Below are 72,089 nucleotides of genomic sequence, written 5' to 3' on the forward strand. Positions count from 1 at the left end.
ATAATCAATAATCACACAAATTAACCAGTTAAACCACGAATCCCCGGCAACGGCGCCAAAAACTTGATGGACAAATTTGTAAGCACCAAAATATGATGTCACAAACTTGTTTCACAATCGGCAAGTATGACCGAATCGTTTCAAGTAATAAACTTGGTAAGACCAAGTATCGTTCTCCCAAAGGACTCACGGCCTAGTTTAGTTATGTGATTTGTTGATTAGCTAAGACTTAAGAACACAATAATTGAAGTTTAATATGCAAAGATGAAAATTAAATATGTATGCATGAATTGATCAATGACAAAGACAAAAGATAAACACTTTCAAGGAAATATATGAATGAATATGTTGTTGGGGGTCAATTTCATCTCATCCACTCTCATATATTTTAGGAATTCAACATTCAAATCATCATTGTTAATGCCACTCTCTAATGTACCATTCTAGATGGCTTCTCCCTAATCAAATAGTTCATACAATTCCTAGCATTCCTAATGATTAGTTCATGAGTGCAGGAGCTTAAAGGCAACCAATATAATATTGTCAGTATAATATTGGGAGAAATTCCCCGGATCTAGATTTCCCCGTACGTGTCCGTATCAACAAAACCAATAATCATGCATTAGAATGAGTTAAACAATGCAAGCATTGAGCAAAGAGGAAAAACCCTAACTAATGATGAAAGAAAGCATATGTCTTAATTCAAAGATGTACTCAACAAATCCATATATGAGAGCTTCAAGAGATTACTTTTATTCCCCAACAAACATACAAAGTTTAGTTCACCATATTCATGGTGAACCTAGATGAATTACAATGAAAGTATGAAAGAATAAACCCAATAAAGGTGAAGAGGTAGCCTGAGCATCCAAGATCCTCCTTCAAAGGGGTGAAAGAGAGAGTGTTTGCCTCGTTTCTGCCAAAGATCCCTAACTAAAGGACGTGCAAGCCCTTATATACTAATCTAGAGTTACAAAAGATTACAAAAGCCCAAGCCCAAAAAGTGCCGCTCAGCGCCATTTACCGCTCAGCGGTGGTTACGCGTCTTCTTTCTTCCCCTCAGCGGCCATTTGCCCCTCAGCGGTTCCAACGCCACCTCTTGAGTGCCGCTCAGCGGTAGTTTGCCGCTGAGCGGTGCCTTCGACTTCTCCTTTTTGCACTCTTTCTTGTCTTTTCTAATGTCCTCTCTCTTATTCTTCACTTCTTTCACCAAATTCACCTCAAAACCTGCACAAAAACACTTAAATCAAGCATAAACCTGTCCAGCTCTCTTATTTCTGAAAATATAAACAAAAGGCATGATTTCAAGCTAGTTTCTAAGTCTAAAGGTTGCTTTTAGTATCAACTTTAAGCATGAAAATAACAGTTTTTCAACTGTTATCACATTCTCTTTACAATCTTCCACAACCTACAACTTGTTCTTGAATCTTATACTTGTGCCAAGTTTGAATTGTGCATCCAATAAGTCATCATGAACCACCCTTCCTTTATCATCTTTTTCTTCTTCCCTAACCTGTGACAAGAAAATGTTTTTACTTTTGATGACTGATGGACAAATTTATGATCACCAAAATATGATGTCACAAACTTGTTGAACAATCGGCAAGTATGACCGAATCGTTTCAAGTAATAAACTCGGTAAGACCAAGTATCGTTCTCCCAAAGGACTCACGGCCTAGTTTAGTTGTGTGGTTCGTTGATTAGCTAAGACTTAAGAACGAAATATTTGAAGTTTAATATGCAAAACAGAAAATAAACATGTATGCATGAGATTTTGATCAATGGCAAAAGCAAAAGACAAGCACTTTCAATGAAATATATATATGAATATGTTGTTGGGGGTCAATTTCATCTTATCCACTCTCATATATTTTAGGAATTCAACATTCAAATCATCATTGTTAATACCACTCTCTAAATTACCTTGTCAAGAAGGCCTATCCCTAATTACGAGTTCATACGATTCCTAGCATTCCTAATAATTAGTTCTCTTAGCACAGGAGCTTAACGACAACCAATATAATATTGGGAGTAATTCCTCGGATCTAGACTTCCCCGTACGTTCCCGTATCGACAAAATCAATAATCATGCATTGAATGAGTTAAACAAAGCAAGCATTAGGCAAAGAGGAAAAACCCTAACTAATGATGAAGGAAAGCATAAATCTTAGATTAAGATGCAAGCACAAATTCCATATATGAGAGCTTCAAAAGATTACATTGATTCCCCAACAAACATACAAGGTTTAGTTCACCATATTCATGGTGAACCTAGATGAACAATAATGAAAGAATGAAAGATAAAACCCTAGAAAGGTGAAGAGGTAGCCTGAGCATCCAAGATCCTCCTTCAAACGGGTGGAAGAGAGAGTGTTTGCTTTGTTTCTGCCAAAGATACCAAACCCTAAGACATCTAGGTCTTTAAATAGGACATAAAAATAATAGAAAACGGGTCCAAGCCCAAACAGATCATAAAATCGCAGAAAACTGGCCCAAAACTCGTATGGTTGACTTTTTCCGTATTCTGATTGACTGATTGACTTTTTGGTTGACTGGTTGACTTTTCTGGTTGACTGGTTGACTTTTCTGGTTTCTGGTTGACTTTTCTGATTCCATCTCTCTCCTTCTTCACTTCTTTCACTAAATTCACCTTAAAACCTGCACAAAAACACTGAAATCAAGCATAAACCTGTCCAGCTCTCTTATTTCTCAAAATATGGATAAAAGCATGATTTCAAGCTAGTTTCTAAGTGTAAAGGTTGCTTTTTGTGTCAATTTTAAGCATGAAAATAACAGTTTTTCAACTGTTATCAATGACCGGCTTGACAGCTTTAGAGCTAATCACTGGTGCATCCTTACATGCAGCTTTATGATTAGTCTTCTTCTCTTGAATCTGCTGCTCAGCTTTGAAGACACTAAAGATCACCTTTTCCTCACGGTCTTGAAGCATTATCATCCCATCATCCACATTGATGATTACTTTTGTCGTTTTCATAAACAGTCTTCCAAGAATAATTGGGATCTTCTCATCTTCCTCCATCTCCATCACCACAAAATCCACAAGGAATTTAAGCTTCTCTATACAAACCACAACATCTTCTGCTACACCATAGGGTTTCTTGGAAGATCCATCCGCCATAAGCAAAGTCATCTTTGTTGGCTTGACTTCGAGATCACCAATCCTTTCAAGCATAGATAAGGGCATCAAATTAATGCTTGACCCTAAATCAATTAAGGTTTTCCTTATATTCACCTTCCCTATAATGCAAGGAATAGTAAAACTTCCTGGATCTCTCACTTTTGGAGAAAGTGGTTTCTCCAAAATAACACTACAATCTCCCTGTTCATCCATAACCTCATCATCTATATATCTCTTTTTTGTGAGGAATTGCTTCATCTGCTTTGCATAAGCAGAAATTTGTTGCAGTGCTTTGGTCAAAGGTATAGTGATCTCCAATTGCCTGAAGATCTCCTTAAAATGCTCATATTGTGTTTCTTTCTATCTTTTCACGCCCCTTAGGATAAGGAAGAACTTTTTCAATTTTTTCACAATTTTTCTCTCCCCTCTTCTTTTCTTTCTCTTTCGTCTCAACCTCACAAATTCTCTCTTCTCTTTCTTCTCTCTTTTCTAACTCAAATCTTTCTTTTTTCTCTTCCACCCTCTCATCATCTATGCTCACAATAGCTTTACACTCTTCCTTAGGGTTAACCTCAGTGTTAGCCCCAAATTTCTTTTCCGCTTTGTCTTCCATCTTTTTGGCCAATTGGCCAACTTGCATATCCAAATTTCTTATAGCAGCTTCAGTGCTCTTGTGGTTGGAGATAGTCACCTACATAAATTATCGAAGAGTGTCTTCTAGCTTTGTTGATCTCTCATTTAGTGTAGATACTTGTTGCCATAGTGATGGTTGCTTATGTGGTCTATTAAATTGTGCTGCTTGTCCAGCTTGTCCATTTTGACCTTGACCCATGCTTGGGTGAGGTTTCCACCCTTGGTTGAAGTTTCCTTGGCGGTATTGGAATTGATTGCCCATATAATTGACATCTTCTTGGGTCTCTATTGGGAAAGCACATTGACCATTGATATGATCACCACCACATAATTCATAGAGTTGTTGAACCTTTGAAACGTTCTTCAGCTCCTTTGGCAACTAAGCGGGTGTCTTTGTCAAATTATCCAACTGTTGAGTTATAATTTTATTTTGTGTAAGCCAGGCATCCTGAGATTGCAATTGTAGAACTCCCTTCTGTTGAGGTGGAGCTCCTCTTTCATTATGCATCTCGTTATCATTAGTAGGCATGTTGTCAATCAATTCAAAAGGTTCCTCTAGAGTCTTACACTTAATATTACCTCTAGCTGAGGCATCTAGCATCAATTTGGTGTGTGAACCAAGACCTCCAAGGAAAAGAATGACCAAAGTTGCTTCATCAAAGCCATGCGTGGGTGTCTTCCTCAGTAAATTTTTGTATCTATCCCATGCTTGACCTAACGTCTCCTCCATACCTTGCCTGAAAGAAGAAAGTTCTTCCTTACCCTTGTTGATTTTTTATTGTGGGAAGTACTTGTTCAGAAACTTTGAAACCAGAGCTGCCCATTCAGTAAAGCTCTCCTGCAGGAAAGAATTCAACCATAGCTTAGCATTGCCTCCCAATGAGAAAGGAAACAAACTAAGCTTTATAGCGTCATCCGGCACACCATTGATCTTTATAGTGTTGCAAATCTCGTTGAATGTTGTCAGATGTTCATATGGACTTTCATGAGACAGTCCATTAAATTGGTTGCTCTTCACCAATTGTATCAACGTCGGTTTCATCTCCATATTTGTAGCATTGACCATTGGCCTAACAATGTTGTTAAAGTGATGAGGGCCAACAACAATGGTGTAATCCGCCAGAGTGCGTCTTCCATTATTTTCTCCAGCCATCTCTTCAGTACTATGGTCAGATCTTTGTGGTGAGGGTTGTAAAAGTGTCTCCGAAGACGGAAATAATTCTCTAGATGTTCGGATTCTCCTTCTCCGTTTACTCTCGTCCAATCCTTCAAGAAGAGGTTCCAATGTTTTCCTGCTTCTAGTCCAAATTATACCTTGCATACACAACAAAATAAAACCCTAGAAAGCACTTTTATAATAATAAAAAAATCAAGTCGAAGCTAATCAATAATCACACAAATAGAATAGTTAAACCACGAGTCCCCGGCAACAGCGCCAAAAACTTGTTAACACTCTAGCAAGTGTACCGAACCGTATCAAGTAATAATAAATGGTAAGACCAAGTATCGTTTCCCAAGAGACTCACAGCCTATACATTCATGTGGTTTCTTGATTAATTAAGACTTGTAAACAAAATCATAGTGTTTATAATGCAGAAAATAAATATGAATGCAAGTGTTGATCAATTGACTTGAAGAATGCACAGGTGATTAATGTATAAAATACGAAATGATTATGTTGTTGGGGTTTCCGACTTATCCTATCCACTCTCATGTAATTATGAATTCATCTTCTTCATTAATGTTAAAGTCACTTTCTAATTTACCTTAAACTCGATGTCTCGGTGAAGAAAGCCTACTCTTAATTACTAGTTCACAATGTCTTGTATCCCTAGCAATTAGTTATGCATTACATTCGCACAGAAGCTTAAAGGCAACCAACCCTCCTATCCTTATATCTAGGTAATATTGCTTTTGGGATAATTTCCACAGTTCTAGATTTTCCCATATGTGTCCATATTGACAAAATCAATAATCATGCAATTGAATGAGTTAAACAAAGCATGCATAAAGTGTAGAGGAAAAACCTTAACAATTAATGAAGTAAAGCATTTGCAACTAGAGTACATGAGAGTTTCAAAGGAGTACATCGTTTCCCCAACAACAATGAAGGTTTAGTTCACCATAGGCATGGTGAAACTAGATGAAAATATGGAAAAGAATGAAAGATAAAACCCTAAAAGTAGAAGATCAAACCTTCTGCATCCAAAATCCGCCTCCAAGAGGTGAAAAGAGTGTTTTTGCACCTCCTTCTGTCCAAAGATATGAACTCTAAGTCGTTCAAAACCTTAAATAGAGGGCAGAAAAAGTCGAAGCCCACGAGATTGGCACTTAACGCCCTACTTATGGTGCTCAGCGGTAGCTGCGGCACTCAACTAACGCTCAGCGGTGGCGCTCAGGCGTGAAACAATGGTTGCAGCACTCAAGTGACGCTCAGCGATGGTGCTCAGGCATGAAACAATGGTTGCAGCACCAGACTCAGCAGTGGCTGATGTGACTGTCGCAGCCCATCAAATTTTTTGTGCATTAAAAATGCAGTACAGTGCTAGGAAGTGACTCCTAGGTCGTCTCTCAAGGACCAAATGTGGTTCGAGAATCAAGACAAACACGTAGTGGGGGGGTTTTGGTGAAAGTGTTTTAGTGACTAGAAATGAACTAAACTAAAACATGAAATTAAACACAAGAGACTTAATTAAAAACGCTGAAAGATAAGTGAAAAGCATGAAGACCGAACGGTCTTAAAGTGAGACCGAACGGTTGTAAAGTTGAGACTGAACGGTCCCTAAAGAAAGGAAATGGAAATGCATGAAATTTGGAAACCGAATGGTAAAAGCAACTTAAACAGCTAAGGAAAAGGACGAACGGTATTAGGTGACCGAACAGTATGAAGACAACAGGCAATGGAAAATGAGATTGAAAACTAAACTAGAAAAAGTCAAACGGTCTCTAACAATGAAGCATGTTAGAGACCGAACAGTGTAAAGGTAAAACCGAGCGGCATGCAGTAATTAAAGCTTAACAGTGCAAGAGCGGAAAAGCATAGGAAAAGTGTAAACCGAAAGTTCTTGACCAAGCGGTAATAAGAATAAAGTGTGAGCACCGAATGGTTCAAAGCAAGCTAATAAAATGAAGTGGGAAAACCAACACGCATAAGTCGAACAGTACTATTAACAAAAGAAACGAACGCATACAGAAAACAACTAAATGGTAATTAAGCAGTAAAATGGAAACAAGTTAAAACTTCAAGAATAACCGAACGGGAAATAAGCAACCAATTGAAACTGAGCAACAAAGAAGGCAGCCGAACGTATGCATCAACAATGACCAGAACAAACCGAATGGTCTACAGTAAGAACTTCGACCGAACGGTACAAGAGCATTCAGTCATCAAGCTAAAGGAACCAAGACCAAAACTAAACCAGAAAATAAAGAATCAACCGAACGATAGTAAATAGACAAACACTTACATAACCAAACGGTCTAAAGATGTAACCGATCGGTATCAAATGCAGCAAAATTCAACTTTGAACGCGGTGCGACAGAAACAAAACTTTAACTTCGAAATGCACAGATAAGCCGAAAACTATTCTAAACATTAATGAAAATACACCGAATGGGATTAAAATAATTCGCAACAGTAAACGCACCATCCAACGCAAACTGAGAATCAAACAGCATTGGAAATGCAATGTGAACAATAGAATCGCAAACCAGAAATGTAGGAAGGTGACGATGAACAGTGAACAAGATGAACGAGCGATGAACGGTGAAAATAAATTAATGAGTAACTGTGTGCATCCCAATATGAAGAAAATATAAACGTTTTATCGGTTCAAGTAAGAAAACAACGAAAAGGAACCTCTTGGAGCTCTCCTCCTAACCCATGGATGCAGCCTCAAACTCCCCAAGAACAGGTGCGTAGTGGTGGCTGCTAGCCCCTAGAGAATTATGCTTTTAGGCTTTTTATATAACCAAAAGACCAAAAATGCCCTCCTAATGGGCTTGTCTTAAAAATTGGGCCCAAAGTCCTAAAGGTTGACCAATGACCTTCCAAAATGCTACACTATTGACGTTCCCATCCTCTTGAAGTCCCAGAATGTGCATCCAACACTGCTGCTGAGACCCTAACCGTTCAGTTCTGGCAGTGTCAGACCGTATGACTATGTGCATTACGTTCAAACCTTTTCTCGACTTTCAAAAGTGATTGTCCTGCAATTTATAATTGAAATAATTAAGCCCAAATAATTCAAATTAATTAAAATAAGAATTAGTCTTGAATTTAAGCCCAAACAGTGAAAAGGAGATAAAAATGGAGAATTAAACACAATTCACTAACAAAATATGGTGTGAAAAGCTAAGTGTATAATGAAGAACTGTGACTCATCAGTGGCGCCCAAGCGTGAAACAGTGATTACACCTCTAAATTGGCGGTTAGCGCCCCAAAATGACGCTCAACGCTATCTACGATTCTTCTATGTGCTACTTTTCCCACCTTTCCTGACTCCAACTCCTTGCTACTTCAACTTCTTCATCCAATTCATCTTAATTCTTGTCAAAACAAGGAAAACCAAGCATAAAACCAATAATACCACCTTCAACTCTCTTATTCTCACAACTTAAGCAAAAGCATGATTTCAAGCTAGTTTCTAAGTCATAAAGGGTGTTTTTAATATCAAAATTAAGTATAAAAATAACGGTATTTCAACCGTTATCATTGCCATTGTTGTTGTGGTGGTCTATTGAATTTTCCAGCTTGCCCTTCACCCACGCTTGGGTGAGGTTTCCACCCTTGGTTGTAGTTACCTTGGCGGTCCTGATTACCCATAAAATTGACTTCTTCTTGGGTATTGGCTTGCATAGAACATTGTCCATTGATATGATCTCCACCACATAGCTCATAAGGTTCATGTTGAGCTTAAGAAAAATTTTGAAGCTCTTTAGGAAGTTGAGAGAGCTTCTTCATCAAGGCCTCAAGTTGCTGAGTCATTATCTTATTTTGAGCCAATAGAGCATTTTGAGATTGCAACTAAAGAACTCCTTTTTGTTGGAATTGACCTCTTTCATTATGCATCTCATTATCATTAGCAGTCATATTCTCTATCAACTCATAAGCTTCATCTGGATTTTTGCACTTGATGTTACCTCCAATTTAGGCATCCAACATCAATTTAGTTTTTTATTTTAATCCTCCATGAAAATGAATGACTACTGTAGGTTCATCAAATCCATGAGTAGGAGTTTTTGGCCATAAGCCTTTGAATTTATCCCATGCTTGACCTAGGGTTTCGTCCATGCCCTGCTAGAAAGAAGAGATTTCCTACTTCCGTTTGTTTATCTTGGACTAAGGGAAGTACTTGTTCAGAAACTTAGCCACCACATCTTCCCATTCAATGAAACTATTCTCTAGGAATGAATTTAGCCACATCTTAGCATTGCCTCCCAAAGAGAAAGGAAACAAGCTAAGTTTGATAACTACATCTCGCATACCATTAATCTTCACTGTATTGCATATTTCATTGAAAGATGTCAGATGTTCATATGGATTTTCATGGGCTAAGCCATTAAATTGATTACTCTACACCAAGTGAATGAGAGCAGGCTTCATCCCCATGCTTGCGTCATTAACCCTTGGCCTTGCAATGTTATTAAAATGAAGAGGACCTGTGACGGTTGCATAATCTGCCAAGGTACATCTACCATTCTGATTATCAGCCATATTTTCTATCTCCTGGTCAAATAATGTGAAAGGTTGTTGAATAGTTTCAGGAGAAGGAAAAAGTACTCTACAAATCCTTTTCTTCCTTCTTCTTCTACTACTATTTTCCATACCTGTAAGAAGAGGTTTAGATAGTTTTGTGCTCCTTGTACGAACCTTGTCCTGCATACACTATAGAACACCACACTAGAGCACCAAATTAGCCCAAACAAATAAAAATTAAAAACAGTAAAAATAAAGAAAAAGTCCAAACAAATTAAGAATCAAACAAAACTATATTATGACCACGAGTCCGCGGCAACCATGCCAAAAACTTGTTAACTCATTGGCAAGTGTACCAAATCGTATCAAGTAATATAAAATGGTAAGACCAAGTATCGTTTCCCAAGAGACTTGTGTTTACTTAACAATTGTGGAATACCTTAATTAATTAAGACTCAAAAGCTATTTTGTTGGTGTTTAAATGCAAATGCAACAAAAGTAAATATGAATGCAAATTGATCAATTAAGGTTTAACACAAGAATGAATGGATGAAGTTGATAATATGAGATGATGATGTTGTTGGTGTTAGATTTCACCTACTTCCCTTTCATGCATATTAGAATCCATCTTCTTCATTGGAATGTTAATGTCACTTTATAAATTACTTAGAACCCGATGTCTCGGCGTAAAAAGCCTAGTCTTGATCATTAGACAATAATCCCTTGAAAACCCTAACAATCAATTCCGCATTAAAAAAAGAAGCTTAAGACAACCAAACGTCTTATCATTATCCCTAGGAAATATTCCCTTTGGGTGAAATCCTCTAAATAATGATTCATAAGATATTTCCCAATACTCAAATAAATCAAACATCAAGTCATGAGTGGCCAAAACATAACAAGCATTAAGAATAGGAGAAAATCACTAACATTTAATGAAAGAAGCATAAAATACATGAAAGTTTAGAGGTTACATCATCCCCAACCAAAAATGAGTTTAGTTCTCCACTGTCATGGAGAACCTTGGCTTACAATGGATGAATGAATGAATGGAAACCGTAGAAAGTGAGAAGGAAAGCTCTTGCATGCCCAATCTCCCTCCAAAGGGTCAAAAATAGTGTTTCCTTGCTTCAACTGCCAAAAGATGTGAACCCTAGAGTGTAGAAGCCTTTAAATAGATCAACATTGGATCATGCGCCAACATCGCTAGCGCTCAACTCCCTAGCTAATGGTGCTCAGGCGTGACTGCGAAGAGACTGGCCCTCAACGCGAGAAGGTCGGTTGGCGCTCAACGCCCCTAGAGGGGGCACCTAGGCGTGCTTATGAAGTGAGTGGTGCTCAGCACCCCAAATGGGGGCAACCAGACACCCTTGCGAGACTTCTGACACTGAGGGCCTCTAAAGTATAACCTCTCTTCACTTATTTACCAAATTCAACTAAAACCAGAGTTTAAGCAAGCTTCAAAGTCAAAAAGGGTTATTTTAGAATCAAAATAGAATTATAAATAGTGGTAAATTCAATCATTATCATTGATGCAACTGGAATTAAAGTTTGAATTGCAATTCTAAAAAGAAAGAAAAGGCTGAACTGCAATTTTGAGGAAATTTTTGGACTTCTATGTAATTTTGAATAAAATAAAAAGGATTGAAATGTAATTTTGGGCAAGTTTATTTTAAAAGATAATATGGAGAAAATATATCTTAAGATATTTTATTTGATATTGTTAAATAATTACCTTATTTAACTATATCAATACAAATCAAAAGATAATATTTGCCAAATCTTTTTGAATCTATAAAAGATATTATCAAATATTCTCAAAAATTGATTAAATCTATTGAATATTTGAAAGATATTACATATAAGATAAAAGATCTTATCAACAGAAGATTCAAAGTCCAAGCCTAATCAAGCCTATATAAAGAGACCCAAGGAAGGCACAACTCATTCATTCTCAAACTCCTCCACTAGAAGCATTCATCCACCACTCCTCTCACTTTTATTGTGCCATGTATTCTACTCCATCCATGGAGGGCAAAGCTTATAGGGCTATTCCACTGTAATTTCATTATGGATTCTGAGGTTAAGTTTAATTAATGCAATTATTTCTTTTGATTATTGATTTGAGTTGTCTTTCTATGTCTTTCATCTCCAAATCATATTAAAAGCAATGACTTTTGCATTATAAGGTGTTTGAATCTACATGCATGTTAATCATGAGTTCAAGGGTTTATAGGTTTGATTGAGAATCTACTTTGATTGAATTTAGGAACTTTCATATGATTAAACGGGTTTTTGATTGAGAATGTACTTTGATTGGTGGTAATAATTTCAACTATAATTAATTAAAATTTTACTTTGATTAATTAGCTTTTAATTTGGTTAGGAGATTTAAGAATAGGTACATGATTAAATACAATAGAATTTGATTGAGAATGTACTTTGGTTGAATTCGTTGTGAATAATCTTGAAAGGTCTTTCATTTGATTGAAAATCTACTTTGGTTAATTGCATGATCGCCCTCAAATTAATTAAGAATGTACTTTAATTAATTTGAAACTTGAATAATCACTTGAACAATGATCTATGGATAACCGATGATAAATCTATCTTGGAAAAGCATTAGAATTAGCCTATTTCATCATAATTGTTTTTAAGTTTCTTATTGTTCTTCAAACATTCTCTAAACATCACTTTTATTCTTGAGCATTCATAAGAGTCAAATATTGAAAAGCAATTTCGTATTCATTGGGAGACGACTTAGGGGTACTTTGATAGCTTCAACGACAGCGTATCAATTAACTTATTAAACGATAGTATAAATTTCATAGCTTCAACAACAGCGTATCAATTAACTTATTAAACGATAAATTTATAAATAAGAAGAAAATAACAGATGGAGAAAAATGAACGATTTATTACAGGATCTGGTACAACTCAACCCTTATAGTATATAGATACAAGTATTAATAAAAGAAAACTAATAACTCAACTAAAACAACTATTTCATAAATATTAATATAGTATAATAATATCAATGAGTTAAGTGAAGTTATAATCTAATTACATATTTAAATATATTTATAATAATTTAATAATATATGTTGATCCAAAAAGAAAGTTTAACTTCATATAAATGTGCTATTGAAAAGGAAAATTCTTACAATTGAGGAACATCTCTAAGTACAAATTACAATCTTCCAAAATAGAAATCTATATATCAATTGAATATAGTCTTCAATTGTATCAACAACAAGCTAGGGCAATTTTATATGACAATCACAACAAATGAAAGAAATGAAACCAATCAAACAAATCAACATATGACAAACAGTGCTTGTTTATAGCGAAGAGGTAAAAGGAACTTTGGTGGAAGGTAACCATGTGTTTCCTACAATGAAATTAGCAACAGCGAACTTGGAAGCCTCAGAAGCTATAGTTATCACACGATAACCTTTCCATTTAACTCTTCAAGTTGTAGAAGAACCTAGACCAGTGTTCATGTACTCTCCATAATATAATGTGTTCAATGCAAAGTCACCACTCCATTCTAACCAACCTGTTGGATTGATCAAACCATCAATATAAGTCTTCAGGAAAACTGTTCTAGAATATTGCTTCCATGGCCTTCCCAGATAAGTCTTAACAGAGTTCTGGACTGCTTTCAAGTCTGAAGAAGCTGTGACTCTAGAATTGTGAATGAAAATTCCAGTGTTTTGGTTTGGATCAGTTTGACCTTGAGCGGTGATGGTGTTCACTTTGTTGGGAGGATTTCTTGCAAAGATGTTACAATTTTAGAACACAACACATGGACCAATTGTATTCTTAATTCTTTGATGTGAATAAAATTCAATTCATTACCATTTCTTGTTGTGAGATTTATTGAAGTGTGCGAGTGAGGGAGATAGTTAGGATTCTTACCCAGATTCCTAACAAAGTGGTCCAACTTGCCGATCTATTTGGGGGAGAGCGAGAACGATGGAGGGAAGAATGAACATAGTTGAAGGACGAATGGAACATCTGGAAATGGCCGTAGACGGATTGAAGGCGGAGTCAGCGGCAAACCGACAAGACTCGATCACGATGCGTAAAGACATCCGAGAACTGTTACGATTGATGGGTGTGCGAACTAAGAAAAACGGGGAGAGCTCTGACGGGAACCATGGTTCAGTCAATGATAATGGGGGTGGTCGGCGCGACGACACAGAAGGAGAAAGAGATGGGGAGCGTTCAGTGAACCAACCCAATTGCAAGCAAAGGGTGGAGTTACTCACTTTTGAAGGACCAGATCCTTTGACCTGGATTTACAAGGCCAAAAAATTCTTTGAGATACAGAAGGTGGCGGAGGCTGAGAAGATCGACCTGGCCCATATTAGCATGGAGGGAAGCGTTGGTTATTGGTTTAAGTTTTGGAAGGAAAAGGCGAGCGACTGATCGTGGGAAGGACTCAAGGAAGCGTTGTTGATTAGGTTCAAGAGTCGCTATTGTGGCGGCATTTTTAAGAGGATGACGGCAATCAAGCAAACAGCCACCATGTGGAAGAATACGTGAGAGAATTTGAAGCACTGACCGGACAAACGAAGGCGTTTTCAGACGACCAGTTGTTGGGATACTTTCTGGCGGGCCTACGAGAGGAATTGCGATGCCAGGTTACACCGCACGACCCACGAAATTTGATGGCGGCGATGAAACTGGAGCGAGACGTCGAAGAGGCTCTACGCGGGCTAAGTTTGATGGGTTGGACGGCATCCAAAAATTCCCACTCATCGAGGCGAACGACAGGAGTAGGAGCGGTGGTGGTAAGAACTGAACCGCCGAGGAGAAATCTGGGAAGAACGACCCTAACCGAGACCGTCAGATCAGTGAGACGAGACAGCGCGGCCGAAAGTAATTCAGCGAGAGGAGGAAGCCCCGTGGGAAATTATAGTAGAGGAAGGAAGTCGCGAAACCTTCCCTACCTAGAATTTCTAAAACGAAGGGAAGAAGGGAGGTGTTTTAGATGTGGGGGGGCCTTCAGCCCTGGGCGCCAATTCCCTGAGAGGAGTTTACGGGTAGTGTTATTAGCGGAAGATGAAGAGGAGGAGGTCGAAGCGGAGCCACAACGAATGAAGCTATCGGCTTTTTCGGCCAGCGGATTTGCAGATGGAGGGGCCATCTTGCTGGCCAACCAAGTGATGACAAATTTATGAACACCGAAAAACGGCGCCAAAAACTCGTTTAACCCTCGGCAAGTGTGACCGAATTGTATCAAGTAATAAACTCGGTAAGACCAAGTATCGTTCTCCCAAAGGACTCACGGCCTAGTTAGTTATATGATTTGTTGATTATTTAAGACTTGTGAACAATTGATTTTAGGTTTTAAATGCATAAGACAATAATTAAACATGTATGCATGAATTTGATCAATGAAAAAGAGGAATACAAACACTTTAATGAATTAGATGGATGAGTATGTTGTTAGGGTTATCAATTTCATATTATCCACTCTCATATACTTTTAGGAATTCATCATTCTTTTCATCAATTGCTAATGCCACTCTCTAAATCACCTTGCAAGAAGGCCTATCCTTAATTACTAGTTCATACAATTCCTAGCATCCCTAATAATTAATTCTAAAGTGCAGAAGCTTAACGGCAACCAACCCTCATATTCCTATGTCTAGGCAATATGCTATTGGGAGAATTTCCCCAGATCTAGAATTCCCCGTACGTTCCCATATCGACAAAATCAATAATCATGGCACTGAATGAGTTAAACAATGCAAGCTTTAAGCAAAGAGGAAAAACCCTAACTAATGATGAAAGAAAGCATGTATCTTAAAATAAGATGTTAAAACACAAATTCCATATATGAGAGTTTCACAAGACTACATTGATTCCCCAACAACAATACAAGGTTTAGTTCACCATATTCATGGTGAAACTAGATGAACAATAATGAAAGAATGAAAGATAAAACCCTAGAAGGATGAGTAGGTATCCTCAGCATCCAAGATCTTCCTCCAAGGGGTGGAAAAGAGAGTGTTTGCTTCGTCTCCAGCCAAAGATACAAACCCTAGGAACACCTAAAGCTTATATACTATTCGTAAAATTACAGAAAAGTGGGCCTAAGCCCAAAAGAGTACCGCTCAGCGGTAAGTGCGTGAGTTGATTCTTTCCCCTCAGTGGCCTTTTCACCCCTCAACGGATCCAACGTGAGTTCCTGAGTGCCGCTCAGCGGTAAACTACCACTGAGCGGTAGTTGCGACTTCTCCTTTTGCACTTTTTTATGTCTTTTCTTATTCCCTCTCTATCCTTCTTCACTTCTTTCACCAAATTCACCTTAAAACCTGCATAAAACACTGAAATCAAGCATAAACCTGTCCAGCTCTCTTATTTCTAAAAATATGATCAAAAACAAGATTTCAAGCTAGCTTCTAAATGTTAAAGGTTACTTTTAGTATCAATTTTAAGCATGAAAATAACAGTTTTTCAACTGTTATCACCAAGGTATTGGATAAAAGGATCCAACAGCAAGGGGAGGACAAGCGGGAGCCGGTTCTAGTTCAATGGCAAGCAGGAGGGGCGGATAGTGCAACTTGGGAAGGCAAGATAATAATGCAAGAGCATTTTCCAGAGTTCAACCTTGGGGACAAGGTTGATCCTCAAGGGGGGAGTAATGTTAGGACATGGAGGGTTGGTTTATGAAAGGAGAAAGATAGTAGAGAAATAAAGATGAGTACTTAACTGTTGAGCAGTTAAGGAGACGGGAAAAGGTCGATAAAAAGGACCTCTTTTGTAGTTACAGTTAGACAGTTTTTACCTTTGAGTTTGTAGACCGCTTCAAATCTGGTGAAGGAGGTTAAGCTCCTGGGTTCCCAGTTGTATTCTTAATTCTTTGATGTGAATAAAATTCAATTCATTACCATTTCTTGGTATGAGATTGATTGAAGTGTGCGAGCGAGGGAGATAGTTAGGATTGTTACCCATATTCCTAACATATTATGGTCTTTCCAATACCATCACCCACCAACATTATATTCTTTGCTTTTATCTCAACTTGTTCATTGTATACTCCACTCTTCACATATACCACATACCTTTCGCTGCTACTCTTCGGTGCAGCGTTTATGGTTGCACTCACCGTTGTGTACTTTCCAAACCCATCTTTTGCCACCACTACGTTGGCTTTAGAAGCTGGAGAAGAAGCTTGCAACAATTTCCTATCACCTGGCTTCACCCATGTTGCAAAACCATCTTTGTAACTCGGTTCTTCATAATTGAACTTTTTTCAGTGCCAAAGTGTTGCTTAGTAACTTGGTAACATTGATGGACATGAAAGGAAGAACATAGTCTTGAACCCCAAGATCGTGTAGAACTCAGCTTTGCATGTCTCGAGGTTAGTGAGAGTTGTGTTAAGCCATGTTTGAGCATCAACTTGGGAGCACTTGGTGTTAGGGTCCAATGTTTTGTTAAGTTTACGAATGGGTTGTTCATAAAGCTCAACACAGTTAGCCAAAGCAGCTGTTTCGCGAGGGTTTCTACACCTTGAACCAAGTGAGAGGGTATTTGCATGGCCTTTGAGAGCACGATCTTGAGCAAGTTTCAATGAAAGCTCGAAGAAATCAGATTTTTGCTTGATGGGTTTGTATTGGTAAGTATATTGGTCAAGAAATACTCACATGGTTGAGGGTTTGGGGTTTGGTTGCACCAAAGTTTAACGCCATGCCAAGAATAACACGAAACAAAAGAGAATAGTAGGAAAGGAATGAACAATGGTAAGAGCAAAGGAAAAGTTGTATTCAAGTATAATGCAATTTCTAGAAGAATCGCACAGTTAGAGAGAAAGAATCGCACAGTTATGGAGATGGCAAGATCAATGCTGAAAGAGAAAAGTATGCCTAACACTTTTTGGGCTGAAGCAGTTTACACTGCAGTTTACATTCTAAACAGATGTGCAACTAAGGCAGTCCAAGACAAGACTCCTATTGAAGCTTGAAGTGGAAGAAAGCCATCATCTAAACACCTACGAGTATTTGGATCTATCTGCTACATACATGTTCCTGATCAAAAGAGGCACAAGCTTGAAGACAAGACTATACGAGGAATATTTTTGGGATATAGCACACAGTCAAAAGGCTATCAAGTCTACAACCTACAAACAAAAAACTCATCATCAGTCGAGATGTTGAAGTTGATGAAAATGCTTCTTGGAATTGGGAAGAAGAAAAAGTTGTTAAAAGCAACATTCTACTTCCAGTGCAACAATCTCAAGAAGAAACTCAAGAAGAGGCAGAAAATTCAGGTACACTTTCTCCACCTCCACAACAAGATTCTTCACCTAAATCTAGTCCAAGAAGAGTAAGATCTTTGGTAGACATATATGAAACTTGCAATATAGCCATGATTGAGCCTAATTGTTAGGAAGAAGCATCAAAGTTAGAAGTATGGCTCAATGCTATGGAAGAAGAGATTAAAATGATTGAGAAGAATAACACTTGGGAACTCGTAAATTGCCCTCATGGAAAAGACATCATAGGAGTGAAATGGATATATAAAACAAAGCTCAATCCTGATGCAACTATACAAAAGCATAAAGCAAGATTGGTTGCCAAAGGCTATTCACAGCAACCAGGAATAGACTACAATGAGACATTTGCTCCAGTTGCTCGCTTAGATACAATTAGAGTTTTAATAGCTCTTGCAGAACATTTATCAAATGGATGTCAAGTCAACCTTTCTAAATGGGGTGCTCGAAGAAGAGATTTATGTTGAACAACCACAAGGCTTCATCAACGAAGGCAATGAAGGCAAAGTACTAAGACTTAAAAAAGCATTATATGGCCTAAAGCAAGCTCCTCGAGCATGGTATAGCAAGATTGATAAATACTTCATCGATCAAGGATTCAGGAGGAGCAAGAGTGAGCCAACACTATATATTAAGACTGATGAACCAATATTTTCCTCACTTCACTTAGTTTAATGTGCTAGAATTAGTCGGGGAATTATGCTTAAACGTCCGGTATTTTCCTGTTTTTCCTAATTGTGCTTAATTTGATCGGAAATTCTTATTTTAACTAATTTGAATTATCTGAGCTTATTATTTTGCATTATTAATTACGGGAAAATTTTGGATAACTTTTTGGGACATTTGAAAGCTAAATGAGAAATGGCAATTGAGCCAATGCATCTTAGCCATTTTTATTTTCGCTGGCTGCAGCGTGAATGTTGTGTCAACTTGTGTGTCTTCGTTTGAGTTCAATTCTTATCCGTTTTCCATGCAATTTTTTTTCATAGTTTCGTCTGGATGTCTATTTTAACTTATAGTTTTTACTTTGTTCAAATTCGTTCTGTGTTGTTCCCAGTATTTATTTTACTCTCATATGTCAGTCCAGTGATTACTGTTTGAGTGATTTCTAATCTGTTGCATTGTTTGCTTGTTGTTTAGTAATTGTGGTGGCTGGAATTGATCATTGGACAGTGCTAAAACCTCCCAACACTCTTAAACATGGAATCCAACAGCTTGGGAGGCACTCACGGCCTCCACATCTCACAATTGTGCTTTAAGAGGAAAAAGTGCGAGCTGCCACATTGGAGAATTTTTCTTTGGAAAATTAAGTGTGTGAGTCCGTGAAGCTGGAAGGAATGAGGGGGCCACCACTCACATTATTTTACATTGGCTTAGTAAAGCTCACGGCCAGGAGGAATTCCAAAATGAAATGTTAGAGTTTTATTGAATTAGCATTGTTAAGAGAAGTAGTGTTACGGAAAGAGAAGCTCACGACCCAATTGAAGAGGTCCAGCTTGGCAGCAGCAAAAGGAGGTGCTTCAATTGGAAGATCCACGCTAATTCGGGCCAGAAAAATGAAAGAGCACACGGGAGCAAGCAGCACACGCGTCCAGGGGCTTCATTCACGTCCAACACAGCAGTCCAGCACTTTTGAGTAGCAGCTCCCATCCAGCTTCATCACGGTGATAGAGGAGGTGCACAAAGAAGCCACGCTGGCAGCACATAATCGAGAGCAACACGGCCCACATCTTCATTTTCCCAGCAAAGTGGAAGCATCCAGCAGCCTGAAGATACCACGGCCCGGACCTGGATCCAGCAGCACGGAAAAAAAAGAGGGCATTCATTCTTCATAAAAGGCATCAGCCACCACCTACAAGAGAGAGCTGGATATATTCTCATTGGAAGGTCACGCACATGGAGGGCTACGGTTGAAGGCTCACGTCCGGCAAGCATTGAATGAGACGGTGCAACATGTAAGCAAAAGAGGAGTGCACGGGAATGAGTGCAGATTGAGAGATGGAAGGTTACGGGATGGAGAATGGAGAGGGGAGCATTTTTTAATTTTAGAGAAAAGGTGGAGCACGGGGCATTTATTTGGAGGTTCATGTCCAGCTTCGGTGTGCACGTGCTCATTACTTTGCTGAACTGAAAACGTTGAACTAGAGGAGAGCAGCTCGGTCACAGGTCCAGAGTTTTGGATGGTGGAAGAAACACACGTGTGCTTAGGGAGAAGGGCTCCTGCTGCCATGTCCACGTGAGATGAGCTCCAAGGGCCTTCTTTCAGATTATTTTAAATGCTTGATCTTTTGGTTACAATTTTCATATTGAATACATTCATGAATGTTTGCTAACTTTTAAATCATTTTGTGCTTATTCACCATTTCTTTCAATGCTCATTGTCACACGGAAGTTAATTCTCACTCCTTTAAATTAGTTAAAGTTTTTGCATTGAATGTTTTATGTCTACTGCCGCTTTCCACACCTTGCGCATTTAATTTCATTTCTCATGCTTGTCAGCTGCAATATTACGTTTTCTGATTTAACAATTATATTTCAAATGGATGATGTGTTTCTTTTAAAATTTTCTTCTCGCTCTATGCATTGCCTTTAATTAATGGAAGATGCATTTCTGATTTAACAATTTCAATTCAAGTGAGTTACGCAAGTTTTCTTTTATTTAGTTGTAATGTTAGCTTTAATGACCAACCATTTTAATTCTGTATTTACATCAGTGTTTATATTCGTGTTTGAATTTAGTTCATTTGCATTCACAACTTTCAACCCCCCCACGTGTTTGACCTATTGATTGAACCGCAATTTGGTCCTTGAGAGACGACCTAGGAGTCACTTGCTAGTCTATACTGTATTAATTTTGCAAACAACTTTTGTGTGAGGTGCGACCCTCTCAACAAAGACACAAGGTCAGTACCATCTCATTGTCTCTATATATGTTGATGATCTTATCTATACAGGAAACAATATAGAGATGATTAAAGAATGCAATATAGTGCTAGGAAGTGACTCCTAGGTCGTCTCTCAAGGACGAAATGTGGTTCGAGACTTAGGTCAAACACGTAGTGGGGGGTTAAAAATGTTTTTGCAAGGAAAATTAAATTAAATTAAAATTGGAAATTAAAGACAACTAAACATAATTAAAAGCAATGATAGAAATCTGCAAAACATAAATACTGAACGGTCTTACAGTAGACCGAACGGTCTTAACATTGAGACCGAACGATCTCTAAATCAACGAAATAGAAATGAGCAAAACACAAAAGTTGAACGGTAACGTAAGCAAAAGATGAAGGGGGTCATTCGGTCTCTAACAGACCGAACGATATTACAATGTAAAAGCATACAAGCTAAAGGAAATAAACAAGACAAGTCGAACGGTAATAAAGCAAGACAATGGAAATGAGATTGAAAACTAAACAATTGAATGCAGAAAAAGCCGAACGGTGTTCTTCACAGAGCCGAACGGTCCTATTCAAAAGGCCGAACGGTTCTAACAGCAAGCGTGTTAGAGACCGAACGGCTATGTTCCTAGGCCGAACGGTCCTGACAAGGAGATCGAACGGTCGTTTATAACCAACACGAATAGACCGAACGGTCCTACACAGAAGTGTATGACCGAACAATATTAAAATTATTGAAACAAAATGTTACAGAATGCAGAAACGCAAAAATGAAATTACAGAAACGCGGAGAGAAACCTAAGGCGCAACAGTACTAGAAATGAACATTAAATATGAATGGAAATGCACAACGAAAATGAAAGCTAGAATACAAAAATCAAATGGAAAACAACATAGAACATGGATTCAAAAGTGTTGTAATGAAAACGGAATATCTGAAGCTAGAATCTAAAATGAGAGAATGTAAATGCAAGTGCTGTAAATGGAAATGGAAGATCAGAAACTGAAACACAAAAGCAATTTAATTAAAATGAGTTCATACATTCATTGAAAAATAACGTAAACAAAACCTAAACCTCCCCAAAGGGGGAGGAGGAAGAAGATGTTCCCAAGAACAGAGAACGTGAATGGCGGGTGGGAGACTTCCGTAAACTGAAGGTGATTTTGGGGTATATAGACCCCAAAAGACAAAACTGCCCTTCTAGTGGGTTGTCCTACAGAAATGACCTAAAAATTGGGCCTAAAAAGCCCTAAAGTTCGACGTGGCCACCCTTTTGAAGTCCTAGAATGTGCTTCCAACACTGTGCTAAGTTCCTCTGGTTACTGCATCTGATCGTTCAGTGCTGAAGGCTCAGACCGCTCGGTCATTCAGCAATTCTCTACAGGCTCAGGTGATGGTGTGCAGTGCAGTATTTACAAGACCGTTCGGTCAAGAGCAATTGTTGAGACCGTTCGGTTCTATGGTGCTCGTCCATTCGGTTCAGGCTCTAGCTCACCGTTCGGTCACTACAAAACCATTCCCGTGCTCGGCCATTCATTGCAGGTTCTCAACATACCATTTGGTCATGTCTTCATTAGACCGTTCGGTCAATGCTCCATAAACCGTTCCATGCTCGGCCATCCAGTGCAGGCTTACAACAGATCGTTCTGTCATGCACTCCAAGACCGTTCGGTTCATGGTGCTTGACCATTATATTCAACAGTGCTCAGGAGATAGCTGCTCATTCGGTGTAGACCTCAATAGACCGCTCGGTCTGGCACACTTTGTCGGACCGTTGTTAAGACTCTTATGTAGCTTCCAAGACCGTTCGGTCAAGCCTTTAGAAGACCGTTCGGTCAAGACTCTTATGCAGCTTCCAAGACCGTTCGGTCAAGCCTTTAGAAGACCGTTCGGTCAAGTAGCAGACCGTTCGATCATCTTCAGCAGATTCTTTCTCAACCTTTCAACAATGATTGTCCTGCACAAAATGATTGAAATAATTAAGCCCGAATAGTTCAAATTAATTAAAATAAGAATTAGTCTTGAAATTGAGCCCAAATAGTGAAAATGAGATAAAAATGAAAAATTAAACACAATTCACTAACAAAATATGGTGTGGAAAGCTAAGTTTATAGTGAAAAATGGTGACTCATCAAGGTGAAACAAGAAAAGGAAGGTATATTTATCTCTCAAATGAAATATATTGAAGCTCTATTAAAGAAGTTCAAGATGAATGGTTGTAAACCTGTCACTACTCCGCTAGTGGTAAACGAGAAACTACAAAAAGATGATGGAGCACAAGAGGCAGATGCATCGTGCTACAGGAGTTTAATTGGAAGTCTCCTGTATTTCACAACCACACGACCAGATATTATGTATGCTACAAGTCTTCTATCAAGATTCATGCAAAAGCCAAGTCAGATTCATTATGGAGTAGGAAAAATAATTTTAAGATATCTATAAGGCACAAAGGAGTTTGGTATATGGTACAAAACCATGACTAACTCAAGGATGATTGGCTACACAGATAGTGATTGGGCAGGATCAATGGACGACATGAAAAGTACGTCAGGATATGCTTTCTCATTAGGATCGGGTATTTTATCTTGGGCATCAAAGAAGCAAGCAACCGTGGCACAATCAACAACAGAAGTAGAGTATGTAGCAGCTGCTGAAACCACAAGTCAAGCAATATGGCTACGAAGAATACTTGAAGAAATGGATGAACCACAAGCTGGACCAACTATTATCTACTGCGACAACAAATCGGCAATAGCAATAGCAAAAAATCCAGTCCATCATCAAAGAACAAAACACATAGCCATTAAATATCACTTCATTCGAGATGAAGAGACAACTAAACAAATACGACTCGAGTACTACCCAACAGAAGACCAAATTGCAGATATATTTACAAAGGCATTACCACGACCAAGATTTGAACTACTGTGCACAATGCTTGGAGTTACCGAATTTGCATTAAGGAATAGTATTAAAGTATAATGCAATTTCTAGAAGAATATAGAAGCTCCTTAGATAAAAGAAAAGAAATGTAACACAAGTTCTAGAATATTGTAGAAAAGTCTAAGATAGGAAAAAAAATCAAGAATATTCTACATAGGTAAAAATCTAGAACATTCCACATAAGTTGTGGCTAAAATGTTCTAGAATAATCTATGGGTCTATAAATACCCATGAAGTCTACCATTTGTGAGAAGCCAATATCTACCATTTGTATGAGCCAGCATTTACAACAACAAAGACAACTACAACACTTCTTCCAACTACTACTTCTACATTCAACTATCTCTACATTTTTTCTATCCCATCAACTATTCCTTTCACAACCTTAAAATACTAACAACTTGCCATAGCTTCTGGTTAATCAACCTGCTATGGCTTTAGCAACAATAATACCAACTTAATGAATGATATTAATTTGATTGAACGTAGGTGGAATGTGTCTTATGTCTTAATCTTATGTCTTTATATAGAGAAAAGTTAAAAGGGTAATGTTGAAATTCTAAGGTACACGTTCCAGCCATGGTGTGGTTCAACTTTGATTTCTTCATTTTCTTTTACCTTTGCTTGTAGCTTTTTGCTTCTCCATGGCCATGCCTGTATGTTCTTTTGCTAGAACTAATTAATTAATAGTAATTAAATACACAAAGCACGTTAGTTTTATCCAGAATATATCAACATCGAAGTTGTTAGCACAATGATTAGAACAAAAAATATGGCTTATATATTCAGATGTTGACTTTAATCTTCCAATAGTGTTTGACTTCAAAATATTTTAGCAGCCAAATAAAACGGTTCGTTTTGTTACGTGCTGTCTTTTATGAAAGGTGGCTAACAGTTTTGGACATGGTCGTTATAATCGACATTCTACAAAGATTGGCACATAGGTTTGCAATATCTTAACAACGACAGCGAGAAGAACTATTATCAGTGGATGATGTGCACCTCGTAAGTCTGATTATTATTGGAAAAATTAGAATATAAATTATATATATATATATATATATATATATATATATTATATATTATATGTGTATGTTTTTCTTATAAATACTAGAAAGAAAAATGATACTTTCATACCTACAAATATTTACATTTCTTTGATATTATTTTTACTTTTTTTCTATTAAAAATATAAAAAAATTGTTTTTTATAATTATTTTACTTTCGTAATATATGTTAAATAAATATAAATATTTATCACCAGTAATTTTCTAAACATTTCAAAAGGGTTCCTAAATTTTGTTTACAGAAATAATATTTACATTCATTTGAGATTATTTTTTATTTTTTACTTTTTTTTAAATTCAAAAGTTCACTTTTTTTTGTGATGATTTTATTTGGCTTAATTACCTACTTAGTCCCCATGTTAGGAGGTAATTTTCTGTTTAGTACCCGGTTTTAAAAATGTAGGCATTTGGTACCTATGTTTTGAAATTTGTATCAATTCAATCCTATCCAGTTAACGGCATTATAATTGATGCGAGAAATTAAGGACGTTAATGAAGATGCATTCAAACATTTGATAGCTATTCCACCCAGGCTATCATTAAGGTCCTTAATTTCTCGCATCAATTATAACGCCGTTAACTGGATAGGATTGAATTGATACAAATTTCAAAACATAGGTACCAAATGCCTACATTTTTAAAACCGGATACTAAACAGAAAATTACCTCCTAACATGGGGACTAAGTAGGTAATTAAGCCATTTTATTTTTATAATATATGTTAAATAAATATAAATATGTGTCTGTCATTATTTCTTTTTAACTTTTGTGGAAGAAAAAACCATTTATATAAAGAATTTTACTGTCAGAAGTATGGTGATTGTAATGTAAGTGTGAAAAGAATTTGTGAGCATTTCACTAGTGCAGTCAGGAGAAACGACAGCGGTTATTTTTGTCCTTAGGCAGTGGTTCCCGAACCGAGGCATATCTAAGTGAAGCAATAAGTCTATTACTTTTTGTCTTGAATGCGAACCGAGGCATAAAAGGGTGAGAAACTGCCTCGGGTCATCCTTAACCAAAGCAGTAGATGTTTTGATTTTTTTTATTTTTTTTCGTAGGACATACTGCCTCGGTTACCAAGGCATAAAGTCCCCTTCTATTGCCTCGGTTGTAACCCTAACCCAGGCAGTAAAGCTCATTTTTGTTTTTTCTTTCAGTCCGCCAGCCTTTCTGCATTGGGTATGACCTTAACCGAGTTTTTTTTTTAAATGAGGTATGTTTCTACTATATTCCCAACTACAGAAATAGACTTTCATATATATTTACAGCCATAACAGTCCATAATAATCCATAAACGTATATTTTGAATGAAAATTATATTAAAACATAAATACATTCAGGTTAAACTAATAATGATGTAGAAAATCTTTGGAGTCCATGCTTGTTCTCATAGGGGATCATCTCCAGCTTATGATTCTAATGTTGAATTAGAAACTCAGGTTAATGAATATTTTATCAATTACTTGGTTTATTTTTATGACTAACTTCTTAGATATCATTTTCTTACTTTTTAAATAATTTCATTTGTTACAGGTATCTTCATTGACAGCACAAGTCAATGAAATGAAGATAATGATATCATTATTGCTGCAAAATTATCTAGGCCAATTGTCATCCCAGCTTGCTACACTTCAACCATCATCGGTAATAATTGATAAATTTATTTGTATGATCTTTTTTCAAATATATAATCGACTAACTATTATGTTATATTGTAGCTATCTAAAAAAGGAAGTGTGTCAAATGATGGATGTAACGAAGAAGAACAACCATAGATATCTTTGTCTTTAATTTTTAGTATTGAACATCGTTGTTTTTAATTTTTATAGTATTGAACATCTTTGTCTTTAATAATATATGTTGATTTACTTTATATAATAATATTCAATTTTAGATTATATCATTTGGTTGCCTATATTCTGGATGCATTTCCGGCGATTTTGGATAAAACCTCTACAAATAGGGGAATTTCTTTCGAACGCAATTACTTCCGGCGGTTTGGTAGAACCCTAGTTAGTTCCAGCGATTTTCTAGAAAACCCTTGGAAATAGGGGCAGTTCAGCAAAACCTCGGTTAGTTCTGGCAGTTTACCAGAAAACCCTTGGAAATAGGAGCGGTTCAGCATAACCCCGGTTAGTTCCATCGGTTTTCCAAAAACCCCTAGAAATAGGAGCGATTTTTTCGAAAATCGCTAGTAATTTTGTGACGCTGTTTTCCCAGTGATTTTTGCAACCGTGGGAAACATATTTTCCAGAGAGGTTAAAACCCCCGGTAATGCTAAAGATAACCCCTAGAAAAATTACAGATTTTTGTAGTGTATGCATTGATGGATTAATTGTGAAGTAATTTGTAGTGAAGTGCACATGGTGTTTTACTAATGGAAGAGGGTTTCAAGTGTCAATAAATAACTTGGCTAATAAGAGCTTTCGAGGAACATATGTTATTCGGTTGTTTCACCCTCAATCATTTCATCTTGTACCTCTAAAATGTTTAAAAATTCTAAGATTGTCTTCTGTAATTCAAAAAATTCTACATCTTACTTTTTGTGTTTCATCAGATTTTAAAATCTGATAAAAGATTTTTTCTTCATCAGATGTCGAAATCTGATGAAGGATTTTTTATTTTCTTCATCAGATTTCGAAAGCTTAGGTAGAAATTTTCATTTTCTTCATCGAATTTCAAGATCCGACAAAGTTTTTGAAATTTTTTTATTGGATTTCGAAATCTGATAAAAAAATTTTCTTTTATTGAATTTTAAAATTTAATGATGAAAGTGTAACCTAAGACTATTTTTGGATTTTGAGAGTGCATGACGAAATGTTTGAAAGTGCATATGAAACAACCTTGTTATTTTGGCTTAAGAAAGATTTGTTGATTTGCATGCTTATGATCGTTTTAATTAAATTTATTTAGTTTATGTTTGTAGAGAAAATTTTAGCATTTTTGAAAATTTTAAATATACTAAGTTTGATTGTTTTAAAATATCTTTTTGAATATTTTGTTTTTATAAATTTACAAATTTTCATAAAAAAAATAAAATATACTGAATTTGAATTGTATTTATTGTAAAAGTATTAAAAATATATGTGCTTGATAAAAAATAACAAAATTATTATTATTATTATTATAAAATTAAGTATAAATAAATTTATAATTTTATCATAAATAATTTTTATTTATTTTATAGATAGTTTTATGATGAAAAAAACGATTAAGTTTAAAATATGATCACATTAAAAGAATAGTTAAATTTTGAAAAAACAATTATTTAAAAGATAAAATTAATAAAATAATCATTTTATTTTAAGAAAACTTCTATTTAAAGGATAATAGATTTAAATTATAAATATTTAAATTCTATTTTTATAAAAAAAATAATAAATTTTAGTTTTAATGTGTTTGGATAAAATATTTCAATTATCACCAAATTATTATTATTATAAATGAAAAAAATTAATTAGCACAGAAAGAAAAATAGTTTAATCTGTTGAAAAATCTCACAAATATTAATCACAAAATAATTATTATATATATTGATTAATATCAATAATGTCAACTAGAAAATAATTTATATCAATGTCAACTTAAGAACTGTAACATCCCAATAAATAGTAATCACCATTAATTAGAACTAATCACATTTACAGAGTTAAACAGTGCAGTCTTAACTAAAATCAGCTATTAAAGCCGAACGCTAAACGGATACCAGGTTCAGTAAAATCTTCCAAAATATACAAGATTCAGGACGAACGATTTTACAAAATAAATAACCGAACGTCCCCAAAATCGCTATACAGATACACCAAATACTAAAACTTAACGAGCGCGCTAAGGCTCGGCCTTAATCTCTACTTCAACAAGGTTAGCGTCCTCCAAATTTTCTTCTTCTAGCATCTCTTCAAGTGACGCCTCCCCATCTGCTCACATCCACACGGATGATCATTGCATTGACAAGACGGACGTACATAACCAGTAGACAACACAAGGAAATTGCAAGGGTAAGCTTAGGTAATTTAATTCATACAATCAACATATTTTAACATATACAATCAATCATACAATTCATATAGCAATATATATATCCAAGCATATAATAACTCATTCAAACTCTCACAAGAAAGACTGTCCGGACTGTATGAAGCCATGTATCTACAGGCGTTCGTGCACCCGGGTGATGTAGTAACTGGAACCGTCCATCAGCTGCCACCCGAGGTTAACCCTATCAGTCCAAAGTACTCAATAGGACTAGGGCCTCCTGCCATTCCCACGCATGACCTACTCCCCTCTACATGAGGACGAGCACTCACGGAATATCAGGATGAACAGCCATCAGCAGCTTTACCATGGTCATACTAGATAACTTAACACATTCAGATCATATAGACGTTCCTCCTTGGAACGTTCGTTCAAATTCCACTTTCAATATTTCACTTAAAATAACGTTCGCACATCTTAACCATTTCTATTATTCACATTTTCATTCTTTGTTCCACTTCCATAAAATAACGAACGTTCATCCTTTAATAAATAAGGACGAACGTATTGCAGTACATTGACTACACGTTTCTGAACAAAAGAAACGAACCCTTGTCCCATAACGGACGTTAAGAGTATTTAAATAAGTTAAATGACTTGATTCCAAAAGATCTGAGTAATACTTAGAGAAATTTTAAGTATAAAGACTCCAGGTTGAATCACAAGGATAAATACATTACACAATTATTTAGATAAACAACAAAGTATAATTTGATTCAGAAGACAACACTGCCAGTCAATGACCGAACGTCAATTAATAATTTGAACGAACGCTATTTACGTTCGCTTAGGAATCAATGATAAGGACGAGCGTTCAGTTATAAAACCGAACACTGCTTTGGACGAACGCTAGGTAAATGACCGAGCACTAAATAGAACGAACACTCATTTAGAACGAACGTTCGGTATTAGACCGAACGCTAACCAGGACGAACGCTCAATCTAAGACCGAGAGCTCATTTGGACGAACGCTCAGTATAAGACTAAGCGCTACCTATGACGAACGCTGGAATATAAAACCGAGCGTTACTAAATACACTTCAATTTATTTCAATCGTTGGACACGCTAGGCTGAGCCGAACGCTCAAACCTAACCCTTCACTCAAAGGACGCTCGCTCTTCATCAGGATCCTTTCCGAATGAAAGAATTCTTATTCTAAGTCCTTTTCAAGGGAAACCGAACGGTATAAGACCGTTCGATGACGAGCGTACATTATCAAGCAGAGAATATGATATTTTCCAGATTTTTCATTTACAATAACTTTACAGTTTTTATACGATTCATAACTTATAATTTCTCTCCACCATAAATCTCATACATTACAAAATTCATATTATCATCCCAAACCATACAGAAATTTAATCATATTCCAAATCATACGTTTCATTCTCAGCATACAGTTCAAACAATATTCATCATATACATCCAGTGCAACCATGCTCGTTCATGCATACTTAAACATCAAATATTTCATGCATTTCAGACATCCAGTACACTTCATTGCTTTCATACACATCAAACAAGTATTAAATTAAATTACTAAAGCTTCCCTTACCTGGTTCAGTAGTGCACTTCCAAATGCTAGGGTTTTCACTCGTTCTCTCACAGTTTTCTACCCAAAGAATCACTCCACAATCTTCACTTAATCTAAGATACCAAAATCATATACAGTTAAGACCTATAACTCATGCATGCAACCAGAAATTGGTTCGCAGAAACGAAAGGGGAGAATCGTTCAGGGACGAGAACTTACCAGTCACAAAATCCTAACGTGTTCGGTTCAATTGAAAGCTCACGACACCGTGAACGATCCTATGGTTTCTGAAATGGAAGCAGAGATGTTGATGGTGAGTTATCTTAGAGAGAAGATGAAGAAGTTTTAGAGAGAAGTTGGAGAAAAATGGGGTCTGAGATTGAAGGGAAGAAGATGAGTGCAGAAGGGAGAGGAAGGGTTTTCCAGAAAAGTTCATTTTGTTCCTTCCCACATCCGCACGATCGTGCGTCTCCCCTGTCGATACCTGTATCCCCATTACTGATTCCCATTCTATTTCGGTGACACTTGGCATTGTGACAGAGGGAGTGCATGTGCATTTTTAATGCACTGCAGAGGGGTTTTCCCTTCATAAATATTGATTTGACAAGGTGTTTATCAGGATTAATTTTCCAGGGTTCTACAAGAACTTTTCCTTACATAAAAAGAAAATTATTGTTGTCGATTAAAAAATCATAGCTAACATCAATTGAAAAATAGTTTTGTCAATATTCGTTGAAAAAACTTTAATTAAATTTGGTTGAGAAATAACTCTAATACATGTTTTGATCTATATTCAATTCAAAACAATACTAAATAGCTTCCATAAAAAAGAGTATATTAATGTTAATTGGAAAGAATTGTGTTAAAAACACCAACATATCAAACATTTTTGCAAGATAAATGTATAATAGAAATAGAACAGAAACTTATCTTTTTATTCTAGTTTACTCAATCTAATAAACAACGTCCAATTATCTTATAAGAAATTCTTTAAGAGCTTTACTATAATCAAACAGGTTTCACAAATATTCCAATTATGTCACTTCTAAATCAAATACACAAAGTTATTTCTAAGGAAAATGATACTTGAACAACCATTTTTGACAACATTTAGACACGCGCACACGTGTCAAAATCTGAGTGGTCCAGTTGGAAAAATTAAATGAAAATGGACCACTCAGATTTTGACACGTGTGCGCGTGTCTAAATGTTGTCAAAAATGATTGTTCAAGTGTCATTATCCTATTTCTAATAATCTCCTCTATCTCTCTTGAGATAAGGAAATAAAAATATCCTTTGAAACTAAGTTTTTATGACTTTCCACAGTATATTTTAAGTGTTTTTCTTAAGACAAAAGAGAGAAGTTGTTTTGAATACAAGAAAAAGTTCTCCTTGAGATAATATGGGATTTAGAAACAAAACAAAGGAGATTGCAAATCAGTTAATTTGTCACATTCTAACAGTAGTTCAGTGATTGTCACAATCTAAGGTCCCATAATATGACTCAACTTACATAGACTTAGACTCATTACTTAGAAATATAGATAGATAATTGTCAGCTGGCTATCTAAAAGTTCTTATACCGGATGAGAACAAGTAAAAGAGTTTGATTAAAATGTTAATCCTCTTAAAGTGATGAACTTCTCTTGTATCTCAGCTACACTCTGAACAGAAATGGTTTTCTTCAGCTCCCATTTTGATTTTTCAGATAATCCTTGCTGAATCTCCCCAACAAGTTTTAGAATTGAGTTGGCAACACTTGATTCCCCAGAAGTCAGCTCAACTTTATGCTCTTGCAAGATTTCTAACGCATCACATATCTCCTTTCGTTTTGATTGAAGCTTCTGAATTTGATCATCAATTTCTTGGATTGCAGAAGTGTTCTTTTCCATTTCAGACTGCAACTGAGCTACTTTGTCTTTGTAGCCACTTTTTAGACTCATAACTTTGCATTTCTTGGCCTCCAAGTCACCCAAGAATTTGTCTGCCTTTTCTACGTTCTCACTGGCCTCATGGAAAGCCACACTAGCTAAGGGAATTTCTTCCACCAATTTTAACTTTGCTATCTGATCAGCACTGAGGGTATCATCTTTGCAGATTTGTGATGCAAGCATTGCAACTTCTATCACAGCATGGTTACAAGAAACCAAAGAAGAGAAGTCTCCAGCAAGAAGGGTAGAAAGCTTCTTCTTGCAGCACTCTATCGTTTGATCATCCATAGTTTTGGTGGAAGGAGCCACATGATCTGATGAACTCTGAGAATGAGGCATAACAAGCATGTCCTCCAAGTTATCAAGATAGTCCTCAAAATTCTCTAAAACAGTGGTCACAATGGGATACTTCTTCTCCCCACATATCTCCATGCCAGATCCTTTTTCACAATCCATATTGCCATAAAAAATCTCAGTTGTGTCAGTTTTCACCACTTCATCGTCCAGAATGCATAAATTAAGAATGTCATTTGCATCTTGATCAGGGGCTAAAGACTGACGACCTACACGAGCACCTAGTCTGGAAGATTTCCTAGATGATTGACAGCGGATTTGTGTTCTACGTTTTAACTTCCTATGGGTGCTGCTAATCTCTTCTGTGGTATCTTCTTCAATCTCCACTGCCTTCAGTGCAGGGGTAATGGGCGTAGATTGTACAGCTAGAAAAGGTCATATATACATCATTTAATCAGAAACATATACAATGAAGAAAGGAAACATAAGTTGCTAGAATCTGAGCTAAAAGTGAAGTTCTTCAGTAGCATATATAAGAGTATCCCAACTTATTTCACAAACTTGACTTGACTTGCTCATTTTAGGACTAAAATGTTCATCTCGTCACCTTCACTTTGCAAGCAATTCAGAAAGACAACCGACCCACCACCACACATAAAAAATAAACAGAGGAAATAATCAGAAATGGAAATCATCACTAACATGTCATCCTATTAATCTAGTATTACACAATGTCATCAACAGGAGACCAAGTAAGCCAAGACAGGTAGGTCTTTTATGCAGGAAAAATGGAAGAGAATATAAACACCAGGTTGAAAAGAAAATTGCAAAACCGTAATATGCAGCAAACCTTTTGTGGGAGTTTTCCCAGTAGAGGGTATCTGCCAGCTAAACAAATCAAAGAATGCTTCAATGCTCATGCTAGGAAAATTTGATTCGATGTATCTCTCAATATCAGGCTTGGTTCTCAAGCTATGTCTCTTGTTAGAAGGAATCTGAAGAGATTTTGGCGGATAAAGGTGCCTATCTAGAAAATATCCAGCCTTGTTTGTCCTGCTCAACACTTTCCAGCCCCATATATCACCAGGATTTGGCCACCCTTCAGGTGCATACGGCAAACCTTCACCAGAAGAATTAGGTGACACTGGTTGAAGATCAAAGGTTTTATCGTCACAAGAATTGCTTGCAATTGGAGAACCATTCTCCTTTTCATCCTGGTAACTGCAATAACACAAGACAGCGTCAACTGAAGAATGAATAACCATACACTCACTGCCTTTTTTCAAATTTCAGCCAACTAATGCAGAGATTATCACAAAATACTGCGTGTATACAAAGGTAGAAAATTGTTGCTTACTTCATTCAGCACTTAGGAATTAAGCTAAATATATTAACCATGGCCTCACAGTTAAAAAAAGGTGAAAGAATAGCTTTTCAAACTCCAACAAGACAAAATAAAATGTTGAAAGCCCACAATGAGAGAGATGTAATATGCAAAACAAATCAAGAGTTTTCAGCAGTTAATTGGTAGGCACAACATTGTCTCATCACTTTCTTGTGTCATGCAGCATCTTCTGAGAATTAGAAGAGTGGAGCCAGTGAACAAGGGGTATGTACAGTGTCACTGTGATCAACTTAAACTATGATGTTTAAAACCAAACACTTTTTTCATACAAAAGTCTAGTGGAAATATCTTTTAACAAGTTCAACAACATTTACACGAGACTTAAAACAAGAAAGTTTTCAATAATCAACATTTTTACATGTAGAAGCAGACATATCTTCAAACATGGGTAACATTTAAGCCTTAAAGGGTAAGGTTTAAGATCTTCACAAGATCTCAGTAGAACACAAATAAATTGATAACAACCAAGCCATAATCAACATGGTCAAAAGCCTCAGAAAAACCCCTTCTTGGTTTCCTGACAAACTAGATTACTGTTTTGTCCAAATCACATTGATATTGTAAATGATCAGCAGGTTTTGTTAACCAAAAAAAAAAGTTGATATTTTTTTAAACAAGAAGAAAAAAATGGAACATTAACAAACATCAGAGAACAAAAATGAAGAACAAAAAGTAAGAAGAAAAAGGTGAAAACTTACCAGATAGGAATGGAAGGGTTTGATGGAGCCATGGAGGAAGATGGAAGGGTCACAAGGGATGACTGAATTGCAACCAATACTGTGTGCCTGTGATGATATATATTTGGTAACATTCCTGCAAAATGGGTCCACCTCACAGTTTCATTTTTTATTAATTAACCTACATGTTTTCTTACAAAGATTTTTAATCCTTCACAAAAATTCAAAACATACGAAAAGAATATCTTTTTTACACAGGAGGTTACAACTCATTTTAAGTATTTTAGGTATTAAAAATTGATCATTTTTAAATTTATAATGAGAAAAGGAGATTAAAGAATAAAATAATAAATATAAGGTGTCTATAAAAATTTATTAAATGTGAAAATAATAATACCTTACAAAACTTTTGATTTTCAAATATCATTTCCTAGGATTTTAATTGGTCAAAGATTTTATTTTGACTGTGGTTCCTCAAACTTATCCTATAAATTATTTATATTCTATCTTTTCATTACTCATCACATCATGTGGCATTTATTTACTTCCAGCTGTATTTTATTTTTAATTATGAATTTTAAAAAATCATAAGAAGAATAAGTGATTCCAAACACTGATATTCCTAAGAAGAAATCATTTATCAACATGAATAATAAAGACGGAGTCATATTTTAAAGTACATCTTTAATTTTCCCTTTACTAAAAAATCTTTATTATATAACTTATTTTTTTAATTTTTGAAAAAATAATCAAATTGTATTTTAAAATTAGAGTTTAATTTTTAAACAAATTGAAATCATATAGAACTTCAAACAGAAATTATATTTCAAAAGACAAATATTACTTATTTTAAAGAAGAATTAAAAACAAAAAGTTACTTTAAAAAATTTATTCTTTTCAATAACCATCCGAGTTTTAAAGCATAACTAATTCCTAGGGTATTTTTCAAAATATTTTCTAAAATACGGTTATTTTTCATAACTTTTTAAATGCTCCTCTAGTGGTAAAAATAGCTCTCTTGTGTCCTTTAATATTATTTATTTATCTTCGGATTACCACTCTACTTAAAAGTTAAAAGATGTATATCAAGAGTAAATAGACCAGTTACAATTTAAAAAAAAAACTTTATAAGGAGAAAATAAGTAAATCAACTCTTATAAGTAACTTTATCAGTAGAATTTTAATATTTTAATTAGTAAAAAATAATTTATTAGGTTTAACAAAGTAATACTTAAAACTAAGTATTATATTCACTAGTGTAATAAAGGAAAATGACAATGGTTATTTTCGTTTATACAGAGCAATTAACGAACCAAAGTATATCCCGTTGAAGCAAAAAAAGATAGTTTATTTTTTGTTTCGGTTCTCGGTTCTGAACCAAGACAAAAGAGGAGATCTTTTGCCTCAATTCATAGCAACCAAGATAATAAATCAGGTCTTTTTGCATCGGTTCATAACAAAACAATTATATTAAATCTAGACTCAAATCCAAATTTATTCATTAACTTGGACCTAAGAAGCCTTACATTTATCATAAAACCTTGTAATGTATTGCAGCAACACTTCTGGCTCCACTTGGTCTAACAAACCGATCAAATTCCTCTTGATATGGTAAGTTAACTTATGGCATCGCCCGACGAGAAGTCTCACCCCTAATCCTGCTATAAGAACCTCGTTCAACTCTTACCACCTAAACTAGAACACTCTATGTGAGTTTGTAAGTCTAATACTAGTATAAAATGACTTATGCCCAACACGTATCTCTGGTCAATCCATAACACTAAACTAACAAGGATTTGTACTTCTTTCTTAGAAACTAAAACCCTAAACAAGCATACAATTCAAATCTTTTCTCATTCCACTCCATTCCTCCACTTTCATACTTATAACAATATCATAGTTCCATAGAACACATCTCTTAGCACCAATCATTTCAATTTGTACATTCCCTTACATCATTATGGAAACTACATTCAATATAATTCTCAATAAACATTACCAAATGGGTAAACACTATCACAAGAAATAGTCATAGAACAACCTATGACACATAACTCATTCATCACATGTCATGAATATAACATAGTCTCATGCAATCTTAAATCATCACACCATAACAAACAAAGATATCGTAAATTCAAACATATTCATGATTCACAATACATCAACATGCATACATTACTTTTCATGTCACACCATCTTAAGTATATTACACAATAACGTAACATCACATGTGCAAAAAAATCGTTGGAGATTTAAAATAAAATAAAATAAAACTACAACTTCCACAAAACTCGAAAACTTATGTTCTTACATTCAAATTAAAACCTAATTGGGTAACTATGGAAAACGTTATGCACCAAATAAGCAACAAATGTCAAAGATGTCAATAACTTAAATTTTGGGAATCTTACACTAACAATTGCTTTAACTACAAACATCCAACTTAAAATTTAAACAGTCAAAGTGAATATTCATGTGTCTAGAACAATTTGTCAATGTTTTAGCTCCTCCAACGATTAACGAAGAAAAAATCTTAATTTTTCAGAGATGACTTGAACCAGAAAAATAGGGGTAGCTAAAACCTCATGGAACTCACTGTCTTAAGAGCGCCCGATGGTTCAAAAGTGGCACTCGATGCCATGGACCTCTAGGCTCTCTGACTTAAATTTTCAGATGGCGCCCGATGATCTTGTGGTGTTGTCCAAATGTTGTATCAATAGAAACCCAAAACTAGTTCCCCCAAGCAATAACCCCAAACAAATAGATAAATCCATCTTAACCAAAATCATGAACATCATCAGTTTAAAACCACAACAACCCATCTCAAATTCATCATTTCAAATAATGGAATCAAACATGAAAAGGTTACGACTAACTTTCCTTACCTAAAAAATAGTTGGCCTTAAACAAAACCCTAAGTTTAAGAGATTGACTTGTTCTATGGTAAAAGAAAATTTGGAAAGGATGAAGATCTCCCCCGACATGTGGTTGTACAATGATGGGTGGAATAAAATTTGAAAGAGATGGATCTCTTCTCCTCTAAGGTGTTGTCGTGTTAAGGTGAAGAGAGGAAAAACTAGAGAGAATGGGGCCAAGAGGGTGGGGGTAGAGAAAGGGAAAGAGAGAATGATAGAAGAGGAGGGGTGCGTTTATAGGGTTTATATTATCCCAAACAAAAAAAATCAATCTAAAAAATTCACTTATTAGGTAAGAGATAAGGACATAATATCCTTATTTCGTCATATAACACCCATCAAGATTCATCTAACCTATTGTACCCCAACACACTTATTAGACTTAAATTATGCCTTTGTGCTATTTAATACAATGCTCAAGAGTATAAATTGGCCTAGCCATCGCTTCTAAGGACAATTACTCAACCTCAACTCTATAGTTTGAATAATCCTTTTTGTTTACCATTAGTCCGTAAATGATACTCATCTCCAAACTGTTCATCATTTCTTCTTATGGGATTTGTCAAAATTTAAATATAACCTTGGGTCTCTATCGTAAACATGCTAATTAGCACTTTGCACCACCTTACAATATCCTGATGCACAACTCAACCAACTTAATCATATATAACTTCTAGCACACTAACAAGAAATAAACACTCTTGGTCAACCTATCCATAACAACCCTATAACATCATGTCTCTCTTACTGACTTAAGCCAATGGATAACAAAGTTCATAATAATGTGATCCCACTTCCAAACTAGAACTTTCAATTTTTGCAACAACAAAACTAATTATGATACCATCTTCACTTTCTAATTCACTAACATGTAACCATCCCTCAACAACATCTTGGTTTAACTCATCACTTGCAAACCTACTAACTACTCCCTTAAACCTGGGAACTTTATCTTCCATCAATCTTGAAATTGTTAACTTAATCATTACCTAACACTTTCATGGTAAGTCTCAACTAAGATTGTTTGATTATCTTTCCTTAACCATTTTAAGGAATTCACTAGTCGTAGTCAAATGACTACACTAATGAAGTCTCCACAACTTCAGGCTTAGATAGTTGAACTTTTACACCAACTCTTCCACATTTTCACCACCAAGGAGACACCATAACTCAAAATAAACTTTTTTTTATTTGATTGTTTTTTTAAAAAAGAAATCATTTTTAATTAAAAGTTATCTATAAAATAAATAAAAGCTTCTTACGATAACATTATAAAAAATATTTATATTTAATAATAACAACAATAATAATTTTGTTACTCGGTATTATCATAAAAAAGTAAACACAGTGTAGATAGACTTTCAATCTTTGTTAAACATGGTATCATCTAAAGATGACAAATAACCTTGTTCTGGTGGATATTATCCTAACACATTTCTTTTATACTGGGAATCTCTGCACTAATTGGATATATGAATGAATGTGGGTACCTGATTTTTAAATTGGGTATGGTGAGGAAGATGAGTATGTATGAATCTCTTTGTTCTCATCCCAATATTCATCCCCATTCTCATACCTCTTTAAACTACTAAAATATCCATAATTTATTAGGTAACTTAAAATATCCATAATTTATTAGGTAACTTAAAATATCCATAATTCTTAAAATATCTAATGATAAAGGTATATTATATTCTAGTAATTAAATTTTTCAATTTTATTTATCATATCATATTTAATTTTACTTTTTCTTTTTTATGTCTAGGTTGATCGAATCAAAGTGAAACACTTATCATTTATCATTTGCAAAATTAATAAATGTTTTGATTATTATGGAATATTAGTTGTGTAAGTGTTTAGTATTTATAATTTTTTTTTTAACTTTGTAGTTATTATTTCATACTCTAATTTAATATTTATATAATTATAATATTTTTTTTTAATATTTGATACCCTGAAAAAAAGAAAATATATTATTTTAATATTGAATATTTTGATAATATCATGTCAAACCCTGAAAATGACATCTCGAAGGGAGTGACAAATGTCTCAAAAACAAGAGAGTGAGCATTTTATAGAATTTCCCAAACCACAACTCATCTCATTTTCTAAAAAATATGCATCTCTCTAAAACTCAAGCCTATACCTTTTCTCCTCCTTCTCTCTAGAAATTCTTTATCCCCTTTCAATCTTTTCTTCAACCAACCACTGTTTAAGCTAACTAGGAGTCAAGATCATTGTTTTCCACTGATCAAAATCAAACTTAAAGTTGGTAAGTTCATCCTCTTCTTAGAAATTCTATTTTTGGGCACATGCAAGCCAAGTTTCTGGTTGCATGTGTTCATCAGCTTCTTCTTCTTATTTCTAATCACTTTTCTGGTATTTGGGTTGGTCTGTTATAGCAAATTGGAGAACTATAGGTTCTTGAGATTTTCTAGCATTAGGAGCAAATTTCTGAAGTGGTAGACCTGTTCGGTTCGGTTAAGAGGTAAGGGAAGCTAGCTAACTTAATTACTTAGTTTTGATGTATGAAACTGTTGTTTGGTGATGTTGCATGTATGTGAAGTTGAATTGTTTGATGTTCGATGAGTTTGGGTGTAGACTACTATATGCTATGTTCATGAGGTTTGGAGTTTCTATATGATATGGTTCAATGGCCGAGTGAAATTGGTAAGGTTTGGGGTGATCATAATTCTGCAGTTATTCTACAAAACTTTGTAGTTTGCTGAAGGTCTTTAATTGACCGTTCGACTTTTCTCTAGTGCTCGGTCTTAACTGAGTTCTACTATTGTGGATTCTTAATTAATGACCGCTCGGTCTAGTGTTGATTTTTAATTTAATATAATGTTTGATCTGTCATATATTGTAACTATTAGTGACCACTCAGTCTTGGTAGTGCTTGGCCAGATGCCATTACTCGGTCTCGGTAGTGCTCGGCCAGATGCCAACACTAGGTCTCGGTAGTGCTCAGCCAGATGCCAACACTCGGTCTCGGTAGTGCTCGGCTAGATGCCAGTACTCGGTCTCGATAGTGCTCGGCCAGCACTCGGTTTCAGTAATGCTCAATGGTGAACTAAGTACTCGGTCTCATCATATTACCAAATTATGTAATTGAAATTGAAACTAAGAGGGTTTGAACTAAGCTTGTAGTATTCGGTCTAAGCTCTTAGCTTTTGGTTATGGGCTTTAGTATTAGGTTATGTCTAATTATAGATGTTCTATAGTATTCAGTCAATTCTTTTGGGTTATGTCTATTAAATATCGTTCGGTTATAGCTTATGAATAACGAGAAATGTTCTGTCTCACAATAAGTATTTGGTTCAACTAAAGTGTTTAGCCAAGTTATAACGTTTGACATAAGTCCTCAGTGTTTGGCTCAAGCCTATAGTGATTTGTCTAAGATAATAGTGTTCGGTATGGTCTACTAGTGGTCAGTATTAATCAATAAGTGTTAGGTCTAATTCAATAGTACTCTGATCAAGCTAATAGCGTTCGGCTCATGTTTGAGTTTCATTCTTTACATGACCGTTCGGTCATGTTCACCATAAGGAAACAATATCCCGTACGGTCCTGTTCGCATATGGGGGTGTTCTATCGTCAGATTTTATTCATAATAAGTGTTGATATTTCTGAGTCAGTTGTGCTCAATGGTGATGTTGTTTTATTGTTCGGTTTGAAGTTATTTAAAGGTGTTATGGATGAGGAAATATGTTGTTAATGAGTTATGGTATTTAAAATGTGATATGAATGGAATAATATTGATATAAAGAAGTATGATGTGATTTGTACTATATGGATATGAACGAGTGTTCCAAGGAGGAATATCTCAGAAATGGTTATGGAATTGTAAAGTATGAATATGATCAGACTAAGCTATCGTTCATCCTGACATTCTAATGGTCACCGAGTCTCAAGTAGAGAATGGTGGCGCATATGGTGAGAATAACAGGAGGCCTGGTTGCGTATAGCTTGGGGTTCCAACTATCAGACTAAACTCATGTGTAGACCTGGGTTTCTAGCTACAGTGAGGGATGAAAGGCTAACCTCATGTGGCTGCTTGGGTTTCCAGCTATGGTAATTCTGATGATTTTCTAGATTACCTTTCCACGAGTGCAAGAACGTCGTAGCTACATAATTCATACAGTCCGGACAGTCAAAGTGAAAGTGGTCGGTTATAATATGTTGGTGTGATTTCTGTAGAAGTATGATTGTTTTATGTGTTTGTATGAAATGAATGTTTACATAGTTATATAAATTACACTAGTTTACCCTTATTTTTCTGTCTTGTCATGTGGTCCGTTCGGTCGTCCTTATCATTGCAATGATCACCCTTTGGGTGTGAGCAGGGTGTGCAGAAGATATTCTGGAGCATGCGCTGGCAGGAGAGGAGGGTTTTTCTGCTAAGAATAAGATCGTTTGGTCTTGTATTTGTTTTTACGTTTAGTATAGGACCGTTCGTGTAATATACTGTTGTAGGACCGTTCGGTTGATACATCTCTTGTATGACCGATCGATCTGTTTTTTTATGATTTGTATTAGTATAGGTTTCTGTAAAGTTTTAATTTATAATTATTTTAGGATAACTGTAAGTTAACTTTATTTACTATAACTGTTCTATTTTATTGTAAATGTAAAGACCCTTAAGTATAGTTTATAGGTGTATTTTTGGGATGTTACATATCATTTTTTGTTGTGATTTTTATTTTTACTTTTTTTTATAAAAATGATGTAATTGATATTTGGAAAAGTAAAAACATGGATATAGATATATGAATATACCTTTTATCCATAGAAATTATGTAACAAAAAGTATATACCCACTTAATTTAAGAATAAAGATAAAATGAATTTTTATTACGCAGATAGAGATGATAATGAAACTTTTGTATTAGTCCTGCCGGTTGTCGTAACAAATTTCTTCGTAGATTTTACAATTTGGACATTACATCGCAAAATATAATTTTTCAATCAATATTTACATATTACTTCTTTTTATGAATATATCATTCAACCTCCTTTTTATCACCAATACCTCGTCATATATATATATATATATATATATATATATATATATATATATATATATATAATCTATTGATAAGAATCAAAACCTCTTTATAACTACAAATTTTTAATTAAAAAAAAGATTGTGATTTTTTTTCTTTTTCATTCACAATCCAATGTCAACTATTTTTACTATTAAAAAGTTTCCATTACTATTGTTAAATGGTAGTGAAGATATAATTTTTCTGAGAAAACAAAATTTTACATATATTTTCCTCTCAATCATTGCTAAATTAAAAATCTCTCTTTTATATGCTTAACTTTTAACCATTCTCATTGTTACCAACAAAACCATCTCGCAATTCATCAAACTTTTTCAAAAGATTATCACTTTATCTCTCATAAAACAGTGGCCAAAAGAGAGTGATAAGTTAGAATTATTGAACATTGGTTGAAGTTTATCAGAGTGATTAGAAGAAAAGATGAAGTGTTAAAAGGGAAGTCATTGGCCATTTTGGAAAAACAGGAAGAACATTGTTGAAAAGGGTATTTTACTAGTTAGAAGAATTAACATTCCAACATAATTATGATGCAATATATATATATATATATATATATATATATATATATATATATATATATATCTATGAAAATTTATGCAAATCTATGCATCATTATTCTCATGTTTTGTGTACTAATTTGGATATTTACTGTGAGACCCAGAAAATTAACTCTGCGAATTTCCTGTCACATCACCATTAATACGCACGCCACGTCACTGCTCAGGGTAATTGAAACCACTTCTGCACTGAAAAACGCACCACGTCACTTCTCTGAAACATTAAAAACGCACTTTGCACCGCATGCACACACGCCACCTGTCGCGAGAGAAGCTTCCAGTTCAGAAGTGGGTGTGCAGGTGTCGACTTGGGAGACGTTCGTTCGAACGAATGTGGGATTAACAAAATCTGGATTTTTGGAAAATCTCTCACCTGCACGCACTCTTCTTCTTCCTCAGAACCAAACCTTTCATTTTCTCCAACTTCTCTCTCTAGAACCTCCCAACTTCTCTCTACTGTAACTCATCACCTTCTTCTCCGATCACGTTTCAGAACCGTAGAAACGTTCCTGGAGACGTGAGCGTCATTCTGATCCGAACAGAATTTGGAACGGAACTGGTAAGTCCTCATTGCTAAGCTTTCGTCCTTTTGGTTTCATGCGAACCCTAGTTCTGGTTGCATGCATGGGTTCTAGGTCTGAGTTATTCCGATTTCTGGTGTTTTAGATTAAGTGGAAACTGTTGAGCGAAACCTGAGGGTAGGAAGTTGTTAGAGGAAGCACTAAATCTTGCTTTTTGGGAGTACACTGCTATCCAGGTAAGGGAAGCTTATGTATTTAATTCATATTTTTTTTGTGGTATGATTGATGGTAATGCATGCCTGTTGATGAACGGATGAATGTATGTGTCTGGGCATAAATGTATGATTAATGGTGAACTGAATGAATAGAGTATATGTTGGCTGTTATGTATGATCATGTTTGATACGTATGATTATGTATGATTAATGTGATTCGTATAAAGTCTGGAAATTTATATTGATATGAAACTATAAAGTATGAATTGTATGAGAAATATCAAGTTAAGATAGAAGAACAATATGAAACGTAAATCTACTCCCTATGATAAATTACGCTCGTTATCGTACGGTCTTATACCGTTCGGTTTCCCTAAAAAGACTTAGAGTAGAATTCTTTCATTTGGGAAGAATTCGGTTTCAGAACGAGCGTCCTATTTCGAATTACTATGTTTGAGCGTTCGGCTCAGCATAGAGATGTCGTACACCTTAAATTAAATAATACTGAAATAAGTAGCGCTCGGTCTTATACCAAGCGTTCGTCCTAAATAGCGCTCGGTCTTATACCAAGCGTTCGTCCTAAATAGCGCTCGGTCTTATACCAAGCGTTCGTCCTAAATAGCGCTCGGTCTTATACCAAGCGTTCGTCATAAACGAGGCTCGGTCTCATACCAAGCGCTCGTAATGTTGAATAACCATTTGATAAAAATAGCGTTCGTTCAAGTATTAAAATATTCATCTTCTTACGTTCGTTCAAATACTAGTATCGGTCCTTCATATGCAAACTTCTTCAAAGAAAATTTCTAAGTATTATTGATCATCCTTCTTATATTAAATCTGGTCCAAGATCTTTATTATGAAATTTTTCTAAGTATCAGTACACCTTCAATTGAGTCAGTTCATTTAACTGACCAAATAGATAGTCACGTTCGTCCATCCAGTGCCTTATTTGGACGTTCGTCCTAATTCTTCAAAGGACGGAACGTTCGTTTTTTTATACTCTTAAATCTAAAGATGAGAATGAGGATAATTTACAAGAAATTTCAGTGTGAACACTATATTAAATGATTATATGATTATGGAATTTGGACGAGCGTTCTAAGGAGGAACGTCTCAGATATGTTAATATTAAATTTGGTAGAGTATGACTGTGGATAAGTTAAGACTCGTTGTCCATCCTGATGTTCCGTGAGTACTATCTTCATGTAGAGGAAGTATGTCATGCATGGGAACGGCAGGAGGTCCTTAGTCCATAAGTTAACATGGGCGACGTAAGAACGGACTGACCTCGAGTGGCAGCTGTTTGGTGTATCCCAGTTACTACACCACTCGGGTGCAAGGACGCTTGTAACTACACAGATTCATACAGTCCGGACGGTCTGTCTTATATATATATATATAAATATTTCTATGTTATTCTATGTTAAGTGACTGGCTGTATGTGTGAATTGAAATGACAAAATGTATGTGTTGATTTTATGAATTAAATTATATAAGCTTACCCTTTCGTTTTTCCTTGTGTTGTCAAATTGTCCATGTACGTTCGTCCTGTCTTGCAATGATCATCCGTGTGGATGTGAGCAGAAGGCGAGGCCACTCTGGAAGACGTCATCGAAGAAGAAAATCTTATCGAGGTGGAAGTCAAGGCCGAGCCCTAAAGCGCTCGTTAATGATAGGAGTGTAGATGATTAGTTTTTATTTTAACGTTCGGTTCATTATTTTGTAAAACCGTTCGTTCTAGAATCACCCTGTTTCCGTTTCGTGCACGTTATTTCTGTATTCAAGCCGTTCGGCTTTTGAACTCGTTTTATTAATGGAAAGACTGCGTTGATTCACTGTTAATTGTAATAAATTCTGGATTATGGTAATTACTGTATTTTGGGATGTTACATTTAATCACATCATAAAGTTTTTTCTCAATGGCACTAATTTTAAAATATCTTCTGTTTTTGTAATTTATTATATTATGTTGAATCAGTCTCGTTTAGTAATAAACTATTTTGATTGTAAGAGATTATATGCAGACAATACTTAATATTTAGAATAAAATATGGCTTAATATCTCTTTTGGTCCCTCTTTAAGGGGTAATGTTCAAGTCCGTCCTACCTTTTTTAAAAAGTTCAATGTGGTCCCAACTTGTGAAAAAAGTGTACAATTAAATCCTTTTTGGTCACGGCGTTAAATATCTAACGATGAAACTGCTCCTCTGGACTAAACTTGATGAGCTGTTCATTTTTTCTCTTACGTGGCATGGTGACGTGTCAATTTTGAATTTAAAAAAAAAAAATTTGTTGACACATCATCTTCTTCTTCCACCTCCACCAATCCTGAATTTAGGGTTTCTTCTCTCACATCCTTGGAGAGGTACCTGAGGTCCTCTGGCAAACCATTTGTAGTGAGGATTTTCTTCTTGCCAATTCTGTCAGGACCCACAAACAGTACCTGATTTTCTTCTTGCCTCTGATTTGAGTTCAATATCTGATTTCTTAGTTTCTTTCAACATTTGTGCTACTTCTCGCTCGCAGTTCTGCATACATTGTGGGCAACAAACTGATACAGCATCAGGATCTACGTTCTTAGAGCCACGCCTCAATGGAGAGATTGTTGTAGTTGGCAAGGTCTTTAACGGGGATAAAGACCGGTGAAACAAAATCAAAAAAAGAACAGAAACAAAACAGAGTTAACATATCATATAAGATTCATTTACCAACTACAATCCCAAGTTCAATCAATTCCATGAAAGAAAATGCTTTATCTCCATTCCATTAAACACGAAACACTAATCTTTATCATTTAATATGATCTTGCTATGGAATAACCAGGGAAATAAGATTTTGGAGAGAGATCATCGGAGTTGGATGGAAATGGAGGTGGGAGCTGGCGGAATCAGAGTGGGAGGGAGAGGCGTGCTTGGAAAGCTGGTGGGTTTTGTGGGGAGGAGAGGGAGAGGGGGAGGAAGAAGGAGACGGCGACACATGACTCTGAGTGTCGTGGTGGACAAAGGAGTGGAGGGAAGAAACCCTAAATTCACGATTGGTGGAGGTGGAAGATGAACCTGATGTGGACTTTAATGAAAATCACAAGTTTATCCCTTATGCAACCACGTTATAAACCTAAACAGCCACGTTGCACAGATCACTCCATGCTGTCAGCTGGATCGTTAAATATTTAACGCCGTGACCAAAAAGGATTTAATTGGACACTTTTTTCACAACTTGGGACACATTGAACTTTTTAAAAAAGGTAGGACGAACTTGAACATTTCCCTTATAAAGAGGGATAAAAAGAGGTATTAAGCCATAAAATATAGTTAATGTGATTTATTGCATAGTATATTAATCTTTAAATTATACAATTAAATTGTAAACAGATTACAACTCTAATTAAAATATATTTTAAGAAAAATAATATCAATATAAATCAATTTGGTCTTATTTAATCTAAGTAAAATAATATTAATTTATTCTTTTAAAAACTAAATATGTTTTTTAGTTTTTTTATGTATAAAAAGTATTATAATAATACATTGCTGTTAAATTTAGTGAACTATTTTATTACTAAACTGTACTTTTAACCATAAACTTATTATAAATTAAATAATATTTTGTCATTGAACTGTAATATTATAAATTAGGTTGATTTATTTTACATATATCAATGCAAAAAGTTTTCATTTTTACAATAACTAATAATTAAACTATACACGAAGTTGATTCTTAAGTAAAAAACTATTATAAATACTTAATTATTTAAAAATGTATATTTCTCACATAGAGCTGTCAAAACGGTTATCCCGACTCGACCCACCATAGGTTGGTCACTTAGTGAACCAACCTAACTCAGCTGACTTATTAGCGAGCTAAAAAAATTCAAACCCACCATATATTGGTGGGTTAAACGGGTTGACTCACTGACTTACTTAATTATAATTTGTTTTTAAAATTAAAAAAAGATATAATTTTTTTAATTCAAATTTAAATAAATTTCACTCTAAAATAATGTTAAACTCCAAATACAATTCAAAATAATAAAAAAAATATCATACAATCGAAGCGTAATCCAAAAACAAACACAAAAGACGAACAAATAAATTTTTAATATTAATAATTTTTGTATCACTCCTCCATTTATAATATTAGAGTCTAGAAACATCTTTTTTTATGCTCATCTACAATATAATAAAAAAAATGCTAACTAATAATATTGAAACATAAAATAATAAATAATTAAATTAAATTAAATTAGGTGGGTTGATGAGCCAACCTGACTCACCACGAGTTCAATCAGGAAAATTAACCTGAAATTTTTTTTTAAATTTAACCCAACTCAAACCCATAATGAACCAGATTAACTCGTGGGTTACAACCCATTACATCAATATATTCCAACATTAGTCCAATCTAACATATAACTTCAACTTGTCTTTAAAAAATACGTCTAATTGTATTGAGTGATACGATGGATAAGAGATTACAAACATACTGTTACAAATATTAGTTTCAAATACTTACAAAATTTATTCCCTTTTAATTTATATATATTTTTGAAAGTAATATGATTTTACTGTTTTTTTTATTAAGAACAAAAAAATATGTACATTTTTAGAAAAATATACAATATAAAAAACTGCAAGTAAATAAAACATTAACACAAAATAAAATGAAATCAATCCAACTAAATAACATTTATTGATCCATTAAATGAAGATATCTCTTCTTATATCGAGAAACATTCAGAAATTAAACAACAACCATATATTAAAATCATAAGTGTAGAAAAAGACATATTATAACAAATAAATGGATATATTAAAATCACTGCTTCTTCCTTGAGCAGTGATTGTGTTGACTTTATTTGGAGGGTTTCTTTCATATAGGTTACAGGTTTGGAACACCACAGCTGCATTACCAAAGATGAAGTCAACTGTGCCATATATGTCACATTCTCTATAGAACTGTCTATCAGAATACACATACAGCGTGTCTTGATAACCTTCAAAGCTGCATCTGTAGAATACAGATAGGTCTGATCCAGAACGCAGTGCAACAGCTTGGTGATTTGCTGCACCAGCAGTGTTTCTAAACGTGATGTCTTGTGCTATAAATCCATCTCCAACAACAGCTGCAAAAGTTATATATGATATTAAATGCTTCATCCTTGGATAACTCTTTTTTATCAACAAGAAATTGGTAAACCAGATGCGATCAGTAACTAATTAAGAAAAAGTTTATTGTTTTTGCTTACCAACAGTTGCTGAACGAAAGGTCGTGTGCCCCTCCAACACTTTTGCTGTTATAATATATTAATATTATAATATTGCAAAAGTTAACGTGTAGTTTAAAAACATTAAATTGTGAGTTTGATTTTTGGATTTCAATGTTCAATTTTTTTTTAATTAAATTATTTATGATTTTTTAATTTTTTTTTATTTTTTTATTCTTTTTAGCTTTATAAATAGGGAGTTTCTCCTCCATTCCAAAACACACCAAATTCAGTCTTTTTCATTTTTCTCTTTTCTGAGTTTCATTCTTTAGCTCTTTTTCTCTTCTAAAATTATTTTGGGTTATTTTTATACTCTTTTGAGAGATCCTTGCTAGTTTTGAGATCCTCATAAATATTCTGGGAAGTTCCTGTTGTATCCTGGGGGACTTGCGCAACACATCGCGGATAAGTCCTTAAGGTCAGTGACTCTACACGCCTCAGGAAATTATGTTCGTGATTCTGTCAGCCCTTTTACAATAATCTTAAGGACTTATGACTGACGTCAACAACATGCCTTTCGGAGAGCCAAACCATTGTTCTTGGAACCCAAACGGTCTTTGCAAAATCACTTACGGACGTGTCTAAAATTGAGGTTTTCTCTGGACAGAACTTCCGACGCTGGCAAGAACGCGTTTCCACCCTTTTAGACATATATGGAGTTGTTGCTGCTCCAAAAAGGTATGTACACAAACCTGATCACAAAATGAAAAATAATTTTCTTAAATCCCGTCCCAATGAATCTAAACCCACCTGGCATAGAGTAAGAAACGACAATCCTCCTAGGGCAAATATAGCCAAAGGAGATGACACTATTGCTACGGTTGTTTCTCAAGTAAATATGATGACCAATGTGAGCAAATGGGTGGTAGACTTTGGTGCTACCAGGCATATCTGTGCAAACAGAAGTGCCTTTACCTCTTACACTAGTGTAGGGGATGGAGAAGAACACGTCTACCTCGGTGATTCCAGCAGCACTCCTGTTCTAGGAAAAGGAAAAGTTCTTCTCAGACTCACATCTGGAAAGACTCTGGCCTTGAGTGATGTGCTACATGTGCCATCATTCAGAGTTAATTTAATCTATGTAGCACTGTTGGGAAAGGTGGGGGTTAAAGTGTCATTTGAGTATGACAAGATCATTATGACAAAAAATAATGTTTTCATGGGGAAGGGATGTTGTGATCAAGGACTTTCATTCTAAATGTTTCTGAAAATATTAATGAATCAAGTTCTTCTGCTTATATTGTTGACTCGTATGATATATGGCATGCTAGATTAGAACATGTGAATTCCTCTTATGTTTTGAAATTACAACGACTAGGATTGATTAATATGCATGATGAACAGAGTAGTAAATGTGATATATGTGTAGAATCTAAATTAACAAAGAAAACATGTTTTTTTGTAGAACGCCAAACTGAGTTGTTAGGGTTAATTCATACTAATCTAGCTGATATGAAACAAACCATGTCTAGAGGAGGTAAATATTATTTTGTGACCTTTATAGATGATTACTCTAGATACACCAAAGTTTACTTAATCAAACATAAAGATAAAGCCTTTGATGTGTTTTTAACCTACAAAGCAGAAGTAGAAATTAGTTGAATAAGAAAATTAAGAGGATTAGATCAGATAGAGGTGGTGAGTATGTACTGTTTAATGAATTTTTTGTTAAACAAGGAATTATTCATGAAGTGACCCCACCATATTCACCTGAGTCTAATGGAGTAGCTGAGAGAAAAAATAGAACCCTTAAGAAAATGATGAATGTTATGCTTGTTAGTTCTGGTGCACCTAATAACCTTTGGGGAGAAGCTTTGCTTACTGCATGTTTTTTACAAAATAGAATACCCCATAAGAAAACCGGTAAAACTCTTTATGAGTTGTAGAAAGGTTACCAACCTAACCTTAAATATCTAAGAGTGTGGGGGTGCCTAGCTAAGGTAATGTTACCTGATCCTAAGAAAAGGAAAATAGGCTCTAAAACTTGTGATTATGTTCTTAGGTTATGCTGAACATAGTGCTGCCTATAGGATTGTGGGGGTGTATTATGATTGATAAACCTCTAACACACGTCAAGTGTCTTTGGTTCATATAGTTTACTATACCAACTACACTGTGTGTTAAATATCTCAATCTAAGACTGGTTCATATAGCTTGCTATACCAGCTCTTATGCATTACATCCTATGAGATCCAGAATAAAAGTTTCTTATCTTTCTTTTAGTGTTTGAACTATTTGAGTAAAAGAATTTTCTTTCAACTTCTTTTGCAATATGTGGGGGATTGTTATAATATATTAATATTATATTATTGTAAAACTTAATGTGTGGTTTAAAACCATTAAATTGTGAGCTTGATTTTTGGAATGTTGGGTGGTAACGTTCATTTTCTTTCAACGTTCAAATTTTTTTTTAATTAAATCATTTATGATTTTTTAATTTCTTTTATTTTCTTTATTCTTTCTAGCTCTATAAATAGGGAGCTCCTCCTTCATTCCAAAACACACCAAATTCAGTCTTTCTCATTCTCCTTTTTTCTGAGTTTCCTTCTTTAGCTTTTTTTCTCTTCTAAAATTATTCTGGGTTATTTTTATACTCTTTTGAGAGATCCTTACTAGTTCTGAGATTCTCAGAAATATTTTGGGAAGTTTCTGTTGTATCCTGAGAGACTTGCGCAACACACCGCGGATAAGTCCTTAAGGACAATGACTCTACACGCCTGAAGAAATTTTGTTCGTGATTCTGTCAGCCCTTTTACAACATTTGCTACATGTGATTATGGTCTTTCCAATACCATCACCCACCAACATTATATTCTTTGCTTTTATCTTGTTCATTGTACACTCCACCCTTCACATATATTACATACCTTCCGCTGCTACTCACTGGTGCGTCATTTATGACTGCACTAACTGTTGTGTACTTTCCAGAACCATCTTTTGCCACCACTACGTTGGCCTTAGAAGCTGGAGAAGAAGCTTGCAACAATTTCCTGTCACCTGGCTTCACCCATGTTGGAAACCCATCTTTGTAACTTGGTTCTTCATAGTCAACCTTATTAAGAGCCAAAGTGTTGCGCAACAACTGTGTAACATTGTTGGACATGAAAGAGAGAACATAGTCTTGAACCCCAAGCTCGTAGAACCCAGCTTTGCATGTCTCAAGGTTAGTGAGAGCTGTGCTGAGCCATGTTTGAGTATCAACATGGGAGCTCTTGGTGTTAGGGTCAGGTTTTGTTGATTTTAAGGATGGTGTGTTCATAAAGTTCAACACAATCAGTCCAGGCAACTGTTTCACGTGGATTACGGCATTTTGAAGCCAGTGAAAGAGTGTTAGCATGGGCTATAAGTGCACGTTCTTGAACAAGTTGAAGTGAAAGTTGGAGGAAATCAGATATTTGGTTGATTTATTTGTATTGGTGAGTGGGGCTGTTGGCAAGAAATACTCACATGGTTGAGGATTTGGGGTTTGGTTGCACCAAAGTTGAACACCAATCCCAGAATAACTAGAAACGAAAGAAGAAAGTAAGAAAGAAACTAAGAGTGTGATGTACAAGTTAAAAGTTGACATGGTTTCTGGTTTATTATCCTTCTTGGCTTTAATGGCTTACTTGGATTATGATGGATTGTGTTTCATGTTGTATATTTGGTGTCCATTTATAGAGGAAAAAGCTTTGTGATTTTCCAAATCCTTTTTCTCAGTTTAGTAGTTTGTGCTTGTGATTTTTGACCTTCACCATGCATGCATGGGAAAGTCAGTAATGATCCAAATTAATTGTCTGCCTTAGATTCTACTGTAATGAAAACGGAATCTTCCACCATTTTCTCTTAGTTTGTTCTCAACTGTTTCATTCAGAACAGACTTATAACTCTACGGAACTATTAAGATCGAAACAATGGACGATTTTGTTGCCATATTTAGAACTGAAAAAAACATACTTTGACCGTCAACTTGCAGCCTATCACTGCCAAAATAAGAATCAATACGATATATATTTCACACTACTGCGACAACAATAAATATATATTTAAAATATGAAATATAGATAAAAAAAATATAAATTAAAGTGTTATCAACTAAACTATGAAAAAGTAACTATTTTTGCACAATGTTAAAATTAAGTTATTAAAAAACAGTTCAGTGTACTATTTGAATTAGTGTAGAAGTTGGAAGAGAAATACATAATTATCCATTATTCATTCTTGAAGTCAATCTTCCAAATTACATGTCCAGTATTTAAATTTTAGTTGTTAAACATTAATTGTTGTTTCGATATTAAGAATTTATAAAAAAGTATATTAATAACTATATTATATTGTTACAAAATATAACACGTTTTATGTTCTATTTATTGGAAAAAAAATATACTACTTTAATAAATACAGTGTGGGCCTAAAAGATGGTTGTATAAAAACAAAATGAGAGTTGCTCCCTGATGGACAAATTTATGAACACCAAAATATGATGTCACAAACTTGTTTTACAATCGGCAAGTATGACCGAATCGTTTCAAGTAATAAACTTGGTAAGACCAAGTATCGTTCTCCCAAAGGACTCACGGCCTAGTTTAGTTATGTGATTTGTTGATTAGCTAGGACTTAAGAACGAAATAATTGGATTTTTAATATGCAAAAGACGAAATTAAACATGTATGCATGAGGTTGATCAATGGCAAAAGCAAAAGACACGCACTTTCAATGAAAGATATATATGAATATGTTGTTGGGGTTCAATTTCATCTTATCCACTCTCATATATTTTAGGAATTCAACATTCAAATCATCATTGTTAATGCCACTCTCTAAAGTACCTTTCAAGAAGGCTTCTCCCTAATTACGAGTTCATACAATTCCTAGCATTCCTAATAATTAGTTCATCAAGTGCAGGAGCTTAAGGCAACCAATATACTTATTGGGAGAAATTCCCCGGATCTAGACTTCCCCGTACGTTCCCGTATCGACAAAATCAATAATCATGCATTGAATGAGTTAAACAAAACAAGCATTAAGCACCCTAACTAATAATGAAAGAAAGCATAAATCTTAGATTAAGATGCAAGCACAAATTCCATATATGAGAGCTTCAAAAGATTACATTGATTCCCCAACAAACATACAAGGTTTAGTTCACCATATTCATGGGGAACCTAGATGAACAATAATGAAAGAATGAAAGATAAAACCCTAGAAAGGTGAAGAGGTAGCCTGAGCATCCAAGATCCTCCTTCAAAGGGGTGGAAGAGAGAGTGTTTGTTTCGTCTTTGCCAAAGATACAAACCCTAGGACGTCCTAAAGCTTATATACTATTCTAAAATTACAAAAAGTCTAGGTCCAAGCCCATAAGTGTGCCGCTCAATGGTAAAGTACCGCTCAGCAGTAAGTGCGTGAGTCGTTTCTTCCCCTCAGCGGCCATTTTGCCCCTCAGCGGTCCTCCCGTGAGCTCCTGAGTGCCGCTCAGCGGTAAACTGCCGCTGAGCGGTACTTGCGGCTTCTCCTTTTGCACTTTTTGATGTCTTTTCTGATTCCATCTCTCTCCTTCTTCACTTCTTTCACTAAATTCACCTTAAAACCTGCACAAAAACACTGAAATCAAGCATAAACCTGTCCAGCTCTATTATTTATGAAAATATGAAGAAAAGCTTGATTTCAAGCTAGTTTCTAAGTATAAAGGTTGCTTTTAGTATCAATTTTAAGCATGAAAATAACAGTTTTTCAACTGTTATCACAACCCCAAACTTAGAACTTTGCTTGTCCTCAAGCAAACAAGATGTAACTCAATCTTCTACCAATTCATATGATGGTTTACTCATTCAAAAATCTTCTTTTCAAGATAAGTAAAGACTTCAATCAAACTTATGACCAAGATTTCAATCAAGATGTGCACATGCTTTAGTGTTCACAAAGTTATTTAATATCCAACAAATGCTATTTTTCATGAATGATTAATCAATTAAGCATGGATGTTCATGTGCTTATGGAATATTTCCTCACTAGGTAAAGTGTTTCACTCAACACACAAGTGTATAAGAGGTAAAGTGTTTCACTCATTCACTCCACTATCACAATGTTACATGAATCAACTTTACCTTTCATTTTACCACAATCAAAAACATTCACAAGCATGCATCATCACAAGGACTTTTCAATGGCTTATAATGTGGCTGGGCTAACAAGAAAATTGGTTTTTCTGGATCACAAAATCCTTGAGTTAAGAGAATCATAACAACACAATTATTCTTATTTTTCCCAACTTGTCTTTACATTGAGCTTTGCTTTTTCTTTTCTTTCTTTCTCTTTTTCTTTTCTTTTCACATTCTTATTCTTAACTTTTAGCTCAAGGTAAAGCTTTTCAACAAGGGTTTTCAATTTATGTTCAAGGCTAAGGGTTCAAAGGATAGAACACAAAGTGTTCTTTTTTAGTGGGCTAACTTCATGAATTTGGCCAATAAAAAGGGTTCCAACAAATGGCCTTGATCATATGATGCAATACAAGCAATTGATTCAATCATAGAAAACCTGAGCAAAATCATTCATGCTTTCAAAGTAATAGCATTCAAACATAACAACTCTGGAGCTCAAAATCTCACATATAAGCTCATTCACATTTGACATACACATCCTGCTTAATCTCACAATCACAATCATAATATCATGCATTTGTTCACAAAGCTTGTGAATCACCTGTATAAGCATTTTATGTGCACATCTTCTCAACCTCAATCAATCACTAATCATCATCAAGCATTACTTATCAAACAACCACAATTAATAGCAAACCATCATAACAAACCAGGTGTTCAATAGAGTACATCAAACCCTAATCTAAAAACAAAAACAAATAAGTTCAGAAAACTTAAACCAACAAACGCATAAGCATATGATAACATTCATCAGTAAATGCTATCTCAGCTCCTCATCAATCTGAGCTGTCCTCTGTATCTTCCTCTTCCTCCTCATCTTCATCATCTTCAAATGCATCATCATCATCAGCTTCATCTTCTTCCATCTCTCTAACTGAAGCTTCAGCTGTTTCAGCTCCTCCTCCATGCACTGGTTCCTCTGGCCAAGCTACCACATTATGAAATTCATCCATAGTCCATGATGCACAAATTTATGATCACCAAAATATGATGTCACAAACTTGTTTAACAATCGGCAAGTATGACCGAATCGTTTCAAGTAATAAACTCGGTAAGACCAAGTATCGTTCTCCCAAAGGACTCACGGCCTAGTTTAGTTATGTGATTTGTTGATTAGCTAAGACTTAAGAACAAAATAATTGGAGTTTAATATGCAAAAGACGAAAATAAACATGTATGCATGAGGTTGATCAATGGCTAAAACAAAAGACAAGCACTTTCAATGAAATATATTGATGAATATGTTGTTGGGGGTCAATTTCATCTTATCCACTCTCATATATTTTAGGAATTCAACATTGAAGTCATCATTGTTAATGCCACTCTCTAAATTACCTTTCAAGAAGGCTTCTCCCTAATTACGAGCTCATACAATTCCTAGCATTCCTAATAATTAGTTTTTTTAGCACAGGAGCTTAAGGCAACCAATATACTATTGGGAGAAATTCCCCGAATCTAGACTTCCCCGTACGTTCCCGTATCGACAAAATCAAGAATCATGCATTGAATGAGTTAAACAAAGCAATCATTAAGCAAAGAGGAAAAACCCTAACTAATGATGAAAGAAAGCATAAATCTTAGATTAAGATGCAAGCACAAATTCCATATATGAGAGCTTCAAAAGATTACATTGATTCCCCAACAAACATACAAGGTTTAGTTCACCATATTCATGGTGAAACTACATGAATAATAATGAAAGAATGGAAGAGATAGAAAAACCCGAGAAAGAGAAGAGGAGAGCTGTCACCATCTCCCAATCTACCCCAAGGGGTGGAAGAGAGAGTGTTTGCTTCGTTTCTGCCAAAGATACAAACCCTAGGACGTCCTAAAGCTTATATACTATTCTAAAATTACAAAAAATCTAGGTCCAAGCCCATAAGTGTGCCGCTCAGCGGTAAAGTGCCGCTCAGCGGTAAGTGCATGAGTAGTTTCTTCGCCTCAGCGGCCATTTTGCCCCTCAATGGTCCTCCCGTGAGCTCCTGAGTGCCGCTCAGCGGTAAACTGCCGCTGAGCGGTACTTGCGACTTCTCCTTTTGCACTTTTTGATGTCTTTTCTGATTCCATCTCTCTCCTTCTTCACTTCTTTCACTAAATTCACCTTAAAACCTGCACAAAAACACTGAAATCAAGCATAAACCTGTCCAGCTCTTTTATTTCTGAAAATATGAAGAAAAGCTTGATTTCAAGCTAGTTTCTTGTTACCAATGAGGAGCATTGGTATCTTGAAGCTACAGTGAAATTTTGATGATGATAAAAGCTGAAGAATTGAAGACTCTAAATGCATCTTTGTTAAAGCATTTTGTAGAAACAAATGTATAGGATAAAATGTAATGATGTAAAAACTCTTAGAAGTTTTCATATTTAGTGAGTCATTGCACAAATAATCGATTATCAAGAGCAATAATCGATTATCACAAGCCAGTTTAGAAGAGAGTTGCTTGCGCAAATAATCGATTATTACACAGAATAATCGATTATCACTGTTTTATTTAATTCTGTCCAAGTCTCTGGAATAATCGATTATTGCTCAGGATAATCGATTATCACCATTTTGAAAACCCCATAACGGACACAAATAATCGATTATCACTTATGATAATCGATTATCAGTGGCAGTTGGGAGATGTTTTTTTAGTTTTTGACCTTGCACGAAACTAGGCTTATAAATAGAGGTCTTCACAGCTCTTAGAAATAATTTTTCAATTGAGAGTATTAGAGCTTTGTGCCTAAGGGAAGCTCTCTGTGAGTGAAAAGGATCTATGCCATTTTGAGAATACAGTTTGTCTGAGGAAGTTCTCAAAGTGATAGAGTGCTCTTGCCTGGTCTTGTGAATAGGAGAAGCTCGCGTTTTGTGTGTCAAAGGTCGGAGCGGTTCTCTTCAAGTTGGCTGAGCAGGTTCTTCCGTTCGTTTGTCGAAGGAAGGTGTTTTCTATTCTTTGCTTATTTTGATTATCTGATTGTAATCTACAAACTATATTTTTAGTGAAAAAGGTTAATCACTATTTATAGTGATTAATGACTGGACGTAGAATCTTTTGATTCGAACCAGGATAAAAATTCTGTCTTGATTTTCTTGATCCCTAAACTCTTAGCACATATTTTAACTTGTGTTGTGATCGTTACATGCTTTCCGCTATCTATATTTTATTCCGCTGCGCGACTCTATAACGGTACCGATTGTTCCGACATTTCTAAGTATAAAGTTTGCTTTTAATATCAATTTTAAGCATGAAAATAACAGTTTTTTAACTGTTATCAGTCCACCTGTGGGCTGGAGGTGTATCATACATCCCCACAATCATCTCAACAGTAGCCACCTGCCCTCTGTGAATGGACTGCAACTGAGCACCTATAAGAGACATATACATGTCCCTCATCTGGAATGGTTCTGCTTCATGTGTCTCAGCAGATGTCTAGCTCTGTGCTGGCGCTCTCTCTCTACGAGCACGGCGTGGTGGAACTGGCTGAGCTGCTTCCTCACCTCCACAGTACTGTCTGTAATAAGCCTCATCAATAGCTTTTCTTGGCCTCTCAAATGGTGGAGCAGAAGTGTCCACCCCAGCTATCTTGCAAAGGTGAGTAATCAAGGAGGGATGTCCTAGTGGTGCTTTGTTGTTTGAGGTATTGGCGCACACACTAATCTCATCAGCTATCACCTGCCCAATATTAACATTTAAGTTTCTGATAGCACAGTAGATGAATAGTGCCATGCTGAGAGTAATATCTGACACATGTGAACATGGCTGAATGTTGGCATGAGAAAATGCCATCCAATACTTTGCAAGAGGAGTCAAATCCGTCCTCCTAATGTTAACCACTGAGCCAGATCTATTCCTTTGGAAGTGTCCTCCAGGTATGCATAGTACTCTCTCCACATCCTCATAATCAACACCTTCCTCCATGCAAAGAGCATACTGGCACTGCTCACCAGCCCACACAGTATCCAGGAAGTTATTGATAGAATCAGGATCATACCTGATAGCATGGCCTCTGACATAGCCCAAATAATTTTCAGCTGGATAATCACCAATCTTCTTTGCATTAGTGTATAATTCCTTCACCACAGCTATGTTAGCAACTGCAGGATAGGTGGCTAGCTTTCCCCAGTCATTCCCTAACACTTGCTCTCCAAATTGAGGAGCAAAGTTAGGTATCATTCCAACTTTTCTTTCCATCAGAAGTCTCCTGTCCTGAACCACCCTAAAGTGCTTCTCATGTTTCCTAGAGAGGAACTTGCTAGAGTGGGGTTGCTCTGGTTCCTTTTCCTTTCTCTTGGTTGCCATGGTTTTCAATCTCTTTCTTGAAGAGGATGCCATTCCTGCATTCAAATACAAATACAAAACCACAGAACATGATGTTAATCATTAGTAAAACATAGAACACAACTCCTTGAAAAGCTAAACCACCGCTGAGGGCCAAAATTTCCCCTCAGCGCCACCAGTGCTATAGTCCAGATCACAAAAAAACAGAAAAACCAAATCTGGCGGAGTGCCGCTCAGCGGCAGTTTACCCCTCAGCAGTAATGATAACAGTTGAAAAACTGTTATTTTCATGATTAAAATTGACACTAAAAGCAACCTTTACACTTAGAAACTAGCTTGAAATCATGCTTTTCCTCATGTTTTTAGAAATAAGAGAGCTGGACAGGTTTATGCTTGATTTCAGTGTTTTTTGTGCAGGTTTTAAGGTGAATTTGGTGAAAGAAGTGAAGAAGGAGAGAGTTGAAATCAGAAAAGACAACAAAAAGTGCAAAAAGGAGAAGCCGAAAGTACCGCTCAGCGGCAGTTTACCGCTGAGCGGCACTCAGGAGCTCACGGGGACCATTGAGGGGCAAAATGGCCGCTGAGGGGAGCAAACAAGTCACGCACTCACCGCTGAGCGGTATTTTACCGCTGAGCGGTATTTTACCGCTGAGCGGCATTTTTATGGGCTTGGACCTAATTTTCTGTACTTTACGAATAATATATAAGCTTTAGGGTTTCCTAGGGTTAGGTATCTTTGGCTGGAACGAAGAAAACACTCTCTCTTCACCCCTTTGAAGGAGGATCTTGGATGCTGAGGCTTCCTCTTCACCTTTTTAGGGTTTTATCTTTCATTCTTTCATTGTTATTCATCTAGGTTCACCATGAATATGGTGAACTAAACTCTGTATGTTTGTTGGGGAATCAATGTAATCTTTTGAAGCTCTCATATATGGAATTTGTTTTTTACATCTTTTATTTAAGATCTATGCTTTCTTTCATCATTAGTTAGGGTTTTTCCTCTTTGCGTAATGCTTGCCTTGTTTAACTCATTCGATGCATGATTATTGGTTTTGTCGATACGGGCGCGTACGGGGAAGTCTAGATCCGGGGAATTTCTCCCAATATCATATTGGTTGTCGTTAAGCTCCTGCACTTATGAACTAATCATTAGGAATGCTAGGAATTGTATGAACTCGTGATTAGGGAGAAGCCTTCTGGAAAGGTACATTAGAGAGTGGCATTAACAATGATGATTTGACTGTTGAATTCCTAAAAATATATGAGAGTGGATAAGATGAAATTGACCCCCAACAACATATTCATATCTATATTTCATTGAAAGTGTTTATCTTTTGCTTTTTGCCATTGATCAAAAATTCATGCAGACATGTTTATTTTCTGTCTTGCATCTTAAACCCCAAATATTTCGTTTGTAAGTCTTAGTTAATCAAGAAACCACATAACTAAACTAGGCCGTGAGTCCTTTGGGAAGAACGATACTTGGTCTAACCAAGTTTATTACTTGAACGATTCGGTCATACTTGCCGATTGAAAACAAGTTTGTGACATCATAATTTGGTGTTCATAAATTTGTCCACCAAGTTTTTGGCGCCGTTGCCGGGGACTCGTGGTTTAACTGGTTAATTTGTGTGATTATTGATTATCTTTGACTTATTTTTTTATTTTATTTTTAAATTTCGAATTTATTTTATTTTATTGTATTTTTCTGTTTTCTGTTTTTCTGTTTTCTGTTTTTATTCTGTTTTCTATTTTTATTTTATTTTATTTTTATTTGATTTGATTTTATTTTGATTTTATTTGATTTGATTTTATTTTATTTTATTTTATTTTCTGTTTTTATTTTTTGGTTATTATTTTTTTTATTTTTCTATTTTTTTATTTTCTGTTTTTTTGTTTTTATTTTCATTTTTTTTTGTTTTGTTATATTTTTTCGTTTTCTATTCTTAATTTTTTCGTTTTCTGTTTTTATTTGTTTTTTTTTTTTTTCTGTTTTCATTTTTCTATTTTATGTTTTTATCTTCTATCTTGCTATCTTTTATCTTCTTATCATTTATTCTTTGTATCTTCTCTATCTTTTTGTGCTAACAAATATTTTCTAGAGTTTTGTGCCTAATGCTTGCAGGATGCAATTCGGACAAGAATTTAACTATATGGGCACTCAATTCTTCAAGGTCAACAAAGGAAAGCAAGATATTTCTTCATTCAGGCAGGGCATGGAAGAATCACTGGGTCATGCATGGGATAGATACAAAAGCTTGCTACGAAAAACACCCACGCATGGATTTGATGAAGTGGAAGTAGTCCTTACCTTCCTTGGAGTTCTTGGTTCACAAACCAAGATGATGCTTGATGCCTCAGCAGGAGGAAACATTAAATGGAAAACTCCAAAGGAAGCAACAAAAATTATTGAAAATATGGCTACTAGTGATAATGAGCTCAATAGTGAAAGAGGAGCTCTTATGCAACAGAAAGGAGTTCTACAGTTACAAACCAATGATGCCTTGCTTGCACAGAACAAGATACTAACTCAACAATTGGAGAATCTCTCAAAGATACTTGAACAATTGCCACAAGAGTTAAAGACTGTTGCACAGGTACAATCCCAGTTATGCGAATTGTGTGGAGGTGACCATATCAATGGTCAATGTGCCTTTCCAGTTGAAGCCGTAGAGGATGTAAACTACATGACCAATCAGTACCGTCAAGGGAGCTACAATCAAGGGTGGAAACCACACCCAAGTATTGGTCAGGAACAAAGTGGGCAAGCTGGACAAACTGGGCAATTTAACAAGCAACAGCAACAAACCTTTCTATCAGGAAGTTTGGATGACACCCTTCAACAATTTTTGAAAAATTCTGACGCTACTCAGAAAAAGCATGAAGAATCATGTAAAAGGATGGAGATGCAGCTTCATTCCATTAATCAGAGATTGAATGATGAGGTTAATACTGAAGTTAACCCTAAGGAGGAAGGCAAGCCATTATCACTGAAAGTGACAAGATTCTTGATGAGAAAAAAATAGGGGCGATGAGGAAAAGATAGAGAGAAAGAAAAAGAAGAATTGAGTGAGAGAAATAAAGATGAAGAAAAAGAGAAAGAAGTGGTTGAGAGAGAAGAGAGAAAGAAATTTGTGTGAAAATAAAGAAGTTGAAAAGAAAAAAAAAGGGAGAAAAAAAATAAAAGAAAAGAAAAAGAGAAAATTTAGGGAGAGAAAAAGGAAGAAAAAGAAGATGAGAGGAAAAAAGAAGAAATCATATGAAAAGTCACATCCTCATCTAAAGAAGAATCATAGGAAGGAAAAGAAATTTAAGTGCTTTATGGAAATCTTCAAGAAATTGGAGATTAAAGCTCCTATGATTGAGACACTGCAACAGGTGATAACAGTTGAAAAACTGTTATTTTCATGATTAAATTGACACTAAAAGCAACCTTTACACTTAGAAACTAGCTTGAAATCATGCTTTTCTGTATATTTTTGGAAATAAGAGAGCTGGACAGGTTTATGCTTGATTTCAGTGTTTTGTGCAGGTTTTAAGGTGAATTTGGTAAAAGAAGTGAAGAAGGAGAGAGATGAAATCAGAAAAGACAATAAAAAGTGCAAAAGGAGAAGCCGAAGTCACCGCTCAGCGGCAGTTTACCGCTGAGCGGCACTCAGGAGTTTGCGGGAGGTTCGCTGAGGGGCAAAATGGCCGCTGAGGGGAGAAAACAAGTCACGCACTCACCGCTGAGCGGTATTTTACCGCTGAGCGGTACTCTGGAAGTCACGGGAGATCCGCTGAGGGGCAGAATGGCCGCTGAGGGGAGAAAACAAGTCACGCAATCACCGCTGACGGTAATTTACCGCTGAGCGGCACTTTAATGGGCTTGGACTTGACTTTTTGTAATTTACGAATGATACATAAGCTTTAGGGTTTCCTAGGGTTAGGCATCTCTGGCTGGAAACGAGCAAACACTCTCTCTACCACCCCTTTGAAGGAGGATCTTGGATGCTGAGGCTTCCGCTTCACCTTTTTAGGGTTTATTCTTTCATTCTTTCATTGTAATTCATCTAGGTTCACCATGAATATGGTGAACTAACCTCTTTATGTTTGTTGGGGAATCAATGTAGTCTTGTGAAACTCTCATATATGGAATCTGTTTTTACATCTTTTAATTAAGACTTATGCTTTCTTTCATCATTAGTTAGGGTTTTTCCTCTTTGTTTAATGCTTGCATGGTTTTAACTCATTCGATGCATGATTATTGGTTTTGTCGATACGGGAACGTACGGGAAGTCTAGATCCGGGGAATTTCTCCCAATTTTATATTGGTTGTCGGTAAGCTCCTGTACTTATGAACTAATCATTAGGAATGCTAGGAATTGTATGAACTCGTGATTAGGGAGAAGCCTTCTGAAAGGTACATTAGAGAGTGACATTAACAATGGTGATTTGATCGTTGAATTCCTAAAATATATGAGAGTGGATAAGAAAAATTGAACCCCAACAACATATCCATACATAAATTTCATTGAAAGTGTTTATCTTTTGCTTTTTGCCATTGATCACAATTCATGCATACATGTTTATTTTCTGTCTTGCATTTTAAACCCCAATTAATTCGTTTGTAAGTCTTAGTTAATTAAGAAATCACATAACTAAACTAGGCCGTGAGTCCTTTGGGAGAACGATACTTGGTCTTACCGAGTTTATTCCTTGAAACGATTCGGTCATACTTGCCGATTGTTAAACAAGTTTGTGACATCATATTTTGGTGATCATAAATTTGTGCATCATGGACTATGGATGAATTTCATAATGTGGTAGCTTGGCCAGAGGAACCAGTGCATGGAGGAGGAGCTGAAACAGCTGAAGCTTCAGTTAGAGAGATGGAAGAAGATGTAAGTCTTAGTTAATTAAGAAATCACATAACTAAACTAGGCCGTGAGTCCTTTGGGAAGAACGATACTTGGTCTTACCAAGTTTTATTACTTGAACGATTCGGTCATACTTGCCGATTGAAAACAAGTTTGTGACATCATAATTTGGTGTTCATAAATTTGTCCATCAAGTTTTTGGCGCCGTTGCCGGGGACTCGTGGTTTAACTGGTTAATTTGTGTGATTATTATTATCTTTGACTTATTTTTTTTATTTTTTTTAAATTTCGAATTTTTATTTTATTTTTTTTTTTCTGTTTTCTGTCTTTATTTTCTGAATCTTATATTTCTTTTATATCTTTTTGTGCTAACCAAATCTTCTAGGGTTTTGTGTTCTTGTGTATGCAGGAGGCAATTCGAACTAGGAGCAAGAAAACAACAGAACCTTGCTTGAAGGATTAGAAGACAGTAGACGGAGGAGAAGAATCAGAACATCTAGAGAACTTTTCCCTCCTCCGGAAACTCTGTTGCAACCATCACCACAAGGTTCTGACAATAGCACAGAAAATATGGAGAATAATATATCAGAAGAACTCTTGCTGATTACACCAATGTAGCTGGACCTCAACATTTAACAGCATAGCTAGACCTAGAGTCAATGCAGCCAATATGGAGGTCAAACCAGCATGATCCAACTGGTGAAGAGTAATCAATTCAATGGGTTATCTCATGAAAGCCCATATGAGCACCTTACTACATTTAATGAAATTTGCAACACAGTGAAAATCAATGGGGTGCCAGACGAAGCAATCAAACTTAGTTTGTTTCCTTTCTCATTGGGAGGCAATGCTAAGCTTTGGTTGAACTCTTTTCCAGAAGGAAGTTTCACAGAGTGGGAAGCAGTGGTAACAAAGTTTTTGAACAAGTACTTTCCACAATCAAAGGTGACAAAAGGCAAGCAAGAGATATCTTCATTTAAGCAGGGCATGGAAGAATCACTGGGGCATGCATGGGATAGATACAAAAGTCTGCTAAGAAAAACACCCACGCATGGCTTCAAAGAAGAAGAAGTAGTCCTAACTTTCCTTGGAGGTCTTGGTTCACAAGCTAAGATGATGCTTCATGCCTCAGCAGGAGGAAACATTAAATGGAAAACTCCAGAGGAAGCAACTGAAATTATTGAAAATATGGCTACTAATGACAATGAACTCAATATTGAAAAAGGAGATTTTAGTCAGAAGGAGTTGTTACAATTAAATGAGGCTTTGCTTATTCAAAATAGAATTATCTCTCAACAGCTTGAAGAAGTAACTATGAAACTTTCTCAAATACCACAGGAAATACAACAGGTCTCAATGGTTCAAGTGCAACAACCAAAATGGCAGATGCAATTTACTCCAGTTGAGAAAACAACAAAGCTTGAAGAGACTTTCCAAAGATTCTTGAAGACGAATGCGTCTTATTGTCATAATGTGGATGTTGCATTTAAAAAAATGGAGGTTTATGTTGAGAGAATAGTTGACGAGATGAAACATGATAATCTGGAAAGGAGTGTAAAACTGTGACTAGAAGTGGTAGAGTGTTAGAGGAGAGACAAAAAGAAAGAGAAGAGAAAGAAAATGAGAGTGAGAGTGAAAAAGAAACATGTGAGTGGAAAGAAAGAGTTGAGAGAGAGAAAAAGGAAAAAGAAGAAGAGGAGAGGAGAGAAAAAAAGAGAGAGAGAGAGAGAGGAGAGACAGAAAGAAAAAGAGTATGAAAAGCCACTTCCTTATCCAAAGAGTTATTCAAGGAAGGAGAAAGAAAAGCAGTTGGAAAGATTCATGGAATTGTTTAAGAAGTTGGAGATCACTATACCATTCTCTGAAGCATTGCAACAGATGCCAGCATATGCGAAATTTTTGAAGGAACTCCTCACAAAGAAACACAAGTACATTGAGAAGGAAACTATCAATATACAGGGCAACTGCAGTGCAATCATACAGAAACTACCTCCTAAACTTAAAGATCCAGGAAGCTTCACTATTCCATGCACCATAGGAGATGTGAAAGTTGGAAGAGCATTGATTGATTTGGGAGCTAGCATTAATCTAATGCCGCTATCCATGTGCAGAACAATTCAGGGGCTGGAAATTAAACCAACCAGAATGGCTCTTCAATTGGCGACAGGTCTCTTAAGTATCCATATGGAGTGTTGAAGATGTTCTAGTGAAGGTTGACAAATTTGTATTCCCAGTGGATTTTATTGTGATGGAGATGGAAGGAACTAGTGATGTTCCTCTTATTCTTGGGAGACCTTTTATGAAGACTGCTAGAGTTTTGATTGATGTAGAGAATGGTAAGCTTAAATTGAGAGTTGACGATGAAGAAGTCACTTTTGACGTATCCAAGGCCATGACATATCCAAATGATGACAAAGCATGTTTTCAATTTGATGAACTTGACGAAGTTTGTATGGTGCAAGAAAGGATGGTGCGAAATATTTCTCCATTGGAAAAAACTCTCATTGATGCATGTGAAGATTTAGATGAAGAAGAAGAAATTGATTGATGAATGTCTGATGGACTTGGAAACATTGAAAAAGAGTCCAGAGGAAGATCCAATTTGAAATAATTGATAAGGAAGAAACAGTCAAAACACAGACACCAGAATTAAAAAGATTGCCATCACATCTGAAATATGTGTTTTAGAAGAAGATGGAACAAAGCCAGTCATCATCAATAACTCTTTATCTCTACAAGAAGAAGAGCAATTGATAGAAATTCTGAAAGCCAACAAAGAAGCAATTGGGTGGTCAATATCAGATCTCAAAGGTATTAGCCCAACTTACTGCATGCACAAAATTTTTATGGAAGAAGATTATAAACCAAGTGCTCAACCACAGAGAAGGTTAAATCCTGTTATGAAGGAGGTTGTCAGAAAAGAAGTGTTGAAACTGTTAGAAGCTGGTATCATCTATCCAATCTCTGACAGTGAATGGGTGAGTCCAGTACAGGTGGTTCCAAAGAAAGGTGGGATGACAGTAATTTATAATGATAAGAATGAACTTATTCCTACTCGGACAGTTACTGGTTGGCGTATGTGCATTGATTACAGGAAGCTGAATAAAGCTACTAGGAAAGATCATTTTCCTCTTCCTTTCATGGATCAGATGCTAGAAAGGTTATCAGGGCAGGCTTTCTATTGTTTTCTAGATGGATATTCTGGATATAATCAAATTGTGGTGGATCCAAAAGACCAGGAGAAGACGGCTTTTACTTGTCCTTTTGGTATCTTTGCGTATAGAAAGATGCCTTTTGGATTATGTAATGCTCCAGCTACGTTTCAGAGGTGTATGCAGGCAATTTTTGCGGATCTTTTAGAAAAATGCATTGAAGTATTCATGGATGATTTCTCAGTTTTTGGAAATTCTTTCCAAAGATGTTTGGCTAATTTGAACACTGTCCTCAAAAGATGTGTTCAGACAAATCTTGTTTTGAATTGGGAAAAATGTCATTTCATGGTAACTGAAGGAATTGTATTGGGGCATAAAATCTCTGCTAAAGGAATTGAGGTAGACAAAGCTAAAGTAGAAGTCATTGAGAAACTACCTCCACCAACAAATGTAAAGGGGATTAGAAGTTTTCTTGGTCATGCTGGGTTTATAGAAGATTCATCAAGGATTCTCAAAAATTGCTAAACCATTGAGTAATCTTTTGATGAAGGATGCACCTTTTGTGATGAATGAAGATTGTTGAAAGCTTTTGACACATTGAAGAAGAAGTTAGTGTCAGCTCCAGTAATTGTAGCACCAGATTGGAATCAAAACTTTGAATTAATGTGTGATGCAAGTGATTATGCAATAGGAGTTGTCCTTGGCCAGCGGAAAGAACAAAAGTTTCATCCAATTTATTATGCTAGCAAGGTTCTGAATGATGCTCAATTGAATTATGCTACAACCGAGAAAGAATTTCTTGCTATTGTGTATGCTCTAGAGAAATTTAGACCTTATCTTATTGGGTCCAAGGTAACTGTCTATACAGATCATGCAGCTATCAAATATTTGTTGACAAAACCAGATTCTAAGCCACGTCTGATTAGATGGGTTTTACTATTGCAAGAATTTGATGTAGACATCCGTGATAAGAAAGGAAGTGAAAACTTAATTGCTGATCATTTGTCACGGTTCAATAATGAAGTCACTAGCAAGGAGTCTGAAATCTGGGAATCTTTTTCAGATGAATCACTCATGTATATTCAGCAGAGACCCTGGTTTGCTGATATGGCTAATTTCAAAGCTGCAAGGGTCATGCCGGAAGACTTAACTTGGCAACAAAGAAAGAAATTTTTGCATGATGCCAAGCAGTTTGTTTGGGATGATCCTTATTTGTTCAAAATTGGAGCAGATAATCTTCTGAGGAGATGTGTTACAAATGAAGAAGCAGAAGGAATTCTCTGGCATTGTCATGATTCACCTTATGGAGGACATTTTAATGGAGAAAGAACAGCAGCAAAAGTCCTTCAATCAGGATTTTATTGGCCAACTTTGTTTAAAGATGCTCATAATCATGCTAAAAATTGTGACAAATGTCAAAGAGCAGGGACAATCACTAAACGTCATGAGATGCCTTTACAAGGTATTTTAGAGGTTGAGGTTTTTGATTGTTGGGGTATTGACTTTGTTGGACCCTTCCCTCCATCTTTCAACAATGAATATATTCTGGTAGCAGTGGATTATGTGAGTAAATGGGTGGAAGCATTAGCTTGTCCTAAAAATGATGCTAGCACGGTAATTAAATTCCTGAAGAGGCAGATATTCTCACGTTTTGGCACTCCAAGAGTGTTGATCAGTGATGGAGGATCTCATTTTTGCAATTATCAGCTAGAGAAAGTACTCAAACACTGATAGGCGACGCTCCGAGGAGAAAACGAAACTTGAGAGATCTGGACTCCTCGAGGCCTCCTTGACATCGATGCGCAGCGAAAAGAAGCAGAAGAAGCAAAAGAAACAGCGGAAACAGCAGAAGAACTAAGAACCCTAGGTTTGGATGATTAATCGGTGAAACCTAGGGTTTGAGGCGGAAGCGGCTTTGAACGGTGGAGAAGTGATTTAATCGGCGAGAAAGGTGAGGTTCTACGATGACAGTGTGGTTCGTGGGAAGAGCTCTCTCTCGAGAGTGAAGTAGATGAAGATTCGCGAAATGAAGATGCAGTGTTGTGCTGATGGAAACTCGCGATGACTAAGCTCGCGTGGCAGCGATGGAGTAGTCAATCCACGCGGCTGGAGCAGAGTGGAGAAACCAATGATTACGTGGAGGTAAGAGAGTTCTGGAATGTAAATGGAAAATGAAAGATGAAGTGTGAATGGAAGGTGGCTAGAGGAGATCCTTTGGGATTCTCTAACCTTGACTTTCAAGGGAATTAAATTCTGGAGTTCTCTCTACAGAAAGTTTAATTCATTATTCTCAAAAGTCCCTTACAAGAGGTGGTGGCATGTCTATATATAGGACTAAAAGTCCTCCTATCTAGCACATGCCTAACACCTTTTACACATGTTTTTAATAAAAGTAAAAGAACTATACTAAACTAATTAGCCTTGGTCCCCGTATCATCCCCTCCCCCTTGGAAAGGATTTGTCCTCAAATCTGATGGTGCTTTTGAAGACTTATTTTTGTTAGCTTCATAAGGGTTCCTCCTGGGTCAAATATCCATCTGCAATAAGCATCAAACATATCTCTAATTAGTTTTCTTTGACCCAATAAGATATATAAAAGAATATGTGTAGAAGAAGGTTTCCAAATTTTGAAATTTTTAATTTTAATATAACAAAGAAACCTTTCTTCATTTGAAATTTTTTTTATCTTGAGTTATTGGTAACCATAAAGGTAACCATAACCCAAGTTGGAAATTTGCATGTGTTGAAAGTGATAACATTTTAAATGGAGTGGCCAATTCTTTGAAAGAAAAGTGAAATTTGGAAATTCAAATATAAATGGATAAGAGTGAGAGGATAGAAAACCTCCCTTAAGAGTTTGACTTCTAATGTAGGAGGAGATGTTGCCCTTAGTTGCTTTGATTTCTTTTCTTCCATTTCTATCCTTTCAACTTCTTCCTTTTCTCTTCTAAGTGTTTCTTTCTCTCTTTCTCTCTTCTTTTCTCTTCTTCTCTTTCTTCCTCATCTCTTATCTTGTTTTCTTCCTCTTCTCTTCTCTTTCTCTCTTCCTCTTTTCTTTTATTTCGTTCTTCTCTTCTCTTCTCTTTTTCTCTTCTCTCTATTTCTCTTTTTTCTCTTACTTCTTGCTTTTGTTTTTCTCTTTTTAACCTCTCAATTCTATGTTTGCTGTCTCTTCCCATAGCCTCTTGAGTTTTTCTAGAAACTCACTTTCCCTACGGGAGAACCCACTTAAATTTTGAATGAATGACTCACCTTCTCTAATAAGCTCTCTCATAAGTTCTAAGTTTTTTTCAATTTCTCGAGGCACAAACTTTCTTCTCATACAAGCTTTCAATTCATTCCAATCATAAATGGGATATTTTCTACCTATCTTAACATGATATTGCCTATCATCCACCACTCTCTTGCATGCTTTTAAAACTAGAAGTGTAAAGATTAAGAATATAAGATTCATCATCTTTAGAATAGAAGGATTCATATTTACTTTTCTCACCATGAATGAATGCATGTCATTAATTTCCTTTTCCAAGCTAGGTATGTTAATGCACCAATCATCACCAAAGAATGGAATATTTTCACTAGCTTTTTTATACAAATCATCTTCAATCCTATCAAATTCATAAGATGAACAAGACTTCCTTCTAGCTTTATCATGTTCTCTTTGATTCCTTTGTAACTAAGTTGCTTATCAAAATTAAAATTCCTAGAAGACCTATATGGATAACAAGACATCTTTGTTTCTAAAAGTTTTCTAGTGTAAAAGATATACAAGATTCACACTTAGACAAGTCCCAGGTAAGAGAGGTGAGTCATGAAGACTGCTTAAGTACCAAGTCTTGCCTTGCCAGAAATGTCTTAGGTTACTACTAGTTACCCTTTAAACTAAAATCACTTTTAAAATCAAAGGACACAACTCACAAACAATCACAACAATTAAACACTAATAAATGAGACTTTGCGGACTCTAATGTGACAAGGCTTAGAGTTTAATCCCTTTTAGCCTAAAATCACCCTAAACGTAAGACACTAAAAATTAAACACAAACAAGAAAAGTTTTGCCAAGAGTTGAAAGAGCACCAAGGACTCTTCCAAGACACTTGGACTTTGAATGGCCTTTTACAATGAAATTAAGAAAACTAACAATATAGCCTATTACAACACCAGATGAAGAAACAATTAAAAAAAAATAACAGCTATGCTTCAATCCTGGTCCTGATTCAAATCCGCATGAAGAATCTAGTGCTCCACTTTTTGGTTGCTTCTGGACAACGTTGGAATCTCCTAGCTCTTGGTTCAACTCTACAATCACAAATGTACAAAGCTGGATCAGAGAGCTGTTAACAAACATATTGGAAGAAGGAAGTTACACTTAAATGAGCCTTCCCGTTCTCGGTCTTGTGCAATTGAGACATTGCATAATTCCTATTTGCTCTCAAACTGTTCCAAATATTCTGCACAGTTAATTTTCAACCAAAATCAGCAGGATACTCATTCAATATTATCACTTACATCACTTACAAGCTAAAACAGAATAGCAATTCACAACAAAGGGTAAGTTAGACAACTTCCCTGTTTTGAATGGTTGTTTCTAGCC

General features: G+C 35.7%; 1 protein-coding gene and 2 pseudogenes across 1 annotated transcript; all 3 read right to left on the bottom strand.

Annotated features, from left to right (window-relative positions):
- Positions 1-12,811: 12,811 nt before the first annotated feature.
- Positions 12,812-52,650, bottom strand: LOC124822463 (pectinesterase 2-like; annotated as a pseudogene).
- LOC124836221 (pectinesterase 2 pseudogene) lies at positions 16,444-17,508 on the bottom strand (annotated as a pseudogene).
- Positions 31,564-34,680, bottom strand: LOC148196406 (uncharacterized). Its single transcript, XM_088094860.1, has 3 exons — positions 34,564-34,680; positions 33,311-33,681; positions 31,564-32,885 (listed from the first exon to the last, which is right to left on the bottom strand). Exons 1-3 carry the CDS (start codon positions 34,674-34,676, stop codon positions 31,846-31,848), a joined length of 1,524 nt encoding a protein of 507 aa, XP_087950986.1. The 5' UTR covers positions 34,677-34,680; the 3' UTR covers positions 31,564-31,845.
- Positions 52,651-72,089: the final 19,439 nt, after the last annotated feature.

This window comes from Vigna umbellata, chromosome 7 (assembly GCF_029865625.1).
Source record: "Vigna umbellata cultivar VRB3 chromosome 7, Vumbellata_1.0, whole genome shotgun sequence".
NCBI lineage: Eukaryota > Viridiplantae > Streptophyta > Magnoliopsida > Fabales > Fabaceae > Vigna > Vigna umbellata.

Bases quoted from the DNA above. Each gene is read 5' to 3' on its own strand.
- LOC148196406 (XM_088094860.1), bottom strand. From the start codon at position 34,676: ATGTTACCAAATATATATCATCACAGGCACACAGTATTGGTTGCAATT. The intron at 33,682-34,563 runs GTAAGTTTTCAC...GTGTTATTGCAG, and splicing joins AACCCTTCCATTCCTATCTG to TTACCAGGATGAAAAGGAGA. The intron at 32,886-33,310 runs GTTTGCTGCATA...GACCTTTTCTAG, and splicing joins TGGGAAAACTCCCACAAAAG to CTGTACAATCTACGCCCATT.